Source organism: Nicotiana sylvestris, chromosome 1 (genome assembly GCF_000393655.2).
Source record: "Nicotiana sylvestris chromosome 1, ASM39365v2, whole genome shotgun sequence".
In the NCBI taxonomy this organism is placed as follows: Eukaryota; Viridiplantae; Streptophyta; class Magnoliopsida; order Solanales; family Solanaceae; genus Nicotiana; species Nicotiana sylvestris.
This window is the reverse complement of record NC_091057.1, coordinates 54,952,604-55,024,692: the sequence shown is the minus strand read 5'-3', so window position 1 is coordinate 55,024,692 and position 72,089 is coordinate 54,952,604. Positions and strand designations below refer to the sequence as shown.

The following is a 72,089-nucleotide window of genomic DNA, read 5'->3' as shown; positions in this document are numbered from 1 at the left end:
ATACGGCGGACTGTATAAGAAAGGCGGCGAGAGAGGTGTTAGGGATATCTACGGGCCACAATGGTGGCTACAAAGGAGATTGGTGGTGGAATGCAGTTGTCCAAGGTAAAGTGGAAGCAAAGAAGGCGGCTTACCTGCGGTTAGTAGGGAGCAATGACGAGGAGGAGAAGATAGAGAACAATCAAAGGTATAAGGTAGCTAGGAAGGAGGCAAAGATGGCAGTGACGGAGGCTAAGACGACAACTTTTGCTCGTCTGTATGAGGAACTAAGGAACAAAGGTGGGAAGAAGAAGTTATTCCGAGTCGCTAAGGCGAGAGAGAGGACAACTCGGGACCTGGACCAAGTGAGGTGCATAAAAGATGATGACGGCAAAGTTTTGATGGGAGATGACCAGATTAAGATGAGGTGGCAGACCTACTTTCATAAACTTTTAAGTGAAGAAGGGGATCAGGATATTATACTTGGGGAATTGAGGAATGCCGACAGTTACCATGAATTAAGTAATTGTAGGGACATTGAGATCGATGAAGTCATGGAGGCAATGCGTAAGATGAGAAGGGGCAGAGCTACCGGGCCAGACGAAATTCCGATTGAACTGTGGAGGTGTGTGGGTAGAGCAGGCTTGGAGTGGCTTACTGCATTGTTTAGTGTTATATTCAAGACTAATAGGATGCCTGAAGAGTGGAGGTGGAGTACAATGGTCCCGTTGTATAAGAACAAAGGTGATGTCCAGAGCTGTAACAACTATAGGGGCATCAAATTACTAAGTCATACCATGAAAGTTTGGGAGAGAGTGGTAGAAATGAGAGTGCGAAGGACGGTGTCTATTTCAGACAACCAGTTCGGGTTCATGCCGGGGCGATCTACCACAGAAGCTATCCACCTTATTAGGAGGATGGTGGAACAGTACAGGGATAGGAAGAAGGATCTCCACATGGTGTTTATTGATCTGGAGAAAGCGTACGATAGGGTTCCTAGGGAGGTCTTATGGAGCTGCTTAGAGGATAAAGGGGTCCCGGTTGACTATATTAGGGTGATTAAAGACATGTATGCTGGAGCTAAGACTCGGGTTAGGACAGTAGGAGGCGACTCTGAACACTTTCCAGTTATTACGGGGTTGCACCAAGGGTCTGCGCTCAGCCCATTCCTATTTGCCCTGGTGATGGATGCACTGACTCATCATATTCAAGGGGAGGTGCCATGGTGCATGCTATTTGCTGATGACATTATTCTAATTGACGAGACACGAGGCGGCGTCAACGAGAGGCTAGAGATTTGGAGACATGCTCTTGAGTCTAAAGGTTTCAAGTTGAGCAGGACGAAGACGGAATACCTCGAGTGCAAATTTGGAGTTGAGCCGACGGAAGCGGGAGTTGAAGTGAGGCTTGACTCTCAAGTCATTCCCAAGAGGGGTAGTTTCAAGTACCTTGGATCGGTTATTCAGGGGATCGGGGAGATTGACGAGGATGTCACACACCGTATAGGGGTGGGGTGGATGAAGTGGAGGTTAGCGTCGGGAGTCTTGTGTGACAAGAAAGTGCCACCGTTACTAAAAGGTAAGTTTTATAGAGCAGTGGTTAGGCCTGCCATGTTATATGGAACTGAATGTTGGCCGGTAAAGAACTCACACATCCAGAAGATGAAAGTAGCAGAGATGAGGATGTTGAGGTGGATGTGCGGGCATACAAGGATGGATAAGATTAGGAATGAAGATATTCGAGAGAAGGTGGGCGTGGCCCCCATGGAGGACAAGATGCGGGAAGTAAGACTCAGATGGTTCGGGCACATTCAGAGGAGGAGCACTGATGCACCGGTGAGGAGGTGTGAGCGACTGGCTGTAGTGGGCACGCGGAGAGGTAGAGGGCGACCTAAGAAGTATTGGGGAGAGGTGATCAGACAGGACATGGCGCGACTTAGGATTACTGAGGACATGGCCCTTGACAGGGAATTATGGAGGTCGAACATTAAGGTTGTAGGTTAAGGGAAAGTTGTGAATATTTCTACAGCACAATAGAGTGAGACTAGCTAGTTAGGAGTTAGACTAAGAATATAATTGGTCGTCTATTGATGCAGGGCTTTACCTGCTAGTTTTACTATACCAGCCATTTATTTCGTATTTCGTATTTCGTATTCTGTATTTCATATCTCTTATATTGCTGTTACTGTATTATGCATTTTATGGTACTAATATATCGGCTCCTATTGCTTTTTTGAGCTGAGGGTCTCCTAGAAACAGTCTCTCACCCTTCGGGGTAGGGGTAAGGTCTGCGTACATATTACCCTCCCCAGACCCCACTTGTGGGATTATACTGGGTCGTTGTTGTTGTTGTTGTTGTTGTTGTTGTTGTACTATTACTAAATATTAGGAAAATAATAAAATGACTATTTTGTCTAATATAAACTCTACTATAAAAGAGTAAAAAAGGCGAACGACATTTCGCTAAGGGCTTTCGTGCTTTTAACATAGTACTAGTTTCTATTAACGTGTGTTGCACGTGAGAAATGACACATAATGGTTTAGTCAATTGTTTATATGAAGGGACACCAAATTTAATTAATGATAGAAATATAAATACTCCTAATAGAAATATCGAAAAAATATTATTACATTGAAATACGTGAATTCAATCTAATTGGACATCATCATCTGAACCTGTAAGAATGATCAATTTAGTCATGTTAATTTGATAATACTCTTTTGTACATATAGTTTATAAATCTGCGGTGTGATCATATGTTATTATGTTCTTTGTGTGTGTTCCCTTCTGAAACTTTGGCTGGTCTGTCATAATAAGAACTTGTGCACGGTGAAATCGGAGGATCGATTTCTCATTAGCAAAATGCTTCAAAGGGTCACCCGGAGGCCCAGGACCTCGAGCCAGTCACTTCCCTCAAAACCTGTCGACACCTTGCCAAGGATAACATCGACCGAAACCCCGACGAACGCAGGAAGCTCCCGAAGATGCATCCGGGGTCTATTAAGTCTATTTGAGCAAGCTCAACATCGGTCCCCACATACGTCATAGAGCTAGTTGGCTGTCCCATCCCATTTATTTACCACATAACGTATCTTGTACTAAGTTTGGGCTCCCCCCTCTTATAAAAGGGGAGTCGTTAACACCCTATAAGGCAGAGCTCCAACTATTTCTCCACAATATCAATAATATCTCTCTCTCTTTTCTCTCTAACTCGCTCATTCTTGTTAGCTCGAGGCCACTTTGGCATTTACTACTTTCCCACTTATTCTTCATTCATTGCTTGGTATTAGCCATAAGGAGCCTTGTTTAATCATATCTTAACTGTTATCCCATTCCCGACTACCCCCGATAGCTCGAGATTGAGCCCAGGTATCGACCCCGAGGTCCTCCATCAACCAGTCCGAAACTAGGGCAGTAAGCCCCTCGGTTTGATTACTGCCTCGTTTTAGCTTACATTTTATCATTAAACTTCATATTCCTAGCATTATCTGGTCTAGAAAGTAGAAACTAGCATAAAAATAGATCACGTATTATTAGAATCCCATCTACAAATTTAATTATTGTTACCATTTTTACGGTAAACAGTCTGGCGCCCATCGTGGGGCTAAAAATAATAGTGATTTTTCTTGCTCGTTTCGTTACAAAAACACAAGCTATCTTTCACACTTTTCTTGTCCAAGATCTCTAGATTTCAGGTTAAAATGTCTGGCTCGGTAAACAGAGTCGAGAATGACAACCACAAAAACCACGGAGAAAATGGGGTGGCTGCTCCAGCTGCCGGAACGTAACCACAAAATCCTAATGATGCGCCTGGACCAATTCCAGCGGACGCAGATTCACAGGACGCACAATAGGTCGACGAAACCTCACACACCGACAGGAGCATACAACATAGTGACCGACTGGAAGCCCAAAGAACTCCATCCCGGGAAGAATAGGAAGTTAGAATTCATGTTATTTTTGAAATGTTGCAGGCACAACAGTTGGCCATCGCTCAGTTACAGAGTCATCCGAAGACTCCCAACACAGCAGCGCTGGAAATAGCTCCCCCCGCTGAACAAGTACCCAAGAGATCAAGCAATAACGGATCGGTAGCCAACCCTACCATAATAAAGATGCTTGAGGACCTCACCAAGAGGATCGAATCGGGTGAGAAAATGATAGAAGCCAACGATAAAACGGTCGATACCTACAACTCTAGGGTCGATAAGATCCCGGGTGCACCCCCGGTCCTCAAAGGCGTGGATTCAAAGAAGTTCATACAAAGGCCATTCCCTGAGGAAGCGACCCCGAAGCCCATTCCAAAGAAGTTCAAAATGCCGAAACTACGGTACCACTTACCCTAATGAACACGTTATTGCCTACAGCTGCGCGGTAAAAGGCAACGATATAAAAAATGATAAGATCGAGTCCGTATTGCTGAAAAAATTTGGGGAAACACTCTCAAAGGGAGCCATGATGTGGTATCACAACTTGGCTCCTAATTCCATAGATTCATTCGCCATGCTGGCAGATTCCTTCGTAAAGGTGTACGCCGTAGCCATCAAGGTAGCGACAAGGAAGTCTGACATCCTCAAAATCAAGCAAAAAGAGAACGGGATGATGCGGGAATTCATGTCCCGCTTTCAGATGGAATGGATGGAGCTACCGCCACTCTTCGATGACTGGGCAGTACAGTCCTTCACCCAAGGCCTGAACGAACGAAGCTCGGTGGCTTCAAAACAGCTGAAACACAACCTGATCGAGTATCTGGCTGTGACCCGGTCGGACGTCGACAACCGGTACCAGTCGAAGATCAGGGCCGAGGATGACCAGTTGGGAGCCCCTTCGGGCTCAATATACCCAAACATGCTCCTGGTAAAGGAACCAAAGCAAAACAAAGAAAGGTATCAACCATACCTCGAGGAGAGGAGGAACGCCCCGAGGCGCAACCCACCCCGCAACGATTGGAGGGTGGATCAAGGACATGACCCTCAAGGGTTCATCAACAAAGCCAGAATCGATCGAAACGTAGTGCCAACAGGTGCACCCCACCTGTCAGAATACAACTTCAATGTCGACGTGTCAAACATCGTGTTCGCTATCAGTGAGATCAGAGACGCCAAATGGCCCAAACCGATGCTGTCGGATCCTTCGCAAAGGAATTACAACTTAGTATGCGAGTTCCACAACTCACACATCCATAGAACCGAGGATTGTCATCAACTACGAGAGGAGGTAGCTCGGCTGCTTGACAAAGGACACCTTCGAGAGTTTCTTAGCGATTGAGCCAAAAATCAGTTCCGAGAAAGGGAGGCAACCAAGAAGAATGAGGCAAATGAGCTGCAACACGTCATCCACATGATCATGGGGGGCACCTATGCCCCGTAGGAACCCGTAATGAGAAGAACAAAAATATCCATCACCAGAGAAAAGCAGACTCGGGGATATATCCCCAAAGATGTCCTCATGTTCAGCGAAGAAGACACCGAGACCCTGTCTCAACCCCACAACGACGCCCTGGTAATTTCCTTCTTTGTAAATTCTTTTTAGATAAAGCGTGTACTCGTAGATCCAGGTAGCTCGGCCAATATTATCAGGTCGAGGGTAATAGAACAGCTCGAATTGCTCGACCAGATCGTGCCCACCACTCGAGTCCTCAACGGATTCAACATGGCAAGCGAAACAACGAAAGGAGAAATCATCCTCCCGGTCACCGTGGCGGGCACGACTCAAGACACCAAATTCCATGTCATCTAGGGAGACATGAGGTATAACGCCTTATTCGGGCGGCCATGGATACACTGCATGAGGGCAGTTCCATCCACCCTTCACCAGATGATAAAATTCCCAACAAAGGACGGGATCAAAACCGTCTACGGGGAACAAGACGCGGCAAGGGAAATGTTCGCAATACACGACGTGGTACCAACGTTCCTGCCTCCTCCCCCGAATAAGCCAAAGGGCGAATCGGGTCTCACAATCGATCAAACTTGACAAAACAAAGTGGAAGTCCGTACCGCATCTTCGCCTCAAGCAATTACAACAAATCAATCCCGAGGCATCGCCAACGCATCTCACTTCAAGGTACAACTGTCTCCCTTTTTGTTTTGAATTCAGAATTAACCCTTGTGCAAGCACCCGACCGGAGCTGTCATAGCGCTGAAACTGTCTGAAGACCTCAAAGACTCTAAAAATGCACCCGTTGCACTCTTTTCCTTCGACTGAGTTTTTGTCCCAAAAAAAGGGTTTTACCGGCTTTAACGAGGCAACGACTGCGAACTGCCTAAGGAAAACTCCGCAAATACTCAAGACTCCTCTTGCAGGCAACCTTTGAGGGGCGTCCCCTAGAAAGCTACCCGCTCGAAAAGGTTTTTTCTGAAACACCAAATAGTGTCCCTGTAGGGGAGCAGTGTACCGGGCCAAACGGCCGAAAACACTGTGTTCTTATAGTCAGGCTCCCGTCGGCAAATACGTGTACTATTGTACCAGGAAATCAAAGAATATCTTTTTTCAAATACACCTTCGCAAAGTAAGATTACAATTCTCTCGCCAAAACTTCCCTAACACTCGGGACTGACGCCAGCAATTCGCCGCTCAAATGGCTTCTAGGTCGAAACTCCAAAATCACAAAGCCTTCAGGTAAGGTAATGCGGAAATCGCCCAGCGTCACCGACTTTGGGGGTACCTTGAATATTCGGGGATCGTCGCCAATCGCCACGCGCTTGAAGACCCGAGGCCATAAGACCCCAAGTGAGCAAGCTCGGTTCAGCAAAGATCTATTCAACATAACAACACAGCTACATCAATAGATCGAGGGGTACCTGTCACCAAAAGTACCTCACACTCCAAGAAAAGAGAAGTTTCAGCATACTACCGGTAGGAATCCATCCACCAAATATGGCCTGACATACTCGAAGAGTTAGCATCAGCAATTTGGCACTCGCACGACCCTAGGGTCGAAACTCCGGGCTCATACGGCCCCAACAAGGAAACTCCGAACTCACGAATAGCGGCCTTCGAGCCTAAGCAAACTCAATAATTCGGAGACTGTCGTCACTCGCTAAACACTGGTAAACCCGAGGCCGTAAGGCCCCGAGCGGGCAGACTTAGTATAACCAGATCTATTCTACATAGCAACAAAAATTGTAAGACCTCAACAAGCATGGCAAAACTGACCTCAATAGGCATGCCAAACTGTAAGACCTCAACAAGCATGAAAATTTTGTAAGAACTTTCTACAAGCATAAAACTCAATCCCAAAGTTTAGGCTATACGTCGCATTTGTAAGAATCCTGAAAGGGCATACCCTCGGTGTAGATGCCTAAACTATCACTCGGGATCAATAATAGGCTCCGGCCAAACACATATGACTACGGTCAAAACGGATGCACCAGCCAAATTAACGCGACTCGGGGACGCCCGACTGTCACTAACAAAATTGCAGGCCATTACTTCGAATATACTTTGAAAAGAACTGGTTAAAACAGGCTTCCCTAATAGGCAAACGAGCTTCGACCACGTCAGCTCCAAATCACAAGGCTTCGAGCTACTTAGCCTACGAGCTAAAAACCTTTTGAGGTACTCAATATCACTGCTAACGACTTGAAATCGAGGTTCTTCCAGAACCGACGATGTGTCAGGAAAAATTATTTCAAAAAAGACCTTAACAAGAGGAAAACAAAGCCTACAAAAAGCCCATGGGCAAAAGCGTAAGAGCCATTGTCGTCAGCTCAAAAATTGAAAACTTGAGGATTAAAATGAGCTCGAGTCATAACCCGATTCGGAGACCGGATCCAAAATAGTTAACTATGATATGCCTAAGGGCATGACATAAGTGCCATTGTCGCTAGCCAAACGAGCCTCCGGGCCACACACTTGAAAGGTCACTTCGACCCGCACCACAAAAGCTATCGTCATCCGCCCATACAGGCGGGAAAAAACTTGAGGGTTAATTAAAGCTCGGATCGCAAAGTGACTTGGAGAATGAACCCAAAATAATTGAAACAACAAATTCCTAAGGTCGAGAAATAAGGACGATCATCATCCGCCCATGCAGGCACATGACATTGAAGGACAGGTAAGCTCAAGTCAAGTCCTGACTCGGAGACTAAGCCAAAATAGCCTGGCAAAGCATAAAGGCCCTGACGCCTACTCGCTTAAAATATTTCACTTAAAAGCCTCCGGGCCTATCTAAGTGAAGCGCCGGATCCACCAGGCTCCCACTGGGCACCAAAACCAGCCCGCCTGGTCGAGAGTAATGCAGAAAGAGATACAAAGGGGACAAAGCTTCAAGTTTCTTTCCTTATCACAAGCGCAAAATGTGCGGGCTCCATCTACAAACATGCTCTGCGAACGGTAAAAAATGGCAAAATCTACGCTCCGCTAGGTTACGGCCTATAAGCCCCAGCTTTGCTCAAACTCTTCAAAGAGGACAGAACCCCTGGCACCGATTCCCTCAGGCATCTCTCCTTGGGATCTACAACGAATGTATCCCTCGATCCTTTTCTCACAATCGAGGACCCGCTCCAACTCAGCTCATACATCGGCAACGTCCTTCGAATGGATCATCATTTCATCACCAGCCTTGGTCCGACCTAATGCCGCTTTAGTCCGAGCGTCGATTATTCTAACCCGGACCTTCGAGAAATCAGACTCCAGCTTTGCAATCATATCCACTCGAGCTGAAGTTTGAACCTGTACCTAAGCCCTCAGTTCACTACGGGCATTCCTAAATCGGTCGGCTTTGCCCCTAAGCAAAATGCTTGCTACGAAAGGTCGCCTGCTCCATCAAATAACTCTTATAACTCGAGCTCCAGTATTCCCCAGATCGCCAGTACAGAAGCTCAACATCCTTCCTTACACCAAGAAACCTAAGGGACTCACCCTCATCCAGAGCTCTCCGAGGTCTAGCCCCATAGCGGAGCAGCTCAAGCCTGAGCCTATCAAAATCTTGCAAAAGGAAAACTTGATAAAAAAAAGGAAGGCACGAGATGCGGAAAAGCTGTACCGAGGCTCACCGCAAAGTAAAGCCGACGTACTTCCATGAAGGCCGAAGCACATTCCTACAGGCCCAACCCCCCTCGGCCTTGGGAAGAACTGACCTCGGTTGTAGCACGATCACTCGGAGGAACCACCGCTCCGGAGTCAAAAACTTCAAGAATAGCAGACTCGAACGATGTTCTCTTTCCAGAGACACGGACCCGTTTAGCCTCACTAAAAGCTCCATCGCCCTACGAGTGCGTATCCCGTCTATTGCCATTGTCTCCTGGCTCGGAGCCCCACAACTGCTCCCCCTCTCCGGAGAAGCATGGCCTCACCACGGGGGGATCGCCCGATACCTACAGACATCCATCTAAACATAACAAGAGAAGGTAGAACTGGCAAAGCGCAGAGCGCGCCGCCTAAAGAGTATTGCTCCATTTTTCGAACAAATAATTCGAGCTCCTAAGATGCAGAATTAGAAGACTAAAAGATGGGGAGACATACAGGCATGTTGTTACCGAAAACATGGCACAGGAAATGGCAACTGCATGAGACAGAGTGACCCTTGGAAGGGCGGAAATAGCCTTATGCCATATATTGGAAGAACTGCGACTATCCAAAGCCGACCGAACGCACCGACCAACACCACCACCTCCAGCCTCGAGGCAATGCTCAACTCCGAAGACCTCAATCACAGTAAGATGATGCTCAATAGGGACAACAATTCCTTCACCATCATAAGATTGGCACGCAACTTCGAAGGTCACCACCAAGGAAAACCAATATGTGAAGGAATAAGCGTTTCTTAACAACGCTTGTACAAAACGGGCCACGGGTGCTGTCCAGGATGGTCCGAGCACGAGTGAGCTTCCGTTCAGGGCTGCCTTCAGAAATTCACCGGCATCCCCCGTCCGCGGATCCCTGAGCAAATTTCTTCTCGAGGGTTATTATGAAGCCCGAAACATTATCCACGCGAAGTCAGGGCCCCGGCAGACCAAGGTTATTGGCCTTATTCGGGCTCAGTTCGAGGAACCACAAAAGGCCCCGCACGGAGCCGTTTCCATCAACAGAAGGCTGGAAGGAATACTCGCATTCGAGGTTAGTATTACAGATGACAGAACATGATCATGCATTCAGAACTACCGCAAACATAAAGAAATATAGCAAGTATCAAAGGCCGGAATCAAGGAAAAATCTTTATATTCATAAAATGTTTGCCTACAACGACCCTCGGGGGGGTCCTTACGTATGATTACAAAATCCCGCAAGGGGATCCTTACACAGAAATAAAGAAGTTCAAGGATATGCATACAACAAGAGCTTAAGAATCTAGCCTATTCTCAAAATGCGACATCTCCGACATCATCTCCTCCGGCGTATGACCTCAATGACAATATCTTCCAAGTCCAATCCCCTCGGAGACCTCACCCTGATCCTCCCGGAATGGCATCTTCAAAAGGAAGGGTATAGAAAAGGAAGGCGACGGAGAAGAGCAAAATAATGAAGGAGAGGCTGAAAGAAGACAGGAAGTGGCTGGGTGAAAATTTGGCTAGTACGAACTCCGCTAGTACTGCCATTATAAAGCCACTTCTTGAGACGTTGCCTCGGCCCGAGAGGGAACAACTAGCATAGACTGTAGCCATATCCCCCAAAAATCCAAAAGGGGTGTAACGCGCCAAGCCGAGGGAGGAGGGTGAGCAACGGTGTATAATTCGAGCCCCCTCTTGAGCAGCGGTGCATAATCCAAGTATCTCCCTAAGACAGAGGAAGTCAGTCCCCTGCTTCATCACCCCGAGCCAACGGGGACAACAACAACAACAACAACAATAACAACAACAACAACAACAACAAAAACAAAAACAACAACAACATCACTGCAGCACAACCTCGTCCAAGCAAAGAAGGATCGAGAGTTGGGCCATGACACACATGATGTAAGACCTCGAGGCCGTGGGCCTCAAACATAATGAGATGGAAAAGACTAAAAATACCAGGGAAGGAGGAAAGGATGGGTATCAAAAGAAGTTTGAATGAAAAGCTGATCACAAGAAGCCCCATTTATAGGGGGAGGGCAAAGTAACCGATAGCGCCATTACCGCCCTCGAAAAGCGTAACAACAGGTGCAATCAATGCATTCAAGGAAGCTGAATCGATAGAAATGACACGACCCCGAAGAACGAAGAGTCACGACATTTCGGATGATCCTGGAGAAGCGAAAAGGTGAAATGCCTCGGTATTTGTAAAAAGGGATACACCATCAGCACGACGTCGTTTCAGAGCCCGTGAAATGCGGTGTCAAAAACATTTCTTATCCCTTCCCTCTAAGAAACGTAGAGGCTATTTGTGCACGGTGAAATCGGAGGACCGATTTCTCATTAGCAAAATGCTTCAAAGGGTCACCCCGGAGGCTCGGGACCTCGAGCCGGTCACTTCCCTCAAAGCCTATCGACACCTTGCCAAGGATAACATCGACCGAAACCCTGAAGAACGTAGGAAGCTCCCGAAGAATGCATCCAAGGTCGATTAAGTCTGTTTGAGCAAGCTCAACATCGGCCCCCGCATACGTCATAGAGCTAGTTGGCTGTCCCATCCCATTTCCTTTACCACACAACATATCTTGTACTAAGTTTGGGCTCCCCCCTCTTATAAAAAGGGGAGTCGTTAACACCCTGTAAGGCAGAGCTCCAACTATTTCTCCACAAGATCAATAATATCTCTCTTTTCTCTATAACTCGCTCGTTCTTGTTAGCTCGAGGCCACTTTGGCATTTACTACTTTCCCACTTGTTCTTCATTCATTGCTTGGCATTAGCCATAAGGAGCCTTATTTAATCATATCTTAACTGTTATCCCATTCTCGACTACCCCCGATAGCTCGAGATCGAGCCCAGGTATCGATCCCGAGGTCCTTTATCGACCAGCCTGAAGCCAGGGCAGTAAGCCCCTCGGTTTGATTACTGCCTCGTTTTAGCTTGCATTTCATCGTTAAACTTCATATTCCTAGCATCATCTACTCTAGCAACTAGCATAAAAATAGATCACGTATTTTTAGAATCCCATCTATAAATTTAATTGTTGTTGCTATTTTTTTGATAAACAGAACTGTATACGGTAAAAATCAGAGGGTCCGATTTTATGATCATTATGGCGCTTCATGAGACCGCCCCCTGAAGCCTCGAGGATCAGCCCAAGGTTCGACCCCGAGGGTCCTTAATGATTGACCTCGAGGTAGTGCAAATCAAAGGCTATGATGGACAAACAGGAAGTTCCCAAGGTACGTGATTAAAACTGACCAAGTCTATTAGGCTAGTTCAAACCCGTACCGTGGCATTAAATGGCTGTACCTGCCTCAAATCCTTGTAATAAATGCGTCTGTACTATGTTGGGATTCCCCCTCCTATATAAAAGGTACCTTTGTTATTTTTGTAGCCACAATATTACATGCAATATTGAATACAAGAACATTCTCTACTCTCTAATTTAAACACATTCTCCCTTGATTCTATTATTTACATTTATTGCTTACATTTGCTGTGTTCTATTAACTGTTCTTAATTTATTGCTCATTATTGATCATTATTGATCATAAAGAGGTTTCATCAAAACTCTCAAAACTGTTAGTCCTTCATCGGCTGTACGTAGCTTAGTATCGAGCTCTACCTCGAGGACCCGTATAACCCGGCTCGAGGCCCCAATTCTCAGCTACTCGATTTGCTTAAACATACTGCTTTCAAGTTCTTATCTTATTTACTAGTCTTATACTTAGCATCTATTGCCTAACAACTAGTTTGGCACCCACCGTTGGGCTAAAAATAATAGTGATTGTTTTCTTATTGGTTACTACATAATGCAAGTTATCTTTCACACTTTTCTTGTCCAAGAATCTTTGATTTCAGGTCAAAATGTCTAACTTAGTAAATGCATATGAAAATGACGGTCTTGAGGACCATGGAGAGAACGGTGTAGATGTTCTAGGTATTGGTGTACCACCATGAAATCCTGAGGATGCACCAGGACCGATTCCCGTGGACGTGGTCTCAAGCAACACCCAACACGTCGACATAAGCTCCCACACTAACAGGAGTATACGCTAGGAAGACTAACAAGAGGCTCAGAAAACTCCAGTTCAAGAGGAACAAGAGGTTAGCCTTCACGTCATTTTTTAAATGCTATAGGCACAACAGCTAGCAATTGCTCAATTTTAGAGCCACCAAAAAGCTCCAAGCACTGCATCAGCAGAAATGGCTCCTCAAGCCGAACAGGTACCGGAAAGATCAAGCAACAACGGGTTAGCAATCGACCTCACTATTATGAAGATGCTCGAGGACCTAACAAAGAGGATTGAGTCGAGCGAAAAGATGATAGAAGCCAACGACAAAAAGGTGGAGACCTACAATTCAAGGGTCGATCAAATTCCGGGCACACCCCGGATCCTGAAGGGTGTTGATTCAAAGAAATTCGTACAAAAGTCATTCCCGTCGAGTGCGGCTCCAAAGCCTATCCCAAAGAAATTCAAAATGTCCGATCTCCCGAAGTATAACGGGACCTCGGATCCCAACGAGCGCATCACTGCTTACACATGTGTTGTGAAGGGAAACGACCTTAAAGACGACGAGATTGAATCCATCTTGTTGAAGAAATTCGGGGAAACACTTTCAAAAGGGGCCATGATGTGGTATCACAATCGATCCCCGAATTCGATAGACCTATTCGCCATGCTGGCGGATTCTTTTATAAAGCCACATGATGGTTCCATCAAGGTCGCTACAAGGAAGTCCGGCGTCTTCAAAATCAAATAGAGAGAAAACGAGATGTTGCGAGAGTTTGTATCTCACTTTCAAATGGAGCGAATGAAATTACTACTAGTCTCTAATGACTGGGCAATGCAGGCCTTCACCAAAGGTCTGAACGAACGTACCCGGTGGCTCGAAGCAGCTGAAGCAGAACTTGGTTGAATATCCCGTCGTGACTTGGTCGGATGTCCACAATTGATATCAATCAAAAATCAGGATCGAGGATGACCAACTGGGAGCCCCCTCTGGCTCAGTATATCCTAGCAGGATCTTGACAAAGGATCCAAAACCAAACAAGGAAAGGTACCAACTGTACACCGAAGATCGGAGAAACGCCCCAAGGCGTAACATACCCCGAAACGACCGAAGAATAGATCGATGTGAGAATCCTTGGGGACTCGTAAATAGAGCCGGATTTGACAGATACACAGGGTCAAAAAAGGCACCCCAATTATCCGAGTACAACTTCAACGTCGATGTTTCGTGCATCGTATCAGCCATAGCTAAAATCAAAGACACCAGGTGTCTAAGGCCCGTACATTCAGATCCGTCACAGAAGAACACTAACATAGTGTGTGAATTCCATGACACACACGGTCATAGGACCGAAGAGTTCAGACAACTTCGAGAAGAAGTAGCCCAACTATATAGCAGAGGTCACCTCCGAGAGTTCCTCAGCGACCGAGCCAAAAACCAATTTAGGGAAAGAGAGGTGAATGGGAAAAATGAAACAGAAAAACCACAACATGTCATCCACATGATTGTTGGGTCAGTCGACATCCCACAAGAACCCTTTGTCAAACAAACAAAAATATCCATCACTAGGGAAAAGCGGACTCGAGGTTACATACTCGAGGACGCTCTCACATTCAGCGGCGAGGACATCGAGACCCAGTCTCAGCCTCATAACGACACATTGGTAATTTCTTTTCTAATAAATACATTTCAAATTAAACATGTACTTGTGGATCTAGGTAGCTCGACCAAAATTATCAGGTCAAGGGTCATGAAGCAACTCGGACTGCTCGACCAAATTGTGCCCGCATCCCGAGTCCTCAACGGATTCAATATGGTGAGTGAGACAACCAAAGGGGAAATCACCCTCCCAGTCAACGTGGCTGGAACAACACAAAATGCCAAGTTTCATATCATCGAAGGAAACATGAGATACAATGCCTTGCTTAGAAGGCCATGGATACACTTCTTGAGGGCAGTACCATCGACCCTTCATCAAATGATGAAATTTCCAATAAAGGATGGAATAAAAATGGTATACGGGGAGCAGCATGCAGCAAGAGAAATGTTCGCAGTGCATGATGTGGCACCGGCATCGACACCTTCAACTCGAAGGAGTCGAAAGATAAACAAATAACTAAGTAGCAATCACGAGTTACATTCTCGGCTGCACCTGAATCAATTAGCAAAGGACCGTACCGCGTCCTCGGAGCAAACGCTAAAAGCATATCGTGGCTCAACGCGCCATCACCACAAAGGTATAACCGCCTCCTTTTTTTTGTTTACATCTTACACTAACCTTTGTGCAGGTGTCCGATCAGAATAGCCGAAGTGTTGTCCAGCTTGAAGACCTTAGGTTTCAAAGCATACATTGCACTCTTTTCCTTCGATCGGGTTTTATCCCGATAAAACGGTTTTACCGGCAAGGTTTTTAATGAGGCAACACCTATATGCTACCTAAGGAGAACATAACAAGTATTCAAGGCTTCTCTTCAATCAACCTAGAACACTAGGGGGCATCCCCCTGGAAGATCACCTTCTTGGAGAAGTCGAGATAAGCCAAAAAGGGTCTCGATAGGAAATGATGTATCGAGCCAAACGGTCGAATGAACTGTGTCCACATAGAAGAACCAAACCCTTGGCAACAAAAACATGTATTCTTGTACCAAGTAATCGAAGAATATCTTTTGCACATCAAAACGCTTTGCGCTTCAAAGAAGTCTGATACTTTCGCAAGAAATGGCTCGAAATCCAAACATTTCCCGAACACTCGGGGACTGTCATCAAAAACTCGAAGCCATATGACCTCCGGGTCAGAAACTTCGAACTCGTAAGCCCTCAATGAGGCAACTCCAAGTTTACAAAGAATGGCTCCAGAGCAAAAAAACTTTTGACGTCTCGGAGACTGTCGTCGACTATCACCCCGTCGAGCTATCAGAAACTCAAGGCCATAAGACCCCAAGGGGGCAACCTCGAGTATGAAATCCCTCCATGGAAATGTCACACCTCTTTTTTACTACCCCCAAAAGGGGGTATGATAGAGTTTTTTCCAATTAAAGTGACAATCGAAACGAGATTATTTTATTTAAAATTCAGAGTTGCCACTTGAGATAATTTATGGTGTCCCAAGTCACAGATTTAAATCCCGAATCGAGGAAATATGACTCTTCTTTATGGTCCGTGAACACAGAAATCCAGGTAAGGAATTCTGTTAACCCGGGAGAAGGTGTTAGGCATTCCAAGGTTCCGTGGTTCTAGCACGGTCGCTCAACTATTATTATTTGCCTATTTATCTGATTTTAAAATACTTTTAAACCTATGTGCATTTTTATCTATATAACCGTTTTTATTTATCTAAAGAATTAATTTAAGGTTATTTAAACCATATCACAAGCCACGCTACATGAAATGTACCCGTGATTCATGACACATTCTATTTAACCTTGTTGGAGATTAGAATAGGGTCACATGAAATGTACACCCGAGTTTTAATAATTGCCAATCACAACTACGTCACGGGAGCGGTACCCGTAGCCATGATCAGTATTTAATTAGCGCGCCTAGAGCAACTACGAAACTCATTTTTTAATATCTAAGTTATAAGATTAGTATGATGGCCATAAGCAATTCCATTAAAATGTCACACCTCAATCTATTTGTAAAGGGCTATATTTGATTAAAATATCTAGGGAAGTTCTTACAAAAATAGTTCAAACTTACTAAACAACGATTGATAAAAAGAGAATTTGGGGTACGCATGATGGCCCTTTAATTATTTAAAGCCGACTGGTTTTTGGCTTAATTCCAAAGATATTGCTGAAAGGGGGAACTGGGCTCAATACGAACCCGAAACCGTGGCTAGGCAGATGACTACCCATTTTCAAGTGGACCCAAACAGAGTAGTAAAACATCTGAAGCCTAACGAAACTAATCGAGCCCATTAGACTGTTCTCAATGCGCAACAATACGATATACATGCCTAGAATACTATCACACCCAAACGACCATGACATGCATCTAAAAGAAATACTGCTTCACTATCCAAGCTAGCAATACACATCTGGGATTTAAATTACTATAGATATGCTGAGTTCAAGATATGACTGTCATAACAATATGGAAACCCTATACCATTTGAAAATTTTTAATAGTTTGTGGACAAAACCTTCTCACTCAATTATGACTCTTAAAAAGGCCCAGATACTTAAAAACCAGACTTCAAAGGAGGTAAACCAACGAAATTACAATATGAATCAACCCAGCACATGAAAATCAACACTTAGGCAGACTTAAACATGTTTGAACAAAACCAAAGAAAAACATTCATTATCTGACTCAATTTTCTTACTGTAGATAGTTTGAGCATTCTATATACCTAATGAGAAGATTTAAATCAGATCACAACCCAACATAATAACCTAAAATCTTAACTCAAGTATCACACATGTGATAAAACATCAGTATATGAATGAGCAAACAAAAATGCATATAAGAAAAGCGGAGTTATTACAGAAAAGTGAATGAGCTTAGAGAACATGGAGATAAAAATCAACAGGCAACATGATTAGTAGATTTCCACATTTTGGATTACACACTTCAAACTTGCCATTCCATGCCACTTAAGGTCCAAGAATTACCTGGATACCAAATCAAAATCAAAGTGACGATTTCAGCCAAATTGTGAGCAAAACAGCAAAAATAAAGCAACCACAACTTCTTCCAGAATTAAACCATGTTTCAGCTCTTTTGGAGTTTGAAATTTTCAGAAAATGTCTTCTAGTTTTCTTGTGAGAAAGGACTCAGGACAGTACTTTTTTTTTGCAAAGAATAAACTTTAAAACTCTGTATTTCTGAAGAAAATCTTCAGCCGTTTTTAGCTACTTCTTCTATGCTCTCCCCTCTCTATAGAATGATCAAAAGGTCCTTTTATAAGCCAACCTTAGGGCAGCATTGTCTAGCCCTTAATTATCTCCTTTTACCCCTTGTTTTTCTTAGTCATTTTACCCTCTTAACCCCTTAAAAATATCTGGGCCCTTCATTTCTTAGCATGCAAGCCAGCCTACCTTTATCCTCTATAAGCTTCCCATAACAGAAAATATTCCCCCAGCCCTCAAATACCTAAAACACCCCTTGACACCTCTATATTTACATCCAGCATAAATTAGTCCCAGGTCAAATTGACCCAAGACCCAAACCAAAAATCCATGGGCTCGTCCTGCCCAAATAGGGATGGACCAACAACCCAAAAGAAAGAACTAAGCATCAAAAATCTAAATAGCAAAACCTTAATACTAGCTGATTTTAGTAAATAAACGGAATTGAATTAATCAAAGCAAATTGCAATCGACACTGAACTAGAATATGCTAAAACTTTCTAACAATTAACTAATTTAAACAAAACAAAGAAGCATGCCTGTTAAATACTCTAACCTAACATGCAAGCATAAATTGATTGAACAAGAAAAGAAAGAAAGAAAAAGAAAGAATCAAGAGACAAAAACAAAAAAAAGAAAGATGAATGACTGACCAAAAATCGAAGAGTATTAGCATAGATGACCAAACTTGAGACGCTTCAACGAAGCTTGAAGCCAACCTTAATGACCACTCTAGTCAAGAATGGTCTATCAAGGCCAGCTTCGAGCCACGACAAGCAGAAGCTTCAAAAGACCCTAAACTCCGTAATTATGTTAAATCTGGATTCAAGATTTGACGAATTCCAAAAGCTGTTTGGGAAAAACGCCAAGGGTTTCGAGTTTGGGGAGGCTTGGTGGTTATTGGGTGTAGGTTTGGGGTCGATCGGAGTTGCGTTGCCGGCCTGTGAGTCGAGAGAGTATTAGGGCGGCTAGGGTTTTTTCTTCAGGTCTGGTTAGAGACGGAGTGGGGAGACTCAATCACTTAACTCAGCCTTCTTTTCTTTCTTTTTTTTTAATCCTTTTTCTTTTGTTTTTTCTTTACTTTTCCTTAATTAATAAAAATCCTAAATTAAAACCCAAATTAGTCTAAGTTGTAAAATTAAACTAATTATCAAATTACATAATTTATAAAAATTACTTGATCCTAAATTAAAAGAGAAAAATCAATAATCTAAAAATTAAAAGATAAAAATGTAAATTGAGCCTTTTTTTGTGATTTTCATTTTTTAATAAAATAAATAATTAACTAATTAATCCTAAAATGTAAAAAACAAAACCTAAATGCAATTTATGATATTTTTGATATTTTCCATGATTTTTAAATAAAAATAATCGTGCACAAAAATGCAAACAATTAATAAAACAATCCTACGAAAAATCTATAAAATTTCAAATAATAGGAAAAATTTATTTTCTTAGATTTTATGGGAGTAATTCCTAGAGGTCAAAACTCACGTGCTCACAGCTACCCCTCTTTGCTCGAAAACACGAAGAGTTTTCGTGCAAAGATAAAGTGAGCGGATACGAGCGATTTTTGCCCGTTTGAATACTCCGTAGGAAGCATTTTTGAAAGATTTGACCGTACATTGCTTCCGAGGTTGCCTACATATCCTTGACTATAAAGGAATTAGGTCAGTGTAGTTCGGGAAGTTTCGGTAGTTGGGACTACCAGGAAGCTGTGATTTCACTGTTGCTGCTACTGCTACTGCTTGTTGAACTCTTTATTACCCCAAAACAAAACAAAACAAAAAGAAGCTAGGCTAAACTATGATCTATGAATTACAAGAATCCTATCTACACATCTTCAAACTTGATCTTGCAGTTTCTGCTGCTCTGTTGACTTGTACTCTCCATGTAGGCTTCCTTTGTTGCTGACTTAAATTGCATTCTGAAGTGAATTCCCTTATTTTCCAGGTGGGCCCCTGATTGCCAACACTTGAATTGTATCCCCTTGAATTGTATTCCCTTATTCTCCAGGTGAGTGCCTGATTACCAAAACATGAACTGTGTTCCTTTGTTCTCCAGGTGGGCGCCTGATTGCCAAATATTTAACTGTATTCCCTTGTCCTCCAGGCGGGCGCCTGATTGCCAATACTCGAACTGTCTTTCTTCAAAACTTGGAATGCCTTCCTTTGTTCTCCAGGTGGGTGCCTGCTTTCCAACACTTGCACTTATTTTTTCTTGGAACTTGAATTGATTTCCCTTGTTTTCCATGTGGGTGCCTGATTGCTGAACTTGAATTGTTTTTCCTTGAAACTTAAGCGGCGTTCCCTTGTTCTCCAGGTGGGCGCCTGATTGCTGAACTTGAATTGTCTTCCTTTCCTCTGAAACTTGAATTGTTTTCCCTTGTTTCTCCAGGTGGGCGCCTAATTGCTGAACTTGAACTGTGTTACTCTGAACTTAAGATGCTTTCCCTTGTTCTCCAGGTGGGTGCCTGATTTCTGAACTTGAACTGTCTTCATTTCCTCTGAAACTTGAATTGTTTTCCCTTGTTTTCCAGGTGGTCGCCTGACTATAGACACTCAAACCATCTTCTCTTGCTACTTGAAACTGTTTCCTCTTGAAACTTGAACCATTTTCCCTTATTTTCTAGGTGGGCGCCTGATTGCTGAACTCACATTGTTTTCCTTTAAAACTTGAGTTATTCTCCCTTATTCTCCAGGTGGGCACCTGATTGCTGAGCCTGAACTGCTTTCTCTTGAGACTGCTTTTCCTTTGAACTATCTTCCCTTATTCTCTAGGTAGGTGCCTGATTGCTGAACCTGAATTGTCCTCTTCTTAAAACTGCTTTTCTTTTGAATTGTCTTCCCTTGTTCTATAGGTGGGTGCCCGATTGCTTGAACCTGAACTGCTTTCTATTCTTGAAACTCATGTTGTCTTCCCTTGTTCTCTAGGTGGGCACCTTATTTAAACAAAACAGACAAAACAAAAGATATTTTTCTGCCCCAGTTTGATATTGGGAATATTTGTGAGTGTTAACCGATTCTTGTTATCAAAATAAATTCTAAACTAAATTCCTTTATCCTGAAAATTTCAAACCAGGCCTCATTTCAAAAGTGAAAAACTTAAATGCCAAAGTATACTTCCCAAAAGTAGACCTCTCGTCAGACCTGTCATTTACGAGGGTCTCAAAACTTACTAAATCCTATTATCCAGGAGGGTCCTGAAAATTAAAATCAAATCTCATTTTAAAAGTGAAAACTTCAGAGCTAAATCCAACTTCCTAAAGGTGAAGCTTATGCTAAATCTTATTATCTAACGGAGGTCTTAAAACTAAGTCCCATTATTCAGGAGGATCCTGAGAATTTCCAATTGAATCTCGTCCTAAGAACAGAAACTTCAAAACCAACTTATATTTCCTCAAAGTAGAGCTTATGTTAGAACTTGTTGCTCATGTATGTTTTGAATTTTAACTAGGGCCTATTGTCCAGGAGGGTCCTAAGAACTTCAAATTAAATCCCATTATCCAGGCGGGTCCTGAGAATTTACGGTCGAACCTATCTGTTACATGCTTTCTTTACGGAGGGTTTCTCCGGCACAAATGAGATTTTCTGTCCCTGTTTCAATCAAAGAAAACTTTATTAGTTTAAAAATGTGGTGGTTAGTTTATGGCATTCTTACTGAAGGTGGCATTTCCATTGATGTGCTTTGCTCTAACTGGCTGCTTTGAACTGGCCAAGAATTGTTTGACTTTCTAACTGAATCTCAACCACATGACCCTGAATGACCCGAGTTCTCTACACCCAACCCATTGTTTTACATTTTCTGTCCTTCCTACGAACCTCTGTATCTCCCACAGGATTCCCCAAACCATTCGCCCAATGAAGCTTTCACTGACACCTTATTTTTCACTTTGCATCATGCTATCTCTGGTATGTTTTGGCCTCATTTTGCTTCGTGCAATTTGGAAGTTGGTTGTAAGCTTTGAAATCCTTCCTCACTTGCTTAAACAAGGCTAACATTGGAAAAATCTTAGAGAAATAAACCCAAAAGAAATGAAATGCAATGACTTTGAGAGTTAGAAATAAAGAAGAAGATCCAAAACTGGATGACTATTTGAGGGAGAAAAGCAAAAGAGACTTATCTGAGTGGAGCAGCTGACACCAATGATCATGACATGTATTTCGGATTAATCAGTTGAGCCCGCCCAGCCAATCATCTTTCAGTTGTCATACTTTGTGCCCCAGGATCTCCATAACCCAATTTCTTCACCAAATCACTGACCTTGTTTGTATTGCGGTGCCCTGAAGGGTTTTCACCAACAAACCTCTCATTGTTCATCTCTCAACTCATTGTCGCCTTACGGTGCCCATGAGGGTTATCACCAATAAGACTCTCTCATTTTAATTTCTCTCATCTTTCCATCGCCCTACAATGCCCATGAAGGTTTTCACCAATAGGACTCTCTCATTTATTCATTTTCCTTTATGCAGCACAGAGTGTTGCCCCTGGTGTGAATCATACCTCTGTCTCGCTAGACTTGGCACTCTCAAATATTGGTCGGAAGGTCTTTCTTTGGACCGTAATGTGGGCTTGGATGGGGTTAGAAAGAAAGGATAAAGGCTCGAAACGAATTGAATGGGTTCACAATTACAACTTTTGGAATCAGATCTTTTACATAATCACAATTTCTGCCCCAGTTTCTTTGCCTGGGGGCTTTTAAATTTTTATTTGGATGGGACCGAACCATGAGGCTGCCTACGTATCCTTAAAAGGAATCAGGTCGAACGTAGTTCATGACATTGGAATTGCTTTATTGTTGTTACTTTTTTTTTTCTTTTTCTTTATATCTTTTTCCTTTTCTTTTCCTTTCTTTTCTTCTTTTTTTCTTCTTTTTTTCCCCACTCTTTTTCATTCTTTTCTTTTTCTTTTCTCTTATCTTCTTCTCTTTTCTTTTTACTTACCTTTTGCGTTCATGTTTCTGAATTTTGCTACTGATTCCAAAAGAGGGGTATGAAAGGAAATAAAAAAGGCTCAAAGGGGTACCAAAGGATAAAGTGTTTAGATAGTAGAATAAAATGCCTACGTCATTCCAATCTTCAAAATATGCCAAGTACAAACAACAATTAGACAAACCAAAGAAATCATACATAATATCTTTTGACTGCGTAAGAATTAATAGCCATATCTACACATTTGCCTTCTATATCTGCTAAATATAAAAGCACCATTGGACAACACTCTTGTTACAATGAACGACCCCTGCCAATTTGGGGCGAACTTGCCTTTCGCTTCAGCCTGATGTGAAAGGATGCGTTTCAATACTTACTGACCCACTTCAAATTTCTGCGGACACACTTTCTTGTTGTATGCTCTTGCCATTCTCTTTTGATACAACTGGCCATGACACACTGCTGCCAATCTTTCTCATCAATCAAACTTAATTGCTCCAGACGGGTTCGACCACTCATCATCATCAATCTCGATTTCAGCAACAATCCGAAGGGATGAAATTTCAACTTCCGTGGGTATCACTGCTTCAGTGCCATATACCAACAAATAAGGAGTTCCCCCTACTGAAGTGCAGATAGTAGTGTGATAACCCAACAACGCAAAAGGCAACTTTTCATGTCATTGCCTGGAACCTTGCATCATTTTCCGAAGTATCTTTTTTATGTTCTTGTTGGCTGCCTCAACTGCTCCATTCGCCTTGGGGCAGTATGGGGTGGAATTTCAATGTGTAATCTTAAACTATTGACACACTTCTTTCATCAGATGACTGTTAAGATTAGCACCATTATCTGTGATGATCACCTTTGGGATTCTGAACCGACAAATGATATTTGAATGAACAAAATCGACCACTTCCTTCTTGGTCACAGATTTGAAAGTTTTAGCTTCAACCCAATTAGTGAAATAGTCAATGGCCACCAGAACGAACCTGTGCCCATTGGATGGTGCTGGCTCAATTGGTTCGATGACATCTATACCCCAAGCAACAAAGGGCCAAGGTGCAAACATTGTGTGCAATTCAGATGGCGAAGAATGAATCAAATCTCCGTGTACTTGGAATTGATGACACTTGCGCACAAAACTGATGCAATCTCGCTCCATGGTGAGCCAATAATAACCTGCTCGAAGACTTTTCCTTGCCAAAACATACCCACTCATATGCGGCCCAAAGACTCCAGAATGCACTTCGGTCATGATAGTCGTGGCTTGTTTGGCATCAATTCACCTCAACAGCCCAAAATATGGAGTTCTTTTGTACAAAATTCCCTAGCTCAAGAAAAATCCACTAGCCAAACATCGAATTGTTCTCTTCTGATCTCCTGTGGCTTATATAAGATATACGCCCATTCTAATGTACTCCCTGATATCATGGAACCACGGTTCACCATCAAGTTCTTCCTCAACCACATTATAGTAGGCATGTTCATCACGAACTTGAATATGCAGAGGGTCAACATAAGCTTTGTCCGGATGGTGCAACATTGATGCCAAGGTAGCCAAAGCATCGACAACTTCATTATGGATCCTTGGAATGTGCCTGAATTCTATTAATCGAAACCGTTGACAAAGATCATGCAGACATTGTCCATACGGTATAAGCTTTAAATCACGTGACTCCCATTCTTCTTGAATCTGGTGCACCAGAAGGTCCGAGTCTCCCAAGACCAAGACTTCCTAAACTCCCATATCTACAGCTATCCTCAATCCCAAAATGCATGCCTCGTACTCAACCATGTTGTTGGTACAATAGAAACGAAGCTGAGCCGTAACAGGGTAGTGATGCCCTGTCTCAAAAATAAGCACGGCCCCTATCCTGACACCTTTTATGTTAGCGGCTCCATCAAAGAAAAGTTTCCAACCTGATCTTTCAACCTGCTCCACCTCGTCAACATGCATCACCTCTTCATCGGGAAAATAAGTCCTCAATGGTTCATATTCTTCGTCGACCGAGTCTCGGCCAATGCTTGGGATTTCATCGCGATCCGAGTCACATAGATAATGTCAAACTCTGTGAGCAAAATTTGCCACTTCACAAGTCTTCATGTGGGCATAGGCTTCTGAAAGATATACTTCAGAGGATCCAGGCGAGAAATGAGGTAAGTAGTGTAGGATGACAAATAATGCTTCAACTTTTGTGCTACCCAAGTCAGGGCGCAACATGTCCTTTCAAGGGGAGTATACTTAACCTCATAAGATGTGAACTTCTTGATGAGATAATAGATGGCTTGCTCTTTCCTACCAGTGATGTCATGCTGACCCAATACACAACCAAATGAATTATCCAGGATTGTCAAATAAAGAATCAAAGGTCTCCCAGGTTCCGGCGAGACCAACATAGGGGGTTTGACAAATACTCTTTGATCTTATCGAATGCCTCCTGGCACTCATCAGTCCATTTGACCGCAACATCCTTCTTTAATAACTTAAAGATGGGCTCACAAGTTGTCATGAGCTGAGCAATAAACCTGCTGATGTAGTTTAGCCTCCCTAGCAGACTCATCACCTCGGTCTTATTCTTTGGCGGGGTTAATTCCTGGATAGCCTTGATTTTTGACGGATCCAACTCAATGCCCCGCCGACTGACTATGAATCCCAACAATTTCCTAGATGGAACACCAAATGCACACTTTGTAGGGTTGAGCTTAAGATTGTACCTGCAGAGCCTCTGGAAAAACTTTCTCAAATTTTTGACATGGTCAGACTGCTTCCTAGACTTTATGATCACATCATCCACATAAATATCGATCTCCTTGTGTATCATGTCATGGAATATGGTCGTCATTGCCCTCATGTAAGTTGTCCCAGTATTTTTTAAACCGAATGACATAACCCGGTAGCAATATGTTCCTTACGGTGTGATGAATACCGTCTTTTCCACATCATCCTCATCCATTGAGATCTGATGATACCCCGTATAGCAGTCTATAAAAAACCCAATCTCATGCTTGGCACAATTGTCGATCAAAATGGGAATATTTGGCAATGGAAAGTTGTCCTTTGGACTTGCTTTGTTGTGGTCACAGTAATCAACACACACTCTGGTCTTACCATCTTTCTTTGGCATGAGCACAACATTGGCTAACCACGTGGGATACCGTGTGACTCGAATGACTTTTGCATCAAACTGCTTGGTGACTTCTTCTTTGATCTTCACACTCATGTCGGTCTTAAACTTCCTTAATTTCTACTTGACGGGAGGGAATGCTAGATCAATTGGCAATTTGTGGACCACCAGATCGGTACTCAAGCCTGGCATGTCATCATACGACCATGCAAAAATATCCTTATACTCAAACAATGCTTTGATTATTTCTTCCCTGATTTGCGGTTCAAGATGGACACTTATCTTAGTTTCTCTGACATTATCTGGGTCCCCTAGATTGATTGCTTCCGTATCATTCAGATTAGGCTTGAGTTTTTCTTCAAAATGATTTAGTTCCTTACTAATCTCTTCAAAGGCCTCATCCTCATCATATTCCGATTTATCATCACACTCTATTTCTTGGATTATTATTTCAGAATTAGATTGACTTTTAAGACTTGGCCGAAGATTCCTCATGCATGTCATGTGATTGAAACCAGCATAAAAAGAATTGTACAGAGAAGAAAAGAAAAATAAAACTATCAGGAATGATGGAAAAGGGAAATTGCATTTCATTGAAAATAAAGGATAACAGGGTTTGTACATCAACAAGCGAAAAATAAAAATTTGGGTCACAACCCTGGAATGACCCAAATAGAAAGGAAAACAAAACAAACAACCAAGACTCCTTCCGAGTAGGGAGAGGAGTAGCCTTCCAATTGTTAAGCTTTACATTCGGCCCGACAAATACATGTTTGCTTTGCTAAAACCTTTTCCAACTTCTACCATGTTCACATCATCAAACAACCTTTGGAACCTTTCAATTAACTCTTCATTAATGTCAACCACAGAACTTGGAACTGTAGTCACTGGGCATTTCCTGGCACCGAGCTTGACAAAAGACCTGGAGAGACGCGGGATAGGCTTCAGAAGTACCCACGCCTTCTATTTCAACCTTTTAGCCCTTCTCACATCTGCCACTGTGGGTTTGAATCCAAGACCGAATGTACCCAAATTTTCAGGGAGGGACACTGGCTGTATGATACCCTGCAGGGATGCACCCAGATCTTTACCTGGCACAAAGCCATTTTTCAGCATTTCAGAGGCAACCATGACAGATGCAGAGGCTATCTTTGGAGTTGGAATACGTTTCCCTTCTGGAACCTTCTCGACCGGCATTGTTTCAAAAACTTTATAGACCCACACCCCTTTGTCATCTTTAGCCTTAATAAAAGGGACATAGGCATCACTGTGAGCACAAAAATTCTCCTCGCCATGCACGACGATCTCCTGTTTATCCCACTAGAGCTTGACCATCTGGTGCAAAGTGGACGGGAATGCTTTGGCGGCATGTATCCAAGGCCGACCTAACAACAAATTGTAAGAGACGACTACATCCAGTACCTGAAACTCCATGGTGAATTCCACCGGTCCTATTGTCAATTTAAGCACTATATCACCAACTGAGTCTTTTCCTCTACCGTCAAAGCCTCGTACGCATAAGTTGTTCTTGTGAATCCTTTCATCATCAACTTTTAACTTGTTCAGAGTAGAGAGAGGACAGATGTTGGCATTGGAACCATTGTCAACTAACACCCTTATGACCACATAATCTTCATATTTTACCATAAGATAGAGAGCTTTGTTGTGTTCAGTTCCTTCCAGAGGCAACTTGTCATCAAAGAAGGTGATCCTATTCACCTCAAATATTTTGTTGGCGATCTTCTCTAGATGGTTCACTGAAATTTTGTCGGGGACATGAGGTTCGTTCAAAATTTTCATCAAGGCCCGACGATGCTCGTCTGAATGGATCAACAATGATAGCAAGGAAATATGGGTAGGCGTCTTTCTCAATTGCTCCATGATGGAGTAATCTTGTGCCTTCATTTTTCTCAAAAACTCCTCTGCTTCTTCTTTAGTGACTGCTTTCTTTATTAGAACTGGGTTATCTCTGGATGTTTTAGCTTTCCTTAACTCTTCCGGGGCAAAGCATCTCCCTGAACGAGTTAATCCCTGGGCCTCATTGACTTCTTCTTTCACTTCCTTTCCCTTATAGGTCACTATCACCCGTTCATAGTTCCATGGGACAGCCTTGGTGTTGATTACTAGCAACTAGGTTACAGGCTTGATGATAACAGGGTCCGTATGGGCAACCTCTACAATTATGACAGGTTTATTTGCCAACCCTGGGATGACCACTTTTGACTTTACTTGCTTTGCTACAACATCACTTAGGGATCTTTTCTCAACTATCACAGATGGCTTACCGTTTGTCATGATCAACTTGTTTACCAATCCTTCGACCATTGATTTTTTGACTGGCTTGACCTCCCTAGACCGAATCATCACAACGAATTGTGAGGGTTTCTTGGGCTCCCCCTCCTTGTGTACTATCTCGATCATGTTTGTTTCTTCACGGGTTGACAATGGGTTCTGATTGATGTTGGGTGCCTCTGGAATTTGGACTTCAATCCGGTTTGTGTCGATGAGCTCCTGGATGGCATTTTTCAAGTGCCAGCACTTCTCCGTATCATGCCCCGAATTACCAGAACAATATGCATAGCTCAAGGAGTAATCAAGATTCTTTGGGGGAAGGTTTGGCAATTTCGACTCAATTGGCCTTAGCATATCCAACTTCTCAATTTGTAGAATAAACTGGTATAAGATTCTCCCAACGGGGTGAAAGTTTTCTTCCATTGTAACCTCTCATTTTTGAATGCTAGATTGGGTCGAAAACCTGGGCCAGCAAGGTTTCGATAGGCTCGTGAGGGTGGGTAAGCATTTTGTGGAGCTGGGTAGGTGTTCTATGGGGCTGGGGCACGCCATTGAGTAGGAAGGCAGTTGAGTATATGACTTGGCATGGTGGACAGAAATCTGAGGGTCTGGTGATGGGAAGTAATGCTGGGGTGGATTATATGGGGTTTGGGTGTAGGTTTGGTGATGGGGTCGAGGTTGGGTATAATGGTGTGACGGGCCCTTGGGTCCAAACCATGATCCTGAATCAACTATTGCCACATCTTCTTTCTTCTTCTTTCCGATTACTCCTCCAGTACTATTCTGAATGGCTTGGGTAGTTGCTTTGATGGCCGATTAGCTCATGATTTTGCTTGATTTAAGCCCTTCTTCCACCATGCCACCCATCTTCACTACCTCGTTGAAAGACTTACCTATGGCTGATATCAGATGACTAAAGTAAGTAGGCTCCAGATCCTGCAAAACGTACTCCACCATTTCGCTCTCCTCCATCGGGGGGGTTAACTCTTTCCGCTTGTTCTCTCCAACGAAAATCGTATTCCCTGAAACTTTCACTAGGCTTCTTCTCAATCTTAGTCAGAGACAAACGATCTAGAACAATCTCGATGTTGTATTGGAAATGACGAGCGAATGCTTGGGCCAAATCATCCTATATATACCATCTGTTGTGATCCTGACGAGTGTACCACTCTAACGTCGCGCCACTCAGACTCTAGCTAAAGTACGCCATCAACAGCTCATCTTTCCCATCGACTCCTCTCATTTTACTGTAGAATCCCCTCAGATGGGCCACCGGGTCTCCATGCCCATCATATAGGTCGAATTTAGGCATCTTAAATCCCACAGGCAACTAAACATCGGGAAATAGACACAAATCTTTGTAGGCTACGCTCACCTGGCCTCCCAATCCCTGCATTTTTCTGAATAATTGTTCCAGGCTTCTTACCTTCCTGAACATCTCCTCATGCTCTGGATTTTTAGGTGGTTTCTCAGTCTCAACTAGGAGTTCAAAACGAGGAGTGTAGGAGTAATGATATGGGGCCTTGAAAGTAGGCTCCGGGGGATAATATTGATTATCTTGGGTCTGGAATAATGGCTCACTGGAGGATCGATAGAGTGTAGCGGGCGGGGGTGCCACGAAAACAGGGTGGCTGGTGGATGGGGGTATGGGATTGGTTTGGATGGTGGTGCTTGTGGGGTTTGGGAAGTGGTGCCTTGATAGTAGTGGCAATGTTACGGAGATGAATCAACAGTGGGAGGTTTTTGGGATTGAGCCAGTAGCGGGACGAAAGCAGGGTTGGCGGGGTATGATGGTAGTGGATGCCCTTTCATCCATGCCTGGTACATGTCTGCCATTTGGTGATTCAACTTATGTAACTCCTCCTTCATATTAACATCAGACACTTCCCCCTCCCTTGACGGATCAATGACACTTGCATCCAGTTCTTGGCCAGCCATGATCAGCTTGTCTTTGGACCTGGTGTTGTACGGGTGAGTTCCCAGAATGCCAAACAAACTAACCACCTGCCTGGACTTGATGACAACAAGCAAAATTGTTAGCGATTAAGAGCTTAGCAGATAGGCAACCACACGTTGGGGATGCAATGCACCTAAGCCGTTAACCATTTCTATTATTCATTTGAACGGCTACTTGCGTCATCCCGGCTTTCACTAATTTCCATTTTGCAATTTCTTTCTCTTTTTTTTCACTCCTGCTTTTCTTTGCTTGATTCTTGTCTTTATTCTTTTATTCTCTCATTTTTTCCTCTCTTGTTTTGCCATTATTTCTTTCCCACAATTTTTTTGTTTTCTCTCCCTTTTTTCTTTTCATTTCACGGTAATGATCGAATCCTATGGGGATTGCCTACGTATCATGACGCCGCATGAATCAGACCAAGCATAGTTTTGGGGATAAGTGTAAAATAAAAGAAAGATACATTTTTTTGGGTTTTCAATTTTTCATAAAATAAAAGCAAAACATCCTGGTTACAACGACTTCTCCTACAGAATTTAATCATAAAAACTAACAGACTCGAAAAGGTGGACTAATAAAAATGAAAGATGAAAATACAGACTTGAATAAAAATCATGAATACATAAGTGCCTCAATTACTGCTCCAGGGGCCCGCGGGATATCAGTCGGTCTCGCCGCGGTCCTATGCGCCATATCTTCTTGAAGGCGAAATAGGTCATCCATGATCTGTCGGACAAAAATCATAATGGAAGCGAAGACCATGGACCTGGTCATGTCTTCACATTCGTTACACTTCATCACAATGCTCCTAACCCTTTCTCTGATAATACCCTTCTCTTGTAGCAACCATCCGATCTGCTAAGACCTGGCCCCCAAAACTTGTTCGGCTGAATGATTTTGCTCTTGAAGCTGCTGCAGGTCTTTTTCTAGCTGCGACATCAGGGCGTAGCAATGTTCTCTCTCCTTTGAAGCTCTTTGTTTGTTTGGAATCTCGTTCTCGAGGGTAGTTAGTTTTTTATTCAAGTTGGTGGCTTCTCCTTCATATTTCCTTTTTAATTGCTGGATAAACTCTGCTCGGCCCTCTGCGTTCTTCGCTAACTGTGCCCGGGCTCTTGCCAGATTACCCTCAGATTTTTCCAAATCATCCTCGCACTCAGCTATTTTCCTCCTATGACCATTTATGAGTCTTTCATCCTTTCGGATCCTTTCCTGATTCTCAGCAGGTATCTTCATTTTTTGGATCTGGACTCGAAGGGCCTTGTTTTCTTGGGCCAATTTCTTCTTCTCCCCTTCATCAGCAGCTGCCTGTACACTTTTGTCAAATTTAAGAACTCGGATTTGCCCCTCCAATTTGCTTATTGTGGCTCTGTAGCTTGCCTCTTTTGCCAACCAATCCCATTACTCCTGTGCCCCATCAGTGAATTGTTGGACATGGGGCCTTTTGGCGGGCCATTCGGGCTCTTGATGGAATTGAGACCTTTTACTCTACCAAGTTGTGTAACTAGGCTCCAACTCGCCTATGGACAAATCCCGTACCTGAGTCTTTGGCTCTAGGAACATACATTGATGCCAAATTCGACGCACCCTTTCTTCCGGGAAAGCAACTTTTGGTCCAGTTCGATGACCTGCCGACTCAAATCCTCATCATGCGGGATAGTCTGGTACCTGCCTAGCTGGCGTAGAACTCTATGTGGGGCATAAGGCTGAACGCTTCAGAGACCCATCAACAGAAGAACATGCTTCGATCGACATGTAAATGACTTCACTGACCGGGAGCCACCCGAATGTCCACTCAATTTTGCTTGCAGTCAGGGAGCTCAAAGGTACGAACCATGCTTCCGTACCATCCAGATACTCCTGGCCCTCCACCCAGTTTTCATATTTTTCAGTGCATTTAAGATCGGTCATACCACAGTTCATGTACCCCGAACGGTGGCAAAGATGTTCCTCCATCCAGAGTTGTAGAAGCATATTGCATCCCTCAAAAAACTTTCGTCCTTCCCGACAAATTGTTAGAGCTCGATAAATCTCTGCTAGGATCATCGGTACAATGGTGCCATTAGCCTTTTTAGTCATGAAGTCGGCTATTCCCACAAGCCCCAACTCTATGTTTCCATCCTTTCTTGGGCAAATTAAGATGCCCAAGAATGCCACTATAAAAGCCAGTCCTCGCCGAGCTTCCCATTTATATTTGTTCCCTGAATGAGTTAGGCCGGTATCTGGAGTCTCAAAACTGCGAGGATTCCCGTAACGTCAGTAAAGAAGTAGAATGTGCAAAATCCCTCAGCCAAATTTCCGTCTTTGACTTCCCAACTGATGCTTAGAAGATCCAGAAACTTATGAGGAGTCACCATTCTAGGTGCCACTGGGTATTGATTTCTAAGATTCCCACTAAAACCAGCGTAGCCCGCTATCTCCTCAAGTGTAGGGGTTAGCTCAAAATCAGCAAAATGGAACACATTATGCGCTGGGTCCCAAAAGGGTATCAAAGCCTCAATTATATCCATCCTCGGCTTAATCTTCAGAAGACCAACAAGACCGCCCAAAGCTTTTATCACAGTATCTCTACTGACTTCCCCTAAATCATTCCACCACATATGGAGTTCTAACGGGATTTCCTCGAGGACTGTGAAAGGTTCATTTTCATTCGTGCTCATCCTGCACATTTATTTAAAGTGATCAGTTAAAAGACCATGATTTACTTTGACTCAAGATAAAATTACCAATTTTTCGAAATTGCTATTTAAAACAAAACACTTTTGCGAATACAACCCTTCAGCACCTCAAGAAAGAAGATTTTAGGGTTGTGTTTGCTAATCAACCAAAAATTTGAAAGAGGACCTTAGGTGGCTATTTTTGCAAAAACAGCCTTCTGGCGCCCTTTGGGCATTTTGGCTATTTTGGACAACTACGACATTACCTAATTTATTTATGACAAAATAACGACACTTCATATATTTGTTTTCGTTATTTTTGCAAAAATGGAGTTGGACCCGATAAGGGTTGCCTATGTATCCCACAGCCGGTGAGAATCAAACTTGCGCAGTTCGGTCAATTTTGACGCAACAGAAAACATAAACATTTGAAATAGCTTTTTTTTCTTTTTTTTTTTAAAAATTTTGGCAAAGTTTCGGGATATTTTGGACACCAGATTTTTTTCACAGGCGGGTAATTTCCTCTCTCTCTTACCTCAATTTGGTTTTTCTCAATTGTCTCCCTGCTTCTAGAAGCCGGTCAACATGCAATCCGAGTCAAATAAATGTGCAAGTAGCAAGTAAAATGCATCAGGACGGTTTTTTGATTTTGGGTACACCTGTCCTAGACAGATCCAACCCCTGTGTTGAGTCCCCAAAGTCAAATGCATGTAATGCAAACAAGCGTTCCTACTAAGGATCCAGCATGAGGCTACGTTATACTAGGTTTGAAAACCTGGGTTTATTTGTTCTAGACCTGGCTTACCCGAGCGGACAGCTCGAGCCGAGAGGGGCAGCGTACCGGGAATACAGAAGTTTCACCGGCTTTGCAACTTGTCCGATCTTCGTTCTAAAATTGGGATATGACTCTAACAGAAGAGAAGCTACTCGAAGTGCACCCTTCCCAGATGATTTAGAAGACTCAGAGAGAGGAGGGTTTCACAACAATTTATATACAGTTCAACAATATCAAAGCGGTAAACAACAACATTTAGCACATTAGGCCCAAACATTTAAATAAAACCAGATAATAAATGAAGCCAAATATAACAATTATTCTAAGATCGAATTCTTGAACCCTGAATCAGAGATTCTGGATTCGGTCCCCAGCAGAGTCGCCAGAGCTGCCACACCTCGTTTTTACTACCCCAGGAAGGGGGTATGAGTCAGTTTTTTCCAATTAAAGTGACAATCGAAATGAGATTATTTTATTTAAAATTCAGAGTTGCCACTTGGGATAATTCATGGTGTCCCAAGTCACAATTTAAATCCCGAATCAAGGAAAGATGACTCTTATTTATGGTCCGCGAACACAGAAATCCGGGTAAGGAATTTTGTTAACCCGAGAGAAGGTGTTAGGCATTCCCGGGTTCCGTGGTTCTAGCACAGTCGCTCAACTATTATTATTTGCCTATTTATCTGATTTTAAAATACTTTTAAACCTATGTGTATTTTTAACTATATAACCGCTTTTATTTATTTAAAGAATTAATTTAAGGTTATTTAAAACATATCGCAAGCCACGCTACATGAAATGTACCCGTGATTCATGACACGTTCTATTTAACCTTGTTGGAGATTAGAATAGGGTCACATGAAATGTACACCCGAGTTTTAATAATTGCCAATCACAACTACGTCACGGGAGCGGTACCCGTAGCCATGATCAGTATTTAATTAGCGCGCCTAGAGCAACTACGAAACTCATTTTTTAATATCTAAGTTATAAGATTAGTATGATGGCCATAAGCAATTCCATTAAAATGTCACACCTCAATCTATTTGTAAAGGGCTATATTTGATTAAAATATCTAGGGAAGTTCTTACAAAAATAGTTCAAACTTACTAAACAACGATTGATAAAAAGAGAATTTGGGGTACGCATGATGGCCCTTTAATTATTTAAAGCCGACTGGTTTTTGGCTTAATTCCAAAGATATTGCTGAAAGGGGGAACTGGGCTCAATACGAACCCGAAACCGTGGCTAGGCAGATGAGTACCTATTTTCAAGTGGACCCAAACAGAGTAGTAAAACATCTGAAGCCTAACGAAACTAATCGAGCCCATTAGACTGTTCTCAATGCGCAACAATACGATATACATGCCTAGAATACTATCACACCCAAACGACCATGACATGCATCTAAAAGAAATACTGCTTCACTATCCAAGCTAGCAATACACATCTAGGATTTAAATTACGATAGATATGCTGAGTTCAAGATATGACTGTCATAACAATTGGAAACCCTATACCATTTGAAAATCTTTAATAATTGGTGGACAAAACCTTCTCACTCAATTATGACTCTTAAAAAGGCCCAGCTACTCAAAAACCAGACTTCAAAGGAGGTAAACCAATAAAATTACAATATGAATCAACCCAGTACATGAAAATCAACACTTAGGCAGACTTAAACACGTTTGAACAAAACCAAAAAAAAAACATTCATCATCTGACTTAGTTTCCTTACTACAGATAGTTTGAGCATTCTATATACCTAATGAGAAGATTTAAATCAGATCACAACCCACCATAATAACCTAAAATCTTAACTTAAGGCTCACACATGTGATACAACATCAGTATATGAATGAGCAAACAAAAATGCATATAAGAAAAGCTGAGTTATTACAGAAAAGTGAATGAGCTTAGAGAACATGGAGATAAAAATCAACAGGCAACATGATCAGTAGATTTTCACATTTTAGATTACACACTTCAAACTTGTCATTCCATGCCACTTAATGTCCAAGAAATACCTGGATACCAAATCAAAATCAAAGTGAGGATTTCTGCCAAATTGTGAGCAAAACAACAAAAACAAAGCAACCACAACTTCTTCCAAAATTAAACCATGCTTCAGCTCTTTTGGAGTCAGAAAATTTTAGAAAATTTCTTCTAGTTTTCTTGTGAGAGATCAGAAAGGACTCAGGACAGTACTTTTTTTTTGCAGAGAATGAACTTTAAAAATTTGTATTTCTGAAGAAAATTTTCAGTCGTTTTTAGCTACTTCTTCTATGCTCTTCCTTCTCTATAGAATGATCAAAAAGTCCTTTTATAAGCCAACCTTAGGGCAGCATTGTCTAGCCCTCAATTATCCCCTTTTACCCCTTGTTTTTCTTAGTTATTTTACCCTCTTAACCCCTTAAAAATATCTAGGTCCTTCATTTCTTAGCATGCAAGTCAGCCTACCCTTATCCTCTAGAAGCTTCCCATAACAGAAAATATTCTCCAGCCCTCAAATACTTAAACACCCCTTGACACCCCTGTATTAACATCCAGAATGAATCACTCCCGAGTCAAATTGACCCAAGACCCAAACCAAAAATCCATGGGTTCATCCTGCCCAAACAGGGATGGACCAACAACCCAAAAGAAAGAACTAGGTATCAAAAATCTAAATAGTAAAACCTTAATACTAGCTAATTTTAGTAAACAAATGGAATTGAATTAATCAAAGCAAATTGCAATCGACACTAAACTAGAATATGCTAAAACGTTCTAACAATTAACTAATTTAAACAAAATAAAGAAACATGCCTGTTAAATACTCTAACCTAATATGCAAGTAGAAATTGATTGAACAAGAAAAGAAAGAAAGAAAAAGAAAGAATCAAGAAACGAAAACAGAAAAAAGAAAGATGAATGACTGACCAAAAATTGGAGAGTATTAGCATAGATGACCAAACTTAAGACGCTTCAACAAAGCTTGAAGCCGACCTTAATGACCACTCTAGTCAAGAATGGCCTACCAAGGCCACCTTCGAGCCACGACAAGCAGAAGCTTCAAAATACCCTAAACTCCGAAATTAGGTTAAATCTGGATTCAAGATTTGACGAATTCTAAAAGCTGTTTAGGAAAAACGCCCAGGGTTTCTAGTTTGGGGAGGCTTGGTGGTTATAGGGTGTAAGTTTGGGGTCGATCGGAGTTGCGCCGCCGACCGATGAGTCGAGAGAGTATTAGGGCGGCTAGGATTTTTTCTTTAGATCTGGTTAGAGACGGAGCAGGGGGATTCGAAATGGGGGGGGGGCTGATAGGACAATCTTATATGGATTGAATAGCCAGTTCCCAGCCATTGGATCAAATTAGATCAACGGTTGGGATTTGATTTTATGGAAACGGGGTCGTTTTAGTGTAGGAGAAACTGGATCGGGTGGTTTGGTTTGGGCTTGGGCGGAATGGGTAAGGGGTGAGAATTTGGGCTTAGTATTAATTTGACCCAATCACTTAACCCCAGCCTTCTTTCCTTTCTTTTTTTTAAACCTTTTTCTTTTGGTTTTTTTCTTTTCTTTTCCTTAATTAATATAAATCCTAAATTAAATCCCAAATTAATCTAATTTGTAAAATTAAACTAATTATCAAATTACAAAATTTATAAAAATTACTTGATCCTAAATTAAAAGAGAAAAATCAATAATCTAAAAATTAAAAAGTAAAAATGTAAAATGAGCCATTTTTGTGATTTTTTATTTTTTAATAAAATAAATAATTAACTAACTAATCCTAAAATGTAAAAATGAAACCTAAATTCAATGCATGGTATTTTTGATATTTTTCATGATTTTTAAATAAAAATAATCGTGCACAAAAATGCAAACAATTAATAAAAAAATCCTACGAAAAATCTATAAAATTTCAAATAATGGGAAAATTTTATTTTCTTAGATTTTAGGGGAGTAATTCCTATAGGGCAAAAATCACGTGCTCATAGGCAATACTAGAAAATGTAAGACCTCCACGAGGCATTGTCAACAATATAAGACCCCTATAAGGCAACACCAAAACTATAAGACCTCAAGCAAGGCATGAACCATACTTGTACCAAACAACTTATATGTAAGACCTCAAGCAAGGCATGAACCATACTTGTACCAAGTAACTTATCTATAAGACCTCAAGTAAGGCATGTTAAAATTGGTAAGAACTTTACAAAAGGCATAATCCCGATCTTAAAGTTAAGGCTATATATCCGAAATTATAAGACCCATAAAAAGGCATACCCTCGATATAGATGTAGAAACTACTTCACTCGGGGACTAAAAGGCTCCGGCCAAATACAATGACTACGGTTACAAGGCTGTACCACCTAAACTCACGTGACTCGGGGATGTCCGACTGTTGCTATAAAATCACAGGCCTTCAATTACTTCGAAAAAACTTCGAAAAGAACCGGTTAATTAGGCTACCTTTGGCATAAGCAAAAGAGCTTCGATCATATCAGCTACAAACAAAAGGTTTCGAAACAATTCAAGCCATCGAGCGAAACCTCCCGATGTGCTCATTTATCGCTACATAATGGCTCAAAATCAAGCTTCTTATCGAGTCGGGCGAACACAAAAACTTCAAAAAGTCTTTAGCGAGGGAAAAATAAAGCCTACATAAGAGGTCGTACCGACCCAATGCATAAGAGCCACTGCCGCCAGCCTACATTAGAGGTCGTACCGACCCAATGCATAAGAGCCACTATCGCTAGCCTATATTAAGAGGTCGTACCGACCCAATGCGTAAGATCCACTGTCGCCAGCCTATATTAGGAGGTCGTACCGACCCAATGCATAAGAGCCACTGCTGCCAGCCTATATTAAGAGGTCGTACCGACCTAGTGCGTAAGAGCCACTATCGCCAGCTTTAAATTAGAGGTCGTACAACCCAACGCGTAAGATCCTAAGAGCCAACTTAAAACTCAAAAACTTAAGGGTCAATGAGCTCGAGTCAAAATCCGACTCAAAGACTAAGCCCGAAACAGTTAACTAAAATTGCCTAAGGGCAAATACGTAAGAGCCTACGAGCCAACCCAACAAGCCTTAGGGCCGATTTGCAAACCTAAGGGCTTTACCTCGAAATCCAGTTCACCTGGTCAATCATCGATGAACATATAAATTCAAAACAAAGAAAGACATACAAAAGCAGAGGGAAATGCATGAAAGATGAAACTGAAAGGTTTTCTCTTATACGCATACGCGAAAAAAATATAAAAGCTTCATTTACAAAGTTTTCTAAGAACACTGTACAAAGAATCAAAAAGAAAAAAGCCTAGTCTATTTTCCCCTTGTGGGCTGCGGCCCCATCAGCCTCTTCTCCATTATCTTCGGCATCAGAAACGAGGAATTTGGCATCGTATTCATCCGCCTTGGCCCGCGCTATCTCTTCCGAGAGATTGAACCCCCTAGCGTGGATCTCTTCGAGGGTTTCCCTCCAAGATTTGCACTGAGCATATTCATTGCTTCTGCTCTCTCGATCAAAAGCACCCCTCAACTCAGCTCGAGCTTCGGCAACGTCTTTTAAATTGACGACCACTTTCTTGTCGGCCTTAGCCCGAATCTCTTTAGCTTCAGCCCGGGCGTCCACGACCTCAACCTTCATCTCCAGAAGGTCAGACTCGAACTTTGTTATCCTTCTCGTCTGAACCAAACCATTTTCACGGACGTTCCGGAGCTGCACCTCGAGGGCAGAAACCTTGGCCAAAGCATTCTTCTTGGCCGCAACATAGGCATCTATCTGAGCCCTTAGCATGTTACACTCATACTTGGCCTGGCCAACCTCGCCCCAAAGGCATTCCATATCCTCTGTCTTGCTCTGCAACTGAAATATCAAAACATTAATCTCCGAGGATAGAAAAAGAAGCATGCATTCCCTCGGAGCAAAGGTTACATGTTTCTCAAGGTGGCTTTCGTAGTTCAGGCTCCGATTCACTTCGTACCGCATGTATACCAACTCATCTCCCCTTTTATCACAAATAAGCCTAAGGGATTTCTCTCCATCCAAGGCTTTCCTTAACCTGGCTTCACAGCGGAGCAGCTTGGACTTGAACTTGTCAAAGGCCTATGAAAAAGGAGCTCAATAAGAAAGTGGAAGTGCAAAACTGAAAAATTGATACAATCGGCCAAAACTCACCACGAAACAGAGCCGTGGAGCCTCCTCAAAAGTTGAACGCACACCTACCAGGCTGGTCTTATCGGCCCCAGCAAAACCTCTCCCAATAGAAATGTGATCGTTTGAGACCTCACTTAAGTCAGGTGGCCCCTGGCCTCGAATACCCCTCGAAGTACCTTCGACGGGAGGAGAAGACGGCGATAGATAATCCTTGTCCCTTGAAGTACCTTCGACGGGATGAGAAGACGGTGGCAGAAAATCCTTGTCCCTCGAAGTACCTTGGATGGGAAAAGAATATGACGACAAAAGAGGAACCATTTTTCCAAGGCCGGAAGCCTCGGGTGTTGCAGGCTCAACCGAGACATCTTCTCTGGGTAGGACTTGTCTCGCTATGAGCACCTTCGCCCTACGAGGGTTCCTTTCGTTTGTTATTATTCCTCAATCCCGAAGCAGGCGACCCCTCTTCCTCTCCAAGGGAGCATGATCTCACCTTAGGAAATTCTCCAATGCCTGCGATGATGGAGTTAGTACACACAGGGGAAAGTACCCTCCAAATAAAGCAAACCACATAACATGTACCGTGGTGTTTTGCCTTCCATCTACCCTTGGATAGATCTCGCCACTTACGCTCATCATAGGTCGAGCGGGCTGCTAGCTTCCAAGCCCAATTCGTCAGGTCGGGGACCTCATATGGCATCCATGTGGTTGCTACAAAAAAGAAAGGGAAAGCGTCTTTACAGAATCCGTCTCCACCATGAGAAAAAATGATAAAAACACAAGTGTACCACTTACGTGTGACATTCCATTTCTTAGGAAATGGCAGGAACTCCACGGGGATAACATCGACAGTCCTTACTCGGACGAATCGATTCATCAACACTTGGTCCCCATCTTCTTCATCATCAACAAAGGACCAAGTGGATTAGCATCGCAAAGCTATCAGGCATCGGCAATGAAAGGGTCAGTACAATCTGATAAGATGGCTAAGGGTGAACTCGAGCCCGACATCTTCTGCAAAGAACCTCATCATCAGCACTATCCTCCAGAATGACGGGTGAACCTGTGCCAGGGTGGCCTGATATCTTCGATAGAAGTCAAGAACGACTCTATCGAGAGGGCCCAACGTGAAGAGGTACATGTATACGTGTGAAAACCCCTTTGTATGAGCCGTGATGTTTTCTTCCGGGGAAGGTACCTGCAGTACCACCTTTTCTCCCCATCCGCAGTCTCTCCTCACTACCTCGAAGTGTTCCTCTCCTATTGATAAAGTGAACATTAATGCATGATCCCAGTGGCCCTCGACATTGGGAGGTCTCTCTAACGAAAGGTCCCTCCTCGATACAAAGCATCTTGAGGCTGGCTCACCGGACGCCAGCAGTGTACCACCGATTGAGCGGGAAGAATAGCGGCGGAACCTTCCTCTTCTTGGTGAACGGATTTGGGCGTAGCAGCCACGGCTATGATAAAACAAAAGAAGGAAAATGAAAACTCAGGCGAAAACTGTGAATTAAAATAATATAAAGGCTGACACAAGGAAGAAGAACTCTATGAAAAAGGATAGCGGCTCAAAATAGCAGAATCTTCAAAAAGGGAGGAAACAAACTGATATATAGAGCAAGCGACTGCTCGCCTACTCTAAAGGCCAATTAATTCCGACTAGGACATTATCACTTTCGGAAAAGTGTATCGACGGGACCATCCCGGGCGCTTCATGGCCATGCCATACAAGTGAAGCTGTCGTACAACGTTCGAGGGGTTAGAGATTCCCGTATCGATCCAGCTCCGAGATGGTTCCCAATCTCGATGATCTCTGCTACCATAACTATAGGCTCTAAGGAGCCATCAATATCAATCTAAGCCTCGAGGTGGCGCCCGACCTCGAGGATCTCTGTCAAAGTGAATATAAGCTCTAAGGAGCTATAAACACCAATTTAGCCTCAAGATGGTGCCCGATCTCGAGGATCCCCATTACTATACCTACGAGCTCTAAGGAACTATCCATATAAACCTAACCCTTGATATGGTACCCAATCTCGAGGACCTTTGCTATTACAAGCGCGGGTCATTCACCTGATTCCTTGGCCCTTGGGCTACCTGAGCCCAATCCGGTTCTCTCTAGAGAAATTATTAATAAAGCCTCAGGGCTATTTTCACCTTCAAATCAATTTAAATGCTCTCTCGGCTACTTTGGCCTAGAGCCATCCAAGTCCAGGCGTATCCTCATCCGGGGTCTACTATGACGCCTTAGGGCTGTCTTCATTTTTCAAAGCAAGTTTTCGAGGTCGCCCGAGTTTAGATAAACTCTCACTCAGGGACTATTTGAAAAGGCCCAAGGGCTGTCCTTATTTTCAGGTGATCAAGCAACTCCGTCCCTCGAGGACTATCAACGGGGCCTAAAAGGGCTAAGTTTTGTTCTAAAAATTTGAGGCCTACTCTCACTCAATTCGAAGTCGCAGTTCTGGCGGCCTAAGTTTGTATCAAGTCAATCCGGAGTTAGTCCGAGGAACGGTAAATGGTTTTAGGGAATATCATATTTGCCAATCAAGAACCAAGGGAATTCCCACTCCCAGGCCCGGTATTCGGACCGATCGGTAAAGTCACATGCTCAGATTCTTTACAAACATAGACAAAGGGAAATCCAGCACAAATCAAAGACAAATTGAAGAAACATTTTTGTATTAATAAACAATGATTACAAAAGCTCACGAAGGGTCCTTACAAAGAAACAAAGAAGCAAATAATAAAAGCTAAAGTCTAATCTACTCTCGGAGGTACATCCTCGGAAGCAGTATCTACGAGAACCATTGCTTCGGAACCCCATTTCGATCTTCCAAATGGCGTCTTCGAGAACCTCCTCCGAAGCAGAAAAAGATGAAGAAGCATAAAAAGATGAAGAAGCGGAAAAAAATGAAGAAGAAGTTGTAGCCCGCCAAAGAGAAAAAGCTCTTAACAAGCCGGGAGAATTATGGCTCTGTGAAAAATTTGGCGAGCATGGGTCTCGCCAGCACTACTATTGGGAAGCCACTTCTTGAGACATTGCACTGGTGTGGGATGAAAAAGTTAGTAGATGGAACCACCTCACTCCATGAAAAGCAAAATGAGTGAAGCGCCACACCAGGTCGAAGTTAAGAGAGATGAGCAGAAGTTCATAGTCCATATATCCTTTAATACGTGGATAGTTCAAAGCCCCCCTCTCATTATTTCGGGCCAACAACAGCAACAATAACAACAAAACAGTATGATCCCACTCAGTGGGGAAAGGTTCTAAAAAGGAGCCATGGCATAACTGGCGAGACCGTTGTCGTGTGACCTTACGATCACGGGCTTGGAACATGGAAAATAGAGTGGGAGAGGATGAAGAGAAGAAAAGTGTTAAAGGATGTTGAAGAATGTCTGGATGGAGTTTGGGTTCAAGAAAGCTTCCATTTATAGCAAGGCGGTAGCGTAATCAACGGCGCAATCAATACCTTTGGGAAACGTATCGACAGGCGCAATCAATGCATTTCGAGAAAATAAACTGGTGCCGCACTGAATGCTTCTGGAAAGATGAACCGATGGGACGTCTCAGTTATCACAAAAGCTTACGTCATAAGCATGATGTCATCGCGAGAGGCTCGAGGAGATCGACGTCAAAATCGTTTCTTATCATTTTAATCTAAGAAATGCGGGGACTATCTGTATACGGTAAAAATCAGAGGGTCCGATTTTATGATTATTATGGTGCTTCGTGAGACCGCTCCCTGAAGCCTCGAGGACCAGCCCAAGGTTCGACCCCGAGGGTCCTTAATGATTGACCTCGAGGTAGTGCAAATCAAAGGCTATGATGAACAAACAGGATGTTCCCAAGGTACGTGATTAAAGCTGACCAAGTCTATTAGGCAAGTTCAAGTCCGTATCGTGGCATTAAATGGTTGTACCAGCCTCAAATCCTTGTAATAAATGCGTCTGTACTATGTTGGGATCCCCCTCCTATATAAAGGGAACCTTTGTTATTTTTTGCAGACACGATATTACACACAACATTGAATACAAGAACATTCTCTGCTCTCTAATTTAAACACATTCTCCCTTGATTCTATTATTTACATTTATTGCTTACATTTGTTGTGTTCTATTAACTGTTCTTCATTTATTGCTCATTATTGATCATAAAGAGCGTTCATCAAAGCTCTCAAAAATATTAGTCCTTCATCGACTGTCCACAACTTAGTATCGAGCTCAACCTCGAGGCCCCGTATAACCTGGCTCGAGCCCCCGATTCTCAGCTACTCGGTTTGCTTAAACATACTGCTTTCAAGTTCTTATCTTATTTCCTAGTCTCATACTTAGCATCTATTGCTTAACAACTAGCATAAAGATAGATCACGTATTTTTAGAACCACAAAATCAAATCTAATTGTAATTACCATTTTTCAGGTAAACAAGAACATTTGTTGTGGGGGTATTAATATTTCTCTTAAAAGTGCAATAAATAAGTATTCGTGCTAAAAATATGTTGCGGCAAATACAATCTTAAATATTTTAACACCATATAGCCTTCCATCATACATGTTTATTATTTCTTGTATAAGTTGTGTATATAACAAACACAAAAATTCTTTGTAATGTGTTAGGTTCTAACCATCTAAATTCTTTAAGAGTTTCCATTCAATTAGGATCCGTTACAAATTTTAATTTGTATAAATTTCACAGTATGCCTTCTTCCTTTTCCACTCAGCCATAGTTCGCAAGTCTTTGAAAGCCAATAGTCAAAACACGTGCTTTAGCAAATTTTTAATGTCTTTTGACAGCTAAATTCCGTTAGCTTTTTTTAACGTTATTTTGGTTTACTTTGAGGCTTTGTGATGCATTAGTATTTTCTTTTTTCAAAGTGGTAGCTGCTTTTAACCAGAGAATTGAGGATATCCTTCAATTTAAAATTGATCTTACATGGCATGCAGATTGATTTTGGAAAAGAAATAAATTCATCATGTTACTGAGAAACTTAGATCCATCAAGTGACTTATGTAATAGTATAAGAACGCTATATAGAGATTTTCACAATAACATCATACATGTAGAAATCATGATAGGTCAATGTTCTTCCAAGCATGTGTTCATCCCTAAAATTCAACTGATGCCTCCAGAAAAATGAAGGATATCCTTTTAAATTTATACGAAAATAATTTCCTGTACTCTTGTGTTTTGAAATAACAATAAATAAAGTACAAGGGCAAATAACTCTAAATGTTGAATTGTATATGTCACAACATGTTTCTCTCATGGATAACTAACTATATATTGCATTTTCAAGAGGAATATTAATATCCATAACAAAAGTTCTTATTATGACGGAGCAACCAAAGAGCCAAAAGGAAAATTAAAAAATTAAATGAGGCCTTAGGCTTAAATAGAATGATTATATAATTAGATTTAATCATGAAACTCAATGTAAGATATAGTTAGATAGGTTCTTATTTATCAAATCTCCTTGTAATTAAATCTCAGCAGTAAGGATAACTCCCAAAAAAAAAAAGCAAAAAAGTAAAGTGAAAATAAGAAGTGATATTACCTTAGAAATGTATCCACCAAGTCACATGTCATCGAAAAATTGATGAAAAGTCGAACATACAAAAGACCATATAATTTGAAACTTTCAGAAGCATCCAAAGCGTGATAGTGATTTCAATTATCAAGTACTGCACTATTATCTCCAGTACCAAAACATGCCCGAGAAAAAATGTTATTCACAAAATTAACTTCTATAATCAAGCTTGATAATAATTTATTTATTTAGCTTTTGAGACCTGGAAAAATATGGATGCAGAGAAAAAGAAGACAAACTATTTGTCCTAAATAGTTCACGAAATATTATCAATTGCAATTCGAAACAAAAAAAAAACTTCTTTATAGTATTTAGAGTTGATAAATTTCAATAAAAAAAGATTGAATACCTTTGTCATTTTACTTTTATTTGTCCTATAAATCTAACATTTTTTGACCGAACAAAGAATACTCTTAAACTTAAAAAGAGTTGAAAGTTCTCGAAGGATTTAATAATTAAATTTACAAATTTTCTTTGTTAGTTTTCTTTTACAAATCTATAGTTCAAATAAGAAAGAATTAATGTACAAAATTTAGTTAATTTTAAAATCGTAAATATTAGAAAAATAATTAAATAACTATTCACTAATATTTAAATAGTTAAATGGCTATTTGTTTCAATGTGAGATTTATTTTTGTAGCGGCTGCAACTTTGCACTTCAAAACGAAAGCTATCAAAATTTTCCTAGTCGAAATAGAAAAGAAAAAGTGACGAAATAAGAAATACTTCTAAAACTAAAAGGAGTTGTAATAAGTTAAAACTTGATAAACGACTCCTAAAACCGAAGAAAATTGAAACTTTTTGTTTGCCCTATGTGTAGTTTAAATAGGAAAAGACTTCTAGTCTCAGGTGATTTACACTTATATCTTCAAATTATACAAATATTTAAGGTTATAATGTTTCCAGGATATTTTAGTCGTTCAATATTTAACATAGATTATTCGTGCTTTTATAATAATATAGATAGATTGTTTACGGTAAAAATTGCATGGGGCGCCCTATTTGGTTTCCCCCCCCCCCCCATTTAACCTATATCTACTTTTAAAAAAAGTTTTAACTTGTACCCATTGTTTAAACAACTAAAGGCCTCTTTCTCCTCCTCTTTTTCCTCCTTCGTTTTCTGAATGCTGAAACCTGAGATATTGTTATGCATTCTAGCCTATATATTTGCTTGTCCCATTATGTTCAGTTTGGTCCTATTCACAATAATTTAACCTCTTATATATTTTAGCTTTACAGGCATATTGGTTTTTGGTTCTAATTTATCTGTAGTAACTTGTTTTCATGTCGAAAATATTTTTCATTCTTTAATCTTTGAAATGAACAACATCAATCGCTGCTAATCATGATTTATTAAATTCATTGTTGTTTAGAACTTCAGCTCTAAGAATGCTGAAGTTCAACAAATACAAAACAAACTTTAGCCCTAGAATGCTGAAGTTCATCACAAACAAAACAAAGTTTCAGTTAAAACATGCTGAAGTTCAGCAAATACAGAACAAAGCTTCAGCTAAAACATGCTGAGGTTTAGCAAATACAGAACAAAGCTTCAGCTACTAGAATGCTGAAGTTCAACAATTACAAACAAAAACTTCAGCAAAAACATGCAGTAATTTTATTGAACTGAAGTTTGTCATTTGCACTATGAACTGAAGTTTGCGTGATTGCCTTTGCAAGTCAGGCGAAACTTCATGCAAAATTATCTGAAGTTTTGCTACACTTCAGGCAAAACATTCTGAAGTTCAAACTTCAGACGTAAAGTTTTGCTACTTCAGGCTCGTATGTCTGAAGTTACGCGAAAAGTGAGTACGCTTGCAATTTATTTTGCAAAGCGGGTATAAGTTAAAAGGTGACCCAAAAAGCGGGTATAGATGCAAATGTCCTTGTTTACTATAGGAGTATATAGTTATTTATACTATTATAGTATACAATATATTGTTATAGTATACTGTAATAATATGCAATATATTGTAACAGTATGCTGTAATAGTATACAATATACTATAATAGTATACTTGTTACCCGTAAATTCACTTGCCTTTTCCCTTTTAATTTGCTTTAAGCTTTTACCCAGCGTGAGAGACAAACTAAAATGCAAAAAAATAAAATAAAAATATATTATAGTATGCTATATAATGTAACAGTATACTCTTACAATTAGATCCTTTTAGAATTTTTATTGACAACTGATATTATTTCAGTTTAATAATTGAATTAAACTTTTTTTTAACTCTTTGCATACAACTGTATACCCTGTTGGTATAGCTATATACTATACTGGTATCATATGTTAGTTAATATTTTTTTTATTGTATTAGCTACATTTAATTGGTATACAATTTGATTTTTCTTTAGTAATAATATAAAAAAAAAGAATAATAAAAAATAGTGAAAACGGTAAATGAAATTAGATTATGAAGAGAAAAAAATATAAAAAAAAAGAAGTTAAATGAAATTAGAAAAGGAAAAAAGAAAAAAAATAAGAAGAAAAGGAGAAGAAGAAAAAAAGAAATAAAATAAGCATAGAAATAAAAAAGAATCGGAGAATAAAGAAAACTTCGCCATAAAAACTACTATGGGTAGGAAATCTAATTAGTTTATGGGTAGAAAAACAAATGGGTAGATACATGTAAATAGTTTTGTTTTTGTGGGTAACTGTGTCAAAACCCCCATAAAATTAGCGTCTTCAACACTAGACTGTGAATGGCAAACTAAGTACTTATTTCCTTTATTGCTAAATTGTGCAATATATATTTGTCAACCAAAAAGAATAAAGAAAAGAAAGAAAGAAAAAGAGAATAGAAACACTGGAGCTGCATCGACGTGACATAGACTCGGGCTGAACATTAAGTACCTAATGTACGTACAAGGACAACAACTATTATGCCTCAATACAATGCTAATTTATGATAAAATATATTAACTTTAACACCTCTTTAAATTCGCAGAATATGACCACATTTATGTACAACCGTTCGAAACCAGCATAGACATTTGGAAAATTTTATTGTGTCACATGTATGAGGCAATTTTTTTGTCTCACAATTTTGTGGGCCCAGATTTTTGTGGACCCGGAAGTGTAAGATTGGGGTTTACAAATTTGTGAGACAAAAAGGAGCCTCATACAACTAGTGTCTGTTGTATGAGACACAAAATAAAACTTCTCTAGACATCTTATCTATCATGATTAAGAAGATTGTATTTGAATAATAAGTTTGTTCAGAAGATTAGTACATGGCATTTCTTTCTAGACATGGGAAATGATGTTGGAACAAGCAGCAACCTCACAGTGGCATTTCTTATAACTTCAAAGAATGAGATCTAATGGCAAAATGAAAAGAAAGGAATTTACTTAAGATTCCAAGTTAGTCAACCGAGACACCTTTTCTATTTCTTTCATAATCAGCTCTTTTTCTTCTTCAAATTGATCGTCTTCGCCACCTGTATCACACAATAATTCAGAATATACTGGTGCTAAACCTCAAGATCAATTGTACATATATATATATATATATATATATATGTGTGTGTGTACCTTTTCCCAGGTTGTTTAGCAATGCCAATAACCTTTCATGGTTCTTCGCCAATATAAGTTTTATTTCTCGAGGCTTGTTTGGATTTGCGACAAACACCTGCATGAGCAGAAACAACAATTTTGTATAGGCACGAGGAGTACACATACCTTAATCTGTACGTGAACAGGACATAAATGGCATCCGGGTGCATTAAGCTCCTGCTATGCACGTGGATGAGGAGAAGCACCGGACCACAGACATATAGATGTTTAATTAATGATAGGGAGAGAGAGAGAGAGCATAAACACTTCAGATATATTATTTTAGCATGATGCATTGATGGAATCAAATTCAAGGAGGATCTGCACTGCCAAAAAATCCTCAAGAATTTGCAACCTCCCTATGGGTCATTTCTGAAACTTGCGTTTCAATGGAAAATTCTTGAATTTGACCGCGTCTTTTATTGCTATTGACATTTGATTGAGCCAAGTAAAAAAGTTCATATTTGCAGCGCTCATCTAACGTACCATGATCAAAGTATTGATAACTGTGCTTACACAAAATATAAGATAGGATTTCTGCATAGCAGGTGTACATCATCATGGCTAAAAGAAATACCATGAAAATATCGGAGGAAGAAACGACGACGACAACAACAACAACCCAGTGGATTCCCATAAGTGGGGTGTGGGGAAAGTAGGATGTACGCAACCTTACCCCTACCCTGGACGGGCAGAGAGGTTGTTTCCGATAGACTCTCAGCTAAATCTGAGGAAGATATGACTTAAGGAAATTTAATGCTATAAATTGTGTAATGCAACTATTAATCATCGGATTCCTTTCTAAGTATTTTGAGATCCACATAAGCACTAGGCAAGTAATCTGCTTAGCTCCTTGGATACAAGAGATGTATGCTCCATATGATATTACTATGAAAATTTCATGTTGCTTTTTATGCACACAAAAGATTCAGATTTTCAAGTTGGGATTTCCCACGGTTCCCAGCAAGTTAGCAAAATGGTACCTTCCTCCCCTTTCCCCTCTTATCAGAAAGCAGGATATCTTAAGGAAAGACAATATCACCTTGAAAATGTGGAAAGCAGAGATTTGAATATTTTTGCTGGAGTCCTGCATGTTCAGAAAAATAAAGTAAGAGAACTATTGCAAGAATAGGGGCAGGCTAAAAGAGCGTAATCGAGAGTAGTCTTGGGGGAGGGGAAGACAAGCAGAACTTTATACCCGATGCAGCACACTATATACGCAATAGTTCCTACACTCATATACTAGTTATCCTCACTAATGCAAATTACTATGAGAGAGCAAGCTAGAGACAACATGTAATACCTTGAGTAGATTCATCATGACTTTCAAATGGCTGATTTCTGCTATATAACGCTTCATAATATGGGAATTTGGGGGCTCTAGTAGAAATTCTGAGAGAAGCTAAACTTCATGAAACATTTTATCAGCAGCGGAAGAACCGTAGAAACAATCAAAAGAGAGAAAGAATATTGACAAGGGAACTAGCCTTCAGAGATTGCCTTCTTGTCACATAGTTAGGAGAAGTCAAGAGTTTTTCATATTGCTCGAAAAACTGCAAGTAACAATTATAGATATTACGAAAAAGTAAACGTAAGAATGATCAGTGTATAAATAATAGTGATAGCTGAGATGTAACAGACCTCATTGTAGTTATCAGTCAGGTATTGAGACACTGCAGATTCATGTTTGGTGAGTAAATCCTGCAGAATTCCAAGATATGTTAAAAGCAGCATTCACAGAGAACTGTGCATAGCAAGCACAATCTTGAACTTGAAAAAATGACCTTAAAGGTAGAAAATGCATCAGAAGCAACATCGAAGTTCGGCAACTCCACGAACTTGAAGAACAATTCAAAGCTGGGCGACTCCAAGATATATCTAAAAGAAGGTACATAAAAAGCATAAGACAAAAAAAGAATTGGGGGAGGGGGATATAAAATACCAAATTCTTCAAGAGGCCGAGTAAATTTTAAGAATATGGACCTAAAAGTGAATCCACTCCACGAAATAAAGTAGCAATGAAAAGATCTTGACTAAAATAGCAAATACACTGGAAGAAGTTTAAAAAAGCTGAAGATTTTAAAGGACTCATATGGTTGATTGATTCTCGTTGAGCCGAGGGTCTATCAGAAACAACTTCTCTACCTTCTTAAGGTAGGGGAAAGGTCTGCATACACACTACCCTCTCCCTAGATCCCCACTTGTGGAATTATACTGGGTTTTTTTGTTGTTGTTGTCGTCATATGGTTGATAGATTCAGATATACTTGAGAGTTGAAAGCAACTTAGCAAGTTTGTCAATGAATAAGATAACAACAACTTTAATTGTATGAATAACATACTAGGTTGCAAATCATTAATTGCATGTGGAGAAGTTCTTTGTCGCTGAATGTAGTGAGCTATTATATTTTACCTCTTAAGTATATAGGAGATTTTATACAATGCCAATGAACCAGTTCTAGATGGTGCTAAGTGAGAGTTAATGCTGTCCAAACTCCTATGCAGTTGCTGTTAACGAAAAGCCTTAAAATCAATTTTGGTTGAACAGGTTCAAAATAGAATATGATTTTATAAATGGAATTGGAAGTTCAGAATCAAAATATGAGACTGTAAGATTAAGGCAGATAAGGGTTCAACCATCACGAAAACTTAGTTTCAAGGGCACTAGAGAAACAGAATTGTTGGAGTGACGATAAAACAAATACTAAGACAAGAGGTTAATTCACTATTAGAGTAGTAACTGTACATCAAAAGCTCATATTTTGAATTACAACAGTACCTAACCAATTCATAGAGCAGTTAACAGTGACAATTTGTGTTATTCTTATAGAATTACTCGATGTTTCATCTTGTCAAAAAGCAGAGACTCATCACAAGTCGGCTGATATATGAAAAGAAACTGGAAAGATAGCTGCAAGGTTGGCATGTGGGAGAGGCAAAACAGATAAACAATACTCCCTCCGGTCCATAACAAGTAACTTTTTGGCCTTTGGCACACCCCTTAAGAAAATACTAACTCCTAGAAAAAATAAGTATTTTGATTAAATTACCCTTAATTAAAATTTGCATATTGTTAACTTGACACATATAAATAAATAAGGGCAACTTTTTTGGAAAAACAAAGTTAGTTCCTTTTCGATTATGTAAAAGGTCAGTTAGTTTGGAGCAAAGTTAAAAGGCCACTTATTATGGACATGAAGGAGTACCAGATATAAGTGAAGCATTTTTCTAAAATCGAAGTTGCCAAATCTTCATAACAAATGGTAAAGCAGCAAGGGTCATTTGTAACAATTTAACATTTACAATTCATTGTTACAAGTTACTGCCAGGAAAACCAAATTTATAAATTTAACAATATAGGAGACATTAAAATGGACCAACAATCTGCATGCAGGACTTCCTATTTTCAATTTAAGACGTCCCTGGAGTTGTTACATAATGACAGTGACGAAGAAGCTCTTCATAACAATCAGGATTAGGAAAGTGTGAATATCTTACTTAGCAAGGCTTGGCAATTTTATGCATTCCCTGAGCATACCTCCGCAATGCAACGCAATTTCCTTGTTGTCATAGCTGCTTGCAAAAGCAGAATGTTTTAGTACCATGAGGGTTGATATTATTCAATGACATTACTTCACAATAAACCGTAACTAATGTCTAATAGAGAAATAGTAAGTTATTGACAGTGTCCTTATCTAAAAAAAAAAATTAGAAGGTTATCTAGAGTGGAACAGATCATAGGGTGTTCATGTGTGCCAATAAGCCGCGTTTGACTCTGTAGGAATGCTATCCATATGATCTAATGCCTGGATTCTAAAATTACCAGTGGTTCAGGAAATGTTCCATCATTATGTCGTAATAGTTTTAGGTCTTAAGATTACTTTTCTTTTAAAATTTTATGAAGAGATCTTAAGATTACCTTTTTTACCTTTCAATAGAATCTTGGGGGAAAATACCCATAACCCAACTATTAAAGGGTAAGGGTTGATTTTTTTTTCTAATGAATCATATTTGCTTTCAGCTTTCATCTTCCTTCAAGACCACCTAGTATCATGGTATTTTATCCTTTTTACTTACCAACAGATGTTTCATCTGAATCCATAATTTTCTTTTTCTTCACACACTATCCCTATACCACCAAAGCAAACATGGTCACATAGAGATTTCATAAACCACCTAGGACAACAGAAACAAAAGAAAGGAGTGAAAATGTTATTGCTAGAGGAAGACACCCTCTTAAGTCAAATGTCATAACCTCTAAAGTCAGTTGTCATAGTTATTGCCAAAACAGGATAGATATGGTAGGGCCTTGATATTAGGATAAATAACACATCTATAGTACAAGTGTTGGTGGTCAGTGTTGATATATGACAGTTACAACTTTTGTACTTCAAATACTAAATGGCCATAAAAATGAGATGTAATGAACTAATCTGAAGAATTGAACCAAGAGATGTTTAAATGGAATAATCTCTTTATCGCACTCAAAGAAATTAAAAACGTTTCTTGTATGCTAAATTCAGAAGTATGAGGGAAAAAAGAGAAAATTTTACAAAACAATTCTTCACTCTGAGAATATTTATAATACGTGGAGCCAATGAAGGGTTTGAAACGACTTCTACCATCAGCATACAAAAGATGATTACTTCCCCTAATCCTCAATATATAGTCACATAAGTCAATCAGTCAGGATGGACCAACAATAGAAGATTATCACTCTATTAAACGAAATAGCGGTTCTAAGTTTTTAAGGTCACCAGCACTTTCACCAACACGGTGACCAAAATGGGAACATATTCAAAAAGGTCACCCTTACAACTGAAGCAATTGTTCTAAAAATAATTTCAATTATCTTCAAATTGTGGTGGCTCTAGCCTCTTCAAATGTGCATGCAGAAAAATATTAGACTTGCTTACCAAACAACTAGGAAGTCCAGCAATTCCAAATGGTTTTCCATGTATTGCACGCAACAAAATGTGGAGTCAACTTTTTGCTTCAACATAATAGACCAGCAATGGACCAAATTTTTTCTAGCCTAAGCAAAAGACATAATAATTAGTTGTTGAGTTAAACTAAATACACTGTAAAAAGTCTGATTCTAGATTAAATTTCCTTTCAGATAAGATAGAAAAACATACTTCCCATCCCAAAATAGGTAATTTGTGAATGAAGAGCGCAATAACATCTTCATTACAAACTTCAAGTGTTAGTTGTAAAACTTGATCTGGGTTCGGCTCAACTTCTCCATCTCCAGCGAGCATAACTCTCATTGCCACAATATTTTTCTCAACTTCTTCCATAGCCTGTATCAAAGAAAGGAATATTTGAAAAAGAATTACCATTCTTTGGAACAGATTCTAAACAAAAGAACAAACAAGCAAGAAGAGATAACGACCCTGTTAAGCCTTTCATTTGTTTCCATTATTGTGGGACAATAATTATTTTTCAACTTAGAAAGAGCAGTTATTAAACTTTTTCTCTTTGCCAAATTATTCAAAAAAATAAATAATATTACTTCATATTTTCAAAAGTGTTATCAATTCTATTTTCTGATGAAAAATAATGTTCAGCAGTGCAGTCTAAAAGGAAATCGCAATGATACTTTTTCTTTTTTTGGATAACCGTGGTGTCCGGGCCAGCTTGCGTGCACCTCGACTAATTCCACGGGATACCTGCTAATCTACATTAAATCTATTTTCTTGAATTAGCTCTGTCTACCATGTGCACTGCAACACCACAAGCTTATCTTTTTCAGCTCTGCCACTGTCCATTAGTCCATCTTACAAATTTCAAATATCGAAATACAGTTCTAGAATCATTCCATTAACTATCTTGAAATAAATTTCTGTAATAGGAAATCTTTCAATCCAACAAATGTAACCACTTTACCCCTCCCAAAAAGTTTCCTACTTAGCACCCCAATATGCAGCCTAGAGAATACAAATAAACAACGAAATAGAAATCTCAGTTCATGCCCTAAATCATCGTTGTAATGCTCATTCCCTCCTAGACGATTAGAAATTTGAATCAGTAGTACTTAGTTCCCCACTCAACCACTAAATTCTCTCATTTGACACCTATGATCACTAACCATACATCACCAAGCGCACCCTGATATTGAGCAATGAATTTAAGATTAAACCACTAAACCATAGGCTCACTTATTTGACAACTATGATCACTAACCTTACACCCTAATATTGAGCAATAAAGGGCAGCCCGGTGCATAAGGCATCCTGTATTCACGCAGGGCATGGGAAAGGGCCGCACCCTAAGGGATGTGATGTAGATAGCCTACCCTAATGCAAACATTAGTGGCTGCTTTCCACGGCTTAAACCCGTGACCTATAGGTTACACGGAGCCAACTTTACTGATATTTTGAGCAATGAATTTAACATTAAACCACCAAAGCATAGGCTCATTTCCATTTTCTTTTTCTTTATCTTGACTCTTAAGCATGTTGGTGGTGCTTATGTACAGCTGATCAACGTAATAATCAAGTCGATACCCTTTTTATATTATTTTATTTTGGACAAATCAAAATTGTAATTAATATACACCAACATGCTATTGAGCATGATAAAGTTTGTATCTTTTCCTGAAAAACTGCAAAGAAATGAAGGGAGAAAAAACAAAACTAACCCACAAAACCCAGTTCCCTGAACAATGTGGCAAATCACAAATACATGTAACTAATATACACCAACATGCTGTTGAGTATAAAATTTGTATCTTTTCCTTAAAAAAAACCCAGAAAACCTGGAACTTTAGACAATATGCCAAATCACAAAATACAGGTAAAGAAGCAAACGGGCCAAGAAAAATAAAGTTGGTAACTTTTCTTGGAAAAAAGCAAAGAAATGAAAAAACAAAAGTAACCCACAAAAACCAGTTCCCTTAACAACATGCCAAATCCCTTCTCAAGAAAATGACAAGTCGCAAAATACATGTAAGCAATCAAATGTACCAAGAAAAAAAGGGAAGAACAATAAAGAAAGAAACTTTACCTTTTCAAGGGCTTTGACTTCAGCAACGGTAATGGAATCAAGGGCATTAAAACTGTCTTTGACAGCTTTGGCAAGTTCTGATGGGGTTTTAGGCCTTGAAACTTTGAAGAAAGAAAAAGACATTTGTCAATTGAATTGATCAGAAAACAACAATAGCCACTTTGGATTTGATCAAAACCACAACCAAAACCTCTCTCTTTGGTCTTTTAGTTTGTCTCTCTCTCTCTCTGTTTATACTCAACTATAGGGAATGATGGCATTTCCAAATTCACTTTTCATCATTATGAATGATTGTGTGATGGAAAGTAATATTTCCCTAAATGGGAAAACAATTTTCAGTAAAGTTTCCCTCTTTATAATTTTTTTTTTATTTTGATTTTACATTTTGCAGATTTGGGTTTTAATTTGAGTACCCCTTTGTCTATAGATTTATTTTTCTTTTCTTTTTTCGAATTTTCTCTTTTAAAAACGTGTTTGTTCATGACATTAAGTTTTAGAAACTTTTGAAAAATGAATTTTTTCAAAAACCAAAAAGTGGTTAACATTTTTCAAATGAAATACATGTGTTCAAATATAATTTCAAATGCTATATTTTTACTTAACTCCAAATACTACTTTTTAAAAAAATTATGTAATTTTTATGTCCAAAGACCTACTTAACTTTTTAGATTTTCCACAATAATGATAGATAATAAGATCAAATTATATTTACATAAATATATGATATATGTCCTTTAATATGTTTTTTACCCGTGCACTAACAAATTACAAATCATTTAACCTCTTTTTTTTTGTGTGTGTTATGGGTGATTCATCACTTGTGCAGTTGTGCTTCAAAATATGTGAGGTACACTCCCTAGTTTTATAAATTCTGATTCTTAATAGCAATTTACTCTTTCTAATATTTACCTATAGAAATTCTAATATGTTTGTATTTTTTTTTTAAAAAAAGAACAAATTTAGTATGATTCAATTTATAATTTGAACCAATTTTTATTAATGTTTGAAGAAAGATTATACTTAATTCAATTTCTATTATAAAATTGAAAAGGATGATCCAACTTAGTAATGTAGGAGAACACTGAATTAAACTAGTAACATCACGGTAAGAATCATGATTTCATTTTTTTTCTTCCTCAAAGGTATATATTATATTAATGCATAGAATAAATAAGTTGAGCAAAGGTGCCCATAGCATCCTTTACAATCCAACTTGAGAAAAAATTCTCCCATCCTTCAACAAAGTAATAGAAATTTAGCTATATTACGTGCTAGTTTGTTTAGATTCTTAGGAATATAAACAAAGTCTATACAATCAAACAAAGTCGAGAGCTTCCAAATGTCTTCACAAGTCAATTTTATTTGAAGTAGTAATTTTTTCCCGAATTACGTCAACAATACTCTTTGCATCTGGATCTTCACATTATTCCAACCATTCATAAGTGCACGTTCAAGAACCCTTCTTATAGCAAGTGCTTCAGCTATTATGATTTTTCCCACAAACTGGATTGGGATTCATGGGCATAAAGCAGTTTTCCAAGGCTATCCATAGCCGCAACACCAATACTTGCACGTCTACTATTCACCTATAAACCTGCATCAGTAAATAATAATATGCCTTCTTGGTGGTTTGTTAGTTGAGCCGCTAAACAAATCCCATTTTGAGGAGAAGTCGATGAGCAAGTAGCGAAAATATCCTTATAATCATGATAATCAAATAGTGACTTAGAAATAATATATTCATGATAATCAAATAGTGACTTAGAAATAATATCAATCGGTTCAAACCTATCATGATTAAAATACCATGCATTCCTAGCTTTTCATATTTGCCACATAATATTAACACTTAAATTTAATAACTCTAATGATTTGGGATATTGTCTAGTCTTAGAAATTAATGTCTACCACCAAACTAAAAAATTATTAATTTTGTCCAGGTCAGGTCAGTTGAGAGCGGGAACATCTAAACATCATATGCTCAACATCCTCGCTTCCTGTACCATATATCTTACATGTTTTCTCCATGCTTGATATTTTATTAGCAAGATTACTACTTACTAGCAAGGAATTAATTATACATTTTCTAATAAAATGCTTAAGCTTATTTTTAACTCCTAACTTCCATAGAGAATCCCATAACAATTTAGAAAAGGAATGACAACTAAATTGAGCATATATTATTAGAGTTCTTGCTAAATATTTGCTTTGCTAAATGGAATCCTGATTTAACTTCATAATTTTTCGATTATGTATAGTGCTATATTAATTTATCTATTGTTCCTGTGGTGGAAATAGGAATAGATAATATTGTATACATGTCATTTGGCTCAAAATTAGCAAATAAATATTGTATTTTCCATGTGCGATCTTCATCATCAATTAACTCTGAAACTTTTAAATTAATATTTCTATTCACATGAAAAGTTTTAGGAATAAAACCATTATTTTTCGGAATCCACGGATCATTCCATACATTAATATTCCTTCCTTGTGAAACTCTCCATCTCAAATCTTTAATTAGTAAATCACGATCCCATAAAACACTCCGCCAAATTCAAAACCCAAAAGGTAATTATAACACATTAAGAAAAGTGGTATAGGAAAAATAATGACTTTTAAGCACTCTCGAAAGTAAGGAATCGGGATGCTTTAATAATCTCCATGCTTATTTAATAAGACCATGTTAAAAGATTTTATATCCCTAAATCCTAATCCTCCTCTAGATTTAGGATCACATAACTTTTCCCATTTCTCATAATATATCTTTCTTTTTTCGTCTCCCCCACCAAAAGTTTGCAAAAAGAGATGTGAATTTCTTACATAGACCAGTCGGAATTTGGAAGCTAGATAAAATATATGTTGCGGTACTTAAAAAAACTGCCCTTCCACCCCTTGATTTAGCCTTTAACTCTATCTTTAATAAACTCTAGCATCTTCTTTAGTGGCCGACAACCGCAGGTAGTCCTAAGTACATGTTATATCTGGAGTTTTTGTACGTTATCTTAACATTTATGTACTTACGCTATTTATAACAAGCGATAAATAAGTGTTATGAAGGATAGAGGGTGCACAAATTAAAGAAAACGAGTTTCGTTGAAAGTGGCCAATTTGGAATAAAATACGGGTCGAGCGATATTACCCGATAATTATGAACTAGTACCATGCAAGGTACCATGTGACCATGGTAGTATATATATAAAGTATATATGAAGTATTTTAGAAATAAATAGAATTTTAAGTAATTTGAGGTAATTTTTAAATTGACGAGTAATTGATTAATTACCCGGTAACAAGACATTATTCAGTTAAATAATAAGTGGATAAAAACTATAAATTATATCACCCTCCCACGTGGCATAAGGCCACTAATTAGGAAGGATGATTCATGTATAGGTGTCTTGAAGATAATCTTAAATAAGACTTGTAAAGTCTTATCCAAAAAGAATAATGTGTAAAGTAAGTCTTAAGTAAAGACTTAAAGAGCGTTGGGATTCCATTTTTGAATAAAAAGATTAGTATCACTTGGGTTTAAAAAATCTGATTCATGGAAAGATTTCAAAGACACTTTGTCTTTAAGCAAAAAACGTGAAGCTAAGATTTAAAGAAGCTTGAAACAACAATCTGGTTGTGGAGTTGAATCCAAGAACGCAAGAATAGAGTCAAAAAATTCGTCCAAAAATTTCAGTCCAAATTTCGTTCCAAATTCAAGGAATGTAGTGTAAATTTTGCATAAGCAGATTTGTTCAAATAATTCCAGGAACAGGTATGTAAAGGCTAAGCTTTCCCTTCATTTTAATATAATGTCGTAATTACACAAGTTTGATAACGAGGCATAAAGAAAAATTCGTATCCCGGAATTTACGTATATTTTGCTAGTCTTCCAAATTACATATATTTTCCTAGTATTGTAAGTTACCATATTCTTCTTATGGGGACTGCGTATTCAGTTGAGTATTTCCTTCTTCCGGTCAAAAGAGAAGAAAGTTTACATATATACAGTATTAAAAGTATTTTCATTACCATCGAGCTATAATCAATGGTGGCCTCTATTGGGCAACCTCTTATCAGATGGTAAGATATATATCGAGCCTATTATGGCCGAGCGCCTATGAGCGAGTCCAGTTAGTCGAGATACAGAGCCTAGTATGGTCGAGCGCCTATGAGTGAGCCTACTACGTAAGAGCAGTTACATATATATACCGAGTCTTATAGGGTCGGACAACTATTTTACTCACTATATTGAGAGAGTTGAGTCAGTATCAGCAGATGAGCATATCTTCAGATTTTCTTTGACTCCTAGTTGTTTTCAGTTATTATATTATCAGTTCAGTTTCAGCTTCAGTATATTGCCTAACATACTCGGTACATTATTTCGTGCTGACGTCCCTTTCTGGGGACGCTACATTTCATACGTGCAGGTTCAGACAGACAGACGAGTAGACCTCCTCAGTAGGTGTTGTCCGAATTCAGATTTGTCGGTAAGATCCTCTTTTTCGTAGTTGCCGAGTCTAGCAGTGTGGTGTATATCTTGTGTATATATGTAGATAGGTTATAGGTAGGTCGGGGCCCTGTTCCGATCACAGTACATCTATCAGTAGAGGCTTGTAGACATATCCTGTCGGTTAGTGCAGTATGTTGGGCTTGTAGGCCCTATACGTATATTTTGTGGGCTTATCAGTTGTAGTAATTATGACGGCCTTGCCAGCCTAGCTTTATGTTGACATTCGTCAGCGTTAGTCTCCATTTAGTTTTATATTTTGTATCGCACATTATCTTGTAATGTGGCCCATAGCCAAAGTATGACATTACATGTTCAGAGTCTCTTAGTCGCAAGTGGTACGCAAGGATAGATGAGGCACTAGGTGCCGATCTCGCCCCGGGCTCGGGGCATGACAAAGTGGTATCAGAGCAGTTCTGTCCTAGGGAATTTACAAGCCGTGTCTAGCAGAGTCTTGTTTATAAATATGTGGTGCACCACATTATATAAGCAGGGGACTACAGGACATTTAAGAATTGGTTACCCTTCTTTCAAATCTAAATCGTGCTTTAGTAGCACTGAGTTAGAGGAAATTTGAGTTAAACTTAAGTGTTGACGTTTGCATGCACAGATGACGGTAACTAAGAAGATTACGGCTAGCTAGAGGAGAGAAACAACAGTAGGTGAGGAGACTAGCAGGGTACCCCCAGCAGATGGGACCCAATCGGAGTCGAAGGGAAAGACCATACCCAGCGATTACCGGCTCCTCCGCCACCTGAGGATATCCCTAGGGAGACCGCACATCCGGTTCCCCCCTTCCATCAGATCAGGACTTGAGGAGTGCAGTACATTTGTTGGCACAGTTGGTAGCTACCCAGCAACAAGCTAGGACATCCGCTAGTGCAGGACCTTCTGAGGGATCTGGGAGTTCAAGGGTCCGAGAGTTTACTACTTTGAATCCCCTAGAGTTCACAGGGACAGATCAGAGGGAGGACCCGCAGGATTTCATATATCAGCTTCGTAGGATCTTTCGGGTTATGCATGCCATGGGGAAAGAGGCAGTTGAGTTAGCAGTTTTTCGACTCCGAGATATAACCATCCTTTGGTATTAGGGATGGGAAAGGTCCAGAGGACGTGATGCACCTCCTACTATTTGGGAGAATTTTTCAGATGCCTTCCTTGACTAGTACTTACCACGAGAGATCCGACAATCCCGACTCGATCAGTTTCTAGCCCTCAAGCAGGGCAATATGAGTGTTCGAGAATATAGTCTCCGTTTTGACTCATTGGCCAGATATGCACCATCCATAGTTGCTACTATGCGAGATAGAATCCATAGGTTTATAGCAGGATTGGCCCCAGAGTTGACCGAGGCGTGTGCCACCGTTGCATTGCAGGATAGTATGGATATCTCCCGGATTCAGGCATTTTCCTAGAATATAGAGAGGGGTAGGCGTCGGCAGCAGAGTACAGAGAGGACTGAGACAGGGCAGCATAAGAGGATGAGATTTGCCAGGTCTCAAGAGCAGCCTCAGGGTAGTTATAGGCCCCAGTACTTCGAACGACCACCTAGACCTCCGCCACCTCATCTACAGGGTTACAAGTATGACCGTTATACTCAGTTAGGACTAGGTGACAGCTCCCGGGTGTCAAGTTTGTAGCGACAACGAGGTTCAGGGCAGACATGGCCAGTTCCGCCGCGGTGTGCCATCTATGGTAGAGGATATTTGGGACAATGCTGAGCCGATTCTGATGCTTGCTATATATGTGGACGTCCGGGGCATATGATACGAGATTTCCCAAATAGAGATTTTGGGGTAATGGCGCAACCAACGAATTTAGCAATAGGATCAGCTATGTTCGTGCATCCTTCAGGGCACGAGTCTCAGTCTTCGGCTGGTAGAGGTCGAGGCAGAGGTATATGGTACAGTTCAGGTGGTAGCCAGAATCGTATCTATGCGCTAGCAGGTCGACAAGACTAAGAGTCCTCACTAGACGTTGTGACAGGTATGTTGACCATTTGTTCTCACGATGTTTATGCCTTGATAGATCCAGGATCTACTTTATCATGTATTACCCCATTTGTAGCGCAGAAATTTGCTATAGTGCCTGAAATACTAAGTGATCCTTTTGCGGTATCTACACCGATTAGAGAATTGATTATAGCTAAATGCGTTTACCGAGGTTGTACGATATCAGTTTGTGGTCATCGGACCTCAGCCGACCTAGTTGAGCTAGAGATGTTGGATTTTGATGCTATCATGGGCATGGGCTGGTTGACAGCTTGTTATGCCACAATTGATTGTCAAGCAAAGATATCCAGATTTCATTTTTCGGGTGAGCCAGTCCTTGAATGTGTAGGTAATACAGCGACACCCAGAGGAAGGTTTATTTCCTATCTGAAGGTGAGGAAAATGATCACAAAAGGGTGCATTTATCATATCGTGCGAGTTAAAGATGCAGATGCTGAGATACCTACACTTCAGTCTATTCCAGTAGTAAAGGAGTACGCAAATGTATTTCCAGATGAACTTCCAGGTATTCCTCCAGAGCGAGAGATTGATTTTGGCATCTATTTGCTTCCGGGAATGCAACCAATATCCATCCCTCCGTATAGAAGGGCACCTGCCGAATTGAAGGAGAAGTTAAAAGATTTGCTGGAGAAAGGTTTCATCAGGCCCAGTACTTCACCTTGGGGTGCACCGATACTGTTTGTGCGGAAGAAAGACGGCTCGCTAAGGATGTGTATTGATTATAGGCAACTGGATAAGGTAACTATTAAGAATAAGTATCCCGTTCCAAGGATAGATGACTTGTTTGATCAGTTATAGGGAGCTAGATGCTTTTCAAAGATAGATTTGAAGTCCGGGTACCACCAAGTCAAAGTTCGGGAGAAAGATATTCCCAAGACAGCCTTTAGGACCCGATATGGCCACTTTGAGTTCCTTGTTTTGTCCTTCGGGTTGACGAATGCACCTGCCATATTTATGGACTTGATGAATAGCCTATTTCGGCCATATTTGGATCTGTTCGTGATAGTCTTTATTGATGGTATTCTAGTTTATTCATATTCAGAGGATGGGCATGTGGATCATCTGTGAGCAGTACTTAAAACCCTCCGTGATAATAAATTGTATGCTAAGTTTTCTAAATGTGAGTTCAGGTTAAAGTCCGTAGCATTCTTGGGGCATATTGTATCCGACAGAGGTATAAAGGTAGACACTCAGAAGATTGAGGTTGTGAAATCCTAGCCTAGACCTACCACTCTGACAGAGATTCGTAGCTTTCTAGGCTTAGCAGGATATTACCGGAGGTTCGTAGAGGGTTTTTCTTCTCTTTCATCACCATTAACAAAGCTGACGTAGAAAACGACTAAGTTTCAGTGGACAAAGGCCTGTGAGTAGAGTTTCCAAGAGCTTAAGAACAGGTTGACCTCAGTGCCAGTTCTAGCACTTCCAGAAAGTCCAGATGGTTATGCCATGTATTGTGATGCCTCAGGTGTCGGGTTAGGATGTGTCCTAATGCAACATTGGAAAGTAATTGCGTATTCTTCATGACAGTTAAAGAAGTATGAGCGGAATTATCCGACCCACGACCTCGAATTAGCTATGGTTGTCCATGCACTTAAGATATGGCGGCATTATGTATATGGTGTTCATGTTGATGTGTTCACAAATCATAAAAGCCTGCAATATATCTTCAAGCAAAAAGAGTGAATTTGCGACAGAGACGATGGCTTGAGTTATTAAAAGACTACAATGTTAACATTCTCTACCATCCAGGGAAAGTTAATGTTGTAGTAAATGCCTTAAGTCGCCGATCTATGGGTATCTTAGCACATGTAGAGGACGAAAAAAGACAATTAACTGGAGAGATTCATCAATTGGCTTGTTTGGGGGTTCGGTTAGTTGACTTTAGTAATGGAGGAGCTGTACTCCAAAATACTGCAAAATCATCTCTCATAGCTGAAGTAAAGCAGAGGCAGTACGAGGACCCAAAGTTAGTCGAATTGGGAGAGTGGGTTCCCCAACAGAAGATGCCGTTGTTAGAACTCAAAGGAGATGGGGTTCTCAGATATAAGGGTCGTTTGTGTGTTCCAGATGTAGCAGGGCTACGAGACAGGATTATGTCAGAGGCACATTATTCATGGTACTCCATTCACCCTGGGTCGACGAAGATATATCATGACATTAAGGAGGTGTATTGGTGGAATGATATGAAGAAGAACATTGCTGAGTATGTCGCTCAATGCCCTAGTTGCCAGTAGGTGAAAATAGAGCACTAGAAGCCCAGAAGGCTAATGCAGACTATAGAGATCCCGACATGGAAATGGGAGGCGATAAACATGGACTTTATCACGGGTTACCTCGTTCCTGTCGTAAGTTTGATTCCATATGGGTGATAGTCTACAGGCTCACGAAATCAACTCATTTCCTACCGGTCAGATCTACATATACAGCAGAGCATTATGCAAAAACATATATTAAGGAGATAGTGCAACTACATGGAGTACCCGTATCTATTATATCTGACTGTGGGGCCCAGTTTGCAGCACATTTTTGGAGGTCATTTCAGAAAGGTCTAGAAACTCAGGTGAATCTCAACACAGCTTTTCATCCACAAACGGATGGACAAGCCAAGTGCACGATTCAGACGCTCGAGGATATGTTACGAGCATGTGTGCTGGATTTTAAAAAGAAGTTGGGATAAACATCTACCTCTTATCGAGTTTTCATATAATAACAATTACCACTCCAATATCCAGATGGCTCCATACGAAGCTTTGTATGGGCGCAGGTGCAGATCTCCCATAGGGTGGTTTGATGTTGGAGAATCTGGGTTACATGGGCCAGACCTGGTTCAGCAGGCCATAGAAAAATTAAAGCTTATCTGGGAGAGACTGTTGATAGCTCAGAGTCGTCAGAAGTCATATTTTGACGTGTGGCGATGATATTTAGAGTTTGGGGTTAATGACTGGGTATTCTTAAAGGTCACCTATGAAAGGTGTGATGAGGTTTGACAAGAAAGGCAAGCTTAGACCATGATATATTGGGCCTTATAAGATCATTTGGAGAGTGGTCCAAGTAGCTTATGAGTTAGAATTGCCCTCAGAATTGGAGTTTGTTCATCTGATTTTTCATGTATCTATGTTACGAAAGTGCATTGGCGACCCTACCCAAGTGGTGCCCACAGATGATGTACAAATTACAAAGGACTTGTCATACGAGGAAATTTTGGTTGCCATCTTAGACCGACAAACCCGCAAGCTGCGGAATAAGAAGTAGCCTCCGTGAAAGTACTTTGGAGAAACAACAATGCGGAAGAAATGACTTGGGAGGCCGAGGAAAACATGAAGTCTAGATATCCCTACTTACTTCCTCCTCTAGAGAAGGGTCTGGCTGAGACATCATAATTATAAGGTACGAGTATAAATTCATGTGTTGGTTATTGTCATTGGTCATGTGAGACCATTGTCGTTATTCATAATTATGATCATGTGTGTCGTTGGGTTATTAATCTTCTATGAGGAGAGCTGGTAGTGGTGTTGTTACAAAGGCGACCCTGCCCAAGTTATACGGATCATGAGGAGTTGAACATTCGAGGACGAATATTTCTAAAGGGGGAAGGATGTTACATCTCGCGTTTTCGTACGTTAAAAATTTTGATTTCAGTTAACCGACGTAGACTCGGGGATGAGATCATCTTGACATTTATGTACTTATGCTATTTATAACAAGCGATAAATAAGTGTTATGAAGTATAGAGGGTGCACAAATTAAAGAAAACGAGTTTCGTTGAAAGTGGCCAATTTGGAATAAAATACGGGTCGAGCGATATTACCCGATAATTATGAACTAGTACTATGCAAGGTACCATATGACCATGGTAGTATATATATAAAGTATATATGAAGTATTTTAGAAATAAATAGAATTTTAAGTAATTTGGGGTAATTTTTAAATTGGCGGGTAATTGATTAATTACCAGGTAACAAGACATTATCCAGTTAAATAATAAGTGGATAAAAACTATAAATTATATCACCCTCCCACGTGGCATAAGGCCACTAATTACGAATGATGATTCATGTATAGGTGTCTTGAAGATAATCTTAAATAAGACTTATAAAGTCTTATCCAAAAAGAATAACGTGTAAAGTAAGTCTTAAGTAAAGACTTAAGAGTGTTGGGATTCCATTTTTGAACAAAAAGATTAATATCACTTTGGTTTAAGAAATCTGATTCATGAAAAGATTTCAAAGAGATTTAAAGAAGCTTGAAACAACAATCTGGTTGTGGGGTTGAAGCCAAGAACGCAAGAACAGAGTCAAAAAAATTCGTCCGAAAATTTCAGTCCAAATTTCGTTCCAATTTCAAGGAATCCAGTGTAAATTTTGCAGAAGCAGATTTGTTAATAATTCCAGGAACAAGTATGTTAAGGCTAAGCTTTTCCTTCATTTTAGCATGATATCGTAATTACACAAGTTTGATAACGAGGCATAATGAAAAATTCGTACCCCGAAATTTATGTATATTTTTGCTAGTCTCGCAAATTACCTATATTTTTCTAGTTTTGTAAGTTACCATATTTTTCTTATCGGGACTGCGTATTCAGTTGAGTATTTTCTTCTTCTGGTCAAAAGAGCAGAGAGTTTACATATATACAGTACTAAAAGTATTTTCATTACCATTGAGCTATAATCGATGGGCAGGCCTCTATTGGGCAACCTCTGATCAAATGGTAAGATATATACTGAGCCTACTGTGGCCGAGTGCCTATGATCGAGCCAAGTTGGTCAAGATACAGAGCCTAGTATGGCCGAGCACCTATGAGCGAGCCTACTATGGCAAGAGCAGTTACATATATATATACCGAGACTTATAGAGCCAGACAACTATTTTACTCACTCTATTGAGATAGTTGAGTCAGTATCAGCAGATGAGCATATCTTCAGATTTTCTTTGACTCCTAGTTGTTTTCAGTTATTATATTATCAATTCAGTTTCAACTTCAGTATATTGCCTTACATATTCGGCACATTATTTTGTACTAACGTCCCTTCTGGGGGCGTTGCATTTCATGCGTGCAGGTTTAGATAGACAGACGGGTAGACCTCCTCAGTAGGTGTTGTTCGAGTTTAGATTTATCGGTAAGCTCCCCTCTTTCAGAGTTGCCGAGTCTAGCAGTGTGGTGTATATCTTGTGTATATATGTAGATATGTTATGGGTAGGTAGGGGCCCTATTCTGATCACAGTGCATCTATTAGTAGAGTCTTTTAGACATATCCTGTCGGTTAGTGCAGTATGTTGGGCTTGTAGGCCCTATACGTATATTTTGTTGGCTTGTCAGTTGTAGTTATTATGACAGCCTTGCCGGCCCATCTTTATGTTGACATTAGTCAGCGTTAGTTTTCATTTAGTTTTATATTTTGTATCACACATTATCTTGTAATGTGGCCCATAGCCAAAGTATGACATTACATGTTCAGAGTCTCTTAGTCGCAAGTGGTATGGAAGGATAGATGAGGCACTAGGTGCCGGGCTCGGGGCATGACAATACATTCCCATCTCATTCCTCTAAATTGGCCCTACTAAAGAATAAATTTCAGTTTTTCATCCTCATATATATTTCTACGAAAAGGAATAACTGATAAGTTAGGATTTTAAAGTGTTTATGTCCCTACTTGCCTATGCTTTGAGTATAAATTGATACAAAAATAGTCCCAAAATGCTCACAAGTTGTGCTTGATTGCAGGATTGATTGACAAAGTGACGAGATGTCAAAAATCGGCTCAAAAAGGAGTGAAACCTGCTCAAGTATCAAAGACCAAGAGAAGTGAAGAAAAATGGGCCTAGTGCGGACCGCGTAACAATGACCGCGGCCGCAGTAGGAGGTTCAGAGACTGGACATTTTCGAGCCTAAGGTCACGTGGCCCACGGAGAAGCTTCGCGGCCGCACTCCTTCTCTGTGCGGTCCGTGCTCATAGGGTTTAGCAAAGGGGCATTTGTCCTCATGCGGTCCGCGGTCACGTCTGCGCGGACCGCGCCAGTTGCCTTCGCAGCCGCGGTACACTCCCACGCGGTCCGCATCCCCCAATTCAAGTCATCAAACAACTAAAACCCAAGAGCCAGTGTGGTCATGGTCCGTTTTGTGCGGCCCGCACTGACCCCACAGGGGTATTTTTGTCCAGTTTTTTCAGCCTTGTATAAATAAAACATTTTACTATTTTTTTAGAGAGGAGGTCAGATTTGAGAACAGGAGAATAGCTACGCTTGGTGTTGTAGCCATTTTTGGCATATTTGCTTCCCATTAACAATAGATTATTGTAGTTTCTTCTTAGTAATTAATTAATATGTGTAGTTCTTCATCTATTTCTTTAGTTTCTTCTTTAATTATGTAACTAAACCCATTATCTAGGATTGAGGCTCAACCCTAGTGTGAGTAATTGATAAGTGTTGTCATCTAGGGTTAGATTGACTATAGGTGTTTGTTATTTGGGTTGATTTTATGATTTAATTTAGAATTGGTGGTTGCAAACCCTGATTCAAGCTTTGTGGGTTTAACTCTTCTTGAGAAAGAGAGTTTATGACCTCAAAATTGACCCAACAAGGAATTGGGATGGACTCATGAGAAATGATAGTCCTAATTAACGGGTTAAATCTCGAGAGAGTAATTACCCTACTTGAACCCTAGTTGCATGGTCTAATTTGCCAACCCAATTGGTCTCTCAAGAGTCAATTGGGTAAAATCATTTTCTCTACCGAGAGGTGTGAGAGTGGGTAAAAAATTATGCAACGATTATAGCATAACCCCCAAACAAGTCAATCGAACCTATGTAACATCTACCCGTCAATTAGCCACCAAGGTAATTCCACAACTCTAGTGCTCTTCCTTCCCATTAATTACAACTTAGCGATATTCTCCTAGCATAATCTAGCTTTAATCCGTAGTTTTATAATAGTAGTTATAAATACAAAAACTCAAAAGATGATTGAAGTTACATTAGAAGCACAACCATAACTCTAGACTAGATAGAAAATACAACTCCACTACTAGCTCCTTGTGGAAATTCGATCCCGGACCTCTATTCGGGTAAAATATATTGCGATCCGCTCTTCCTACCATAGTGTAGTGTCGAGTCGGCAGCGATCAACTTTTTGGCGCCGTTGCCGGGGAGCTTACAGTGTTGACTATCTGTTTAGTTAGTTTTGTGTTGTACTTCTCTTTCCTTCTTGTTTACTCATTTCATTTATGTCGATCAATCAGGTACAATGGCTCTTAATGCAAATGACCCTCTCGACAATGTGATAGCGGGGGAGGAGGTAGAGGATCTAGAACTAGATGAGGTCTTACCTCAACTTCCACGGAGAGGCCGACATGTCAATGTAAATGCAAATGAGAACAACAATATTCCAGACCCTCCTCCGCCACCATCGAGAGTGGCTCCCAGAGTTTTACCAAATCAAGGATACACCAGTGCTATTGTTCCTCCCCAAATCCGGGCGGGGAACTTTCAAATCACAAATGTTATGCTGACCTTGCTCGAGCAAAGAGGGTATTTCACGGGTGCCTCCAATCAAAATGCCTACAAGCACTTGAAGGGGTTCGTGGATACATGCTGGGGTAGCAAGCAGACCAACGTGTCCGAGGATGCATTGAGGTTGAGGCTTTTTCCTTTCTCTCTTCGGGGTAAAGCATTGGATTGGTTAGAAAGGCTCCCCAATCATTCTATTACAACATGGGATGAATTGGCAGACAAATTTATTTCCAAGTTCTTTTCTCCAAGTCATATGGCAGCTCTTCGGGATGAAATTCTAGCTTTCAAGCAAGAGCCAACGGAACCTTTGCACGAGATATGGGAAAGATATAGAACAATGGTGAAAGAGTGCCCTAATAAAGACATGACCGAGACTATGATTCAACAAACCTTTTATCGGGGCATCAACACCACGAATCAATGCATTGTGAACCAATTGGCTGGAGAGAACTTTATGAAACTTTCTTACCAAGAGGCATGTGATGTACTTGATGAAATGGCCGACACCTCTTCGACATGGCAAAGCCGAGCAAATGTGCCCTAAGGTGACCCCACTGTCATCCATTTGCACAAGGAATTGCACGATCATGGCCAAGCCATTGCGAAGCTTACAACAACTATGAATCAATTAGCAAAAGCGCAATTGCAACAAGTCCAAAACCCGCCCCAAGTCAATGCAATGGAAGGTGTTCTATGTTGAAAAGGAGACAAAAAGGACAACAACCTCAAGGTAATTGTGAACAATATGACAATAATAATGATGGTGGTGGTTATTCAAATGAGTGTTATAATGATCAAAGCGAAGAGGTCCAATATGTTAACAACTACGAAGGGAATATAGGCAACTCATCCAACCAACAATGGTATCCTCAAGGAAATTGGGGCAATCAACAACAAGGCGGAGGTAATTGGAATAACAACAACCAAAACAACAATTGGGGTAATCAAAGCAACCAAGAAAATTGGAATGGGAGTAACAATAATTGGGGCAACAACGACAATCAAAGAGGGTGGAACAATAGCGGGAACCAAGGCAACCGGGGGCAAGGCTTTCAAGCCCCCCCATGTACCAACAACCGAACAATCCACCCCCCTTTCCTTCTCAAGGTCCGAGTTCATCCGGAAGTGATATGGGGAGAATTGAAAGCATGTTCAAGCAATGATGAAAAAGAACCAAGATTCCGAGGCCCAATTAGCTTCGCATAACACATCTATCCGAAACTTGGAGGTGCAATTACGCCAAATCTCTCAAGCATTGAATACTCGTCCCAAGGGTGCGCTACCAAGTGACACGGTGGTAAATCCGAAGGGTGGGAATAATAATCATGTGATGGCGGTTACAACAAGAAGTGGGAGAGGCGGTGATCTGAATGCCTCAATGCAAAAGCAAGTTATGGATGAAGATGTTGAGTTGCAGGATGATGATGTACCTTTGATTGTTGATGATGTGGTTAATCAAAATGCAAACAATGATGTGCGGATTGATATTAATGATGAGGCCAAGGTAGAGACTCAAGATGCCATGAACCCGTCTAGGGAACACGTGATTGACATGCCCGAGCCGGTTGTACAAAAAGCCAAGGCACCTTTGCCTAGGCCACCTCCACCTTATCCTCAACGGTTAGCAAAGCAAAAGAGTGACAATCAATTCAAAAAATTCATTGACATGATGAAGAGCCTCACAATCAATGTCCCTTTGGTTGAGGCACTTAAGCAAATGCCGGGGTATGCGAAGTTCATGAAAGATTTGGTTACAAATAAGAGGTCGATGGAGTTTGAAACAATTAAGATGACTTATCAAGTGAGTGACATAGTGCATTCAATGGCACCCAAGCTTGAGGACCCCGGAGTTTTTATTATCCCTTGTACCATCGGAAGCGCGGATTTTGCAAAGGCCCTTTGTGACTTGGGGGCTAATATTAATTTGATGCCGTACTCGATCTTCAAGACTTTGGGAATTGGGAAACCTCGACCTAAATCAATGAGACTTCAAATGGCGGATCGATCGATGAAGCGACCCTTGGGCATAATCGATGATGTTCTTGTCCGTGTTGATAAATTCATATTGCCGACTAACTTTGTCATATTAGATTGTGAGGTGGATTTTGAAGTGCCGATATTCTTAGAAGACCTTTCCTAGCTACGGGGAAGGCATTAGTTGATGTTGAAGCGGGTGAGTTGACATTCCGAGTGGGAGATGAGAAGGT

The 72,089-nt window shown here is 40.4% G+C and overlaps 2 protein-coding genes and 1 long non-coding RNA gene across 3 annotated transcripts; 1 reads left to right on the top strand and 2 right to left on the bottom strand.

The window, feature by feature from the left end:
* Positions 1–26,863: 26,863 nt before the first annotated feature.
* On the bottom strand, positions 26,864–28,615 carry LOC138870131 (uncharacterized). The gene is made up of 3 exons (XM_070147794.1): positions 28,130–28,615; positions 27,323–28,030; positions 26,864–27,208 (listed from the first exon to the last, which is right to left on the bottom strand). The coding sequence occupies exons 1-3, from the start codon at positions 28,613–28,615 to the stop codon at positions 26,864–26,866; spliced, it is 1,539 nt and encodes a 512-aa protein (XP_070003895.1).
* Positions 28,616–48,475: 19,860 nt separating this feature from the next.
* On the bottom strand, positions 48,476–56,157 carry LOC104233926 (uncharacterized). Its single transcript, XM_009787387.2, has 11 exons — positions 55,865–56,157; positions 53,995–54,159; positions 53,773–53,891; positions 52,355–52,429; positions 50,642–50,735; positions 50,499–50,558; positions 50,345–50,410; positions 50,161–50,259; positions 49,900–49,944; positions 48,837–48,933; positions 48,476–48,742 (listed from the first exon to the last, which is right to left on the bottom strand). The coding sequence occupies exons 1-11, from the start codon at positions 55,985–55,987 to the stop codon at positions 48,654–48,656; spliced, it is 1,032 nt and encodes a 343-aa protein (XP_009785689.1). The 5' UTR covers positions 55,988–56,157; the 3' UTR covers positions 48,476–48,653.
* A 3,237-nt stretch (positions 56,158–59,394) lies between these two features.
* Positions 59,395–68,612, top strand: LOC138879607 (uncharacterized). The gene is made up of 3 exons (XR_011402706.1): positions 59,395–59,630; positions 60,286–60,345; positions 68,100–68,612. It is a non-coding gene; the product is annotated as an uncharacterized lncRNA (long non-coding RNA).
* The last annotated feature ends 3,477 nt before the right edge of the window (positions 68,613–72,089 follow it).

Excerpts from the sequence above, each read along its gene's own strand:
- LOC138870131 (XM_070147794.1), bottom strand. The coding sequence starts at position 28,615 with ATGGAAGAAAACTTTCACCCCGTTGGGAGAATCTTATACCAGTTTATT. Across the intron at positions 28,031-28,129 it reads GTGATGTTGTAGCAAAGCAA|TTGCTAGTAATCAACACCAA; the intron begins GTAAAGTCAAAA and ends CCTGTAACCTAG. Across the intron at positions 27,209-27,322 it reads AATTCACCATGGAGTTTCAG|GAGATCGTCGTGCATGGCGA; the intron begins GTACTGGATGTA and ends TGGGATAAACAG.
- LOC104233926 (XM_009787387.2), bottom strand. The coding sequence starts at position 55,987 with ATGTCTTTTTCTTTCTTCAAAGTTTCAAGGCCTAAAACCCCATCAGAA. Across the intron at positions 54,160-55,864 it reads AAGTCAAAGCCCTTGAAAAG|GCTATGGAAGAAGTTGAGAA; the intron begins GTAAAGTTTCTT and ends TCTTTGATACAG. Across the intron at positions 50,260-50,344 it reads CAAGAAGGCAATCTCTGAAG|CTTCTCTCAGAATTTCTACT; the intron begins GCTAGTTCCCTT and ends CATGAAGTTTAG.